At 40.8% G+C, this 61,599-nt stretch overlaps 4 protein-coding genes and 1 long non-coding RNA gene across 5 annotated transcripts; 2 read left to right on the plus strand and 3 right to left on the minus strand.

Annotated features, from left to right (window-relative positions):
* The first annotated feature begins 11,647 nt into the window (after positions 1-11,647).
* On the plus strand, positions 11,648-13,682 carry LOC121709800 (transcription factor Ovo-like 2). The gene is made up of 3 exons (XM_042093398.1): positions 11,648-11,707; positions 12,699-12,882; positions 13,281-13,682. The coding sequence occupies exons 1-3, from the start codon at positions 11,648-11,650 to the stop codon at positions 13,598-13,600; spliced, it is 564 nt and encodes a 187-aa protein (XP_041949332.1). The 3' UTR covers positions 13,601-13,682.
* Positions 13,683-15,063: 1,381 nt separating this feature from the next.
* On the minus strand, positions 15,064-29,172 carry acat1 (acetyl-CoA acetyltransferase 1). The gene is made up of 12 exons (XM_042091361.1): positions 29,014-29,172; positions 27,999-28,052; positions 23,714-23,831; positions 22,879-22,974; positions 22,693-22,793; positions 22,300-22,443; positions 22,036-22,186; positions 21,840-21,935; positions 21,255-21,368; positions 21,094-21,158; positions 16,014-16,171; positions 15,064-15,744 (listed from the first exon to the last, which is right to left on the minus strand). Exons 1-12 carry the CDS (start codon positions 29,062-29,064, stop codon positions 15,624-15,626), a joined length of 1,269 nt encoding a protein of 422 aa, XP_041947295.1. The 5' UTR covers positions 29,065-29,172; the 3' UTR covers positions 15,064-15,623.
* LOC121708654 lies at positions 26,300-27,235 on the plus strand. Its single transcript, XR_006031730.1, has 3 exons — positions 26,300-26,592; positions 26,888-26,892; positions 27,201-27,235. It is a non-coding gene; the product is annotated as an uncharacterized LOC121708654 (long non-coding RNA).
* Positions 29,173-29,587: 415 nt separating the features above from the next.
* Positions 29,588-30,541, minus strand: defbl1 (defensin, beta-like 1). Its single transcript, XM_042091442.1, has 3 exons — positions 30,288-30,541; positions 29,998-30,112; positions 29,588-29,920 (listed from the first exon to the last, which is right to left on the minus strand). The coding sequence occupies exons 1-3, from the start codon at positions 30,448-30,450 to the stop codon at positions 29,896-29,898; spliced, it is 303 nt and encodes a 100-aa protein (XP_041947376.1). The 5' UTR covers positions 30,451-30,541; the 3' UTR covers positions 29,588-29,895.
* A 6,783-nt stretch (positions 30,542-37,324) lies between these two features.
* On the minus strand, positions 37,325-59,126 carry zdhhc22 (zinc finger DHHC-type palmitoyltransferase 22). Its single transcript, XM_042091414.1, has 3 exons — positions 58,628-59,126; positions 39,019-39,558; positions 37,325-38,894 (listed from the first exon to the last, which is right to left on the minus strand). The coding sequence occupies exons 2-3, from the start codon at positions 39,542-39,544 to the stop codon at positions 38,611-38,613; spliced, it is 810 nt and encodes a 269-aa protein (XP_041947348.1). The 5' UTR covers positions 39,545-39,558; positions 58,628-59,126; the 3' UTR covers positions 37,325-38,610.
* Between the last annotated feature and the right edge of the window lie 2,473 nt (positions 59,127-61,599).

A 61,599-nucleotide genomic window follows, 5' to 3' on the forward strand; every position in this document is an offset into this window, starting at 1 on the left:
TTATTTGATATTGCATGCTTCTCTATAGTGGTTGTGTTTAAGACTTCATTTGATGTTTTGCAAAATAACGTGCTTGCTGCAGATGACCACAGCAGTGTCAGATAACAAAAAACATATAAAGGGCATTGTGAACAGTGGGGGTTGTGAAAACATGGGGCATTGTGTACAGTGGGGATTGTGAAGTGCTTGTGTAGGGCTACAATTTTAGAAGGGTGCTTGTGCAACAAAACATATGTGTTGGGGACTTTAAAGGTTTATCGAACCTGTAACGCTTTAGGGATTTGATACAAGCACCGGTGCCCCTGTGTCAAATGTCCCATTTAAACTTTTCAGTGACGTCCGAAGCTTCACGTGACCTTACAACTTTGATACGCGCTCCGATACATTGTGCCGAAGCAGATTGCTTTGCGGAAGTGATACGAGCTTCGGTGCCTCGGTGTCAGACTTCCCATCCCTACTTCATAGGTCTATTAATGTCTGGCCACACCCTAGAGACACTGGCACGCATCACTAAACAATGCACACCTGGAACTCATGTGATTCTAATTATCACTGAACTGAGAATGAGGGCTTATAAGCCTCCATAATGCCAGCTTGAAATCATCCTTTCCATTGTTGTTTAGTGATCTAACATGGCAGTACTGGCAAAAGTTGTTTCTGTGTGGGTTCTCATTGCTACTGTTAGTAATGGTGAGTGGTGTTAAGTATCTTTTGGCAGTTGTATTGTGTCTTTTAAATCCCACTTAAATCATGATTTCTTTTGCTCATCTGAGCAGTCTTCTGTCTTCCAAAGAGGGATGTTGTGGAGAAAGGTGCCCATGTGGTTGATGTTACAACACCAAATCCCAACAACCAGACCCAAACTGGAGATAATGGTGAGTATTTCTGTAGTGCTCCTATAGTCTTACAAGCTGGTTGTGTTGAACTCAAATGTCTAAACTTGAATTGAATCCCCAGGTGGTGCAAGTGAAGATGTTCAATCAGCCACTCCAGCACCTAATCCCCAGAATCAGACAGATGCTGCACAAACTGAAGTTACTGGTAAGGATAATGGGTTATTTTTGCCTTCATTTTATATTTGTTATACGTGACCATATACCAATCCCATCACCCAACTGAAATGTATTTATTTTGTGAAATACATAGATGGGGCAAGTGAAGATGATGTGGTAACTGCAACTCAAAATCCCCAAAACCAGACAACAGCTGCCCAAACTGGAAATGCTGGTAAGGACATTGGGTCATTTGTGGCTTCATTTGAATATGATTTATGTACATCACTATATACCATTCCATACACAGCCCCACTGACATTCATTTTGTGAAATACAAAGATGGAGCAAGTGAAGATGACATGGTAACTGAAGCCCCAAATTCCCAAAACCAGACAACGTCATATGCTGCAGGTGGAGTAACTGTTAAGGCAATCAAATCCTACGGGGGTAGCTGCTAACATAGACTGAACAAACTTCTATAAGGGAAACCATTGGGGTCACTTTAAATTATGCCACCACCTACATCATTCCCAAATTATACTATGGTCTAAAATGAGCCGGCTGTTTTTCTGTAGGGTCCCAGGATGGTCCAAGTGAAGATGCTGAGGTTACCATGCCGACACCAAATGTCCAAAACCAGACCACCTCAGACCACACTGTAGGAACTGGTAAGGCTCGCTGGCTGTTGAAGGGCAGTGTGTCCCTGTCCTGCTTACAACTGCAGTTGGGAATAATCTGTTTATGACTCGGTTTGGTTCTGAATCTAACTGGATCCTCCATGACTTTCTCCTTGTTTTCTCATGTGGTATCCCAAGATGGTGCAAGTGAGGATGCTTTTGTGTTAACTACTGTACTGAACCTACATAATGAGACTACCGCTGCCCAAGATGGGACCGCTGTTACTGGTATTTGCTGATTTGGCTTTTTGACATGTTTCTGAGATTTAAATTTTATTGATACATCTGGGATTTGAAACTTGACCAAGACATGATGCTCTACAGTACATTAGTATCTGATTTAGATTTGTGGAATTTCTCCCCATCCATCATGACCATCTTTAGCGCTGGTCTTCTGAGACTTGTGGATTGTAGATGTGTGATTTCAGTTCATTAGCCCCACTAGTGCTCTGTACCACACAAGGAAGGAGTCCCTTTGGTTGACTGATTTTAGAGCAATGGTGCAGGAACTGGGCACTGTGGGCTGGCTTGGTTGTATGGTTCATATCTTAGCCCAGCAGGTCTCTTATATAATCAGTGCCAGTAGTGTCACAAACCTCTGGTGGTTATCAACCCTGTGTTGGAGCGCAATAGCATTTGTAAACTTGCTCGCCAATTATTATTTTAATACTTTATTATCCCTGTCTCCTACTGTGCTGCATACTCTGCTCCCTAACAAACTGCTCAGACTTAACCTCTGGCTGATGGAGCTCCCCCAGTCATCTTGTATTTGTCTCCTGTGAATTGTACATGGCAGGCTATATAACAACTTGTGCAGTTTGTTAGCCCAACTACTGCTGTACAAGGAATGATTTTGGTTTGACCCTTTTTGGAGCTGAAATGGAACATTGGTGCTGAAATGGAACATTGTGGGCTGGCCTGGTTCATATTTCAGGCTGTAGCATTCTTAGATCAACCAATAGTCATAACAAATGTCTAGTTGACCAGTCCCAGATTGAAGCAATGGCATATGGTAAGGAGTTCTGAAATGTAAGTAAAATGTAACTTTTTTTTTTTTTTTTTACCAATCCCTGTAGACTCCCATGATTCTGCCTAACCCATTACTGATGTGACCATTCGGAATGCTATGCCTGATGGAACTACTCATCATTTTCATCTTGAAAGCAATAAAGACCAGACTTTTTATCCAATATTGTCTTTCCTGTTTTTTTGTTTTTTTTTTGAAAGTGAGTTGTGATTGTCTTGTCTGATTTGGCAGTAAAGCTGAATAGAAGACCTCATTAACTCTCCTGTTACATTACGTAACACTTAATTTTGTAATGTGTTAGCCTAACTAAAAGAAGTCCAGTTAATTATACAATTGGTGGATATTGGGTCCGTGTAACACTTCAGTTAGATTTTCTAAACACAAACGGACATTTGGAAAAACGGAAATGGATTCAAATATCCAATTTAATTTTTTCCGCCTTGACAAATTAAATTGGATCTTGGAACTGTTTTTCTGTCTTTATTCAGAGGATCAGAAAATTAGGAAATGACAATTGCATCTGGGCTCCAATTATTCAATACTGCAATGATATTCTCTCCCTCGTTCCACATAACTAGCCAACCAATCGTTGGTAACTCTTGGAAATGTGCCCTGGTTAGAGATGGTTTCTATGTAGCGGTAAAATAAATGAACGCAGGATGGGCTACCTGCCCACTAAGTTTCATGCAGCCTGGTCTTTCAGTGTGTTGGGAATTTGACACAATTACTGAAAGGGGGGAGGGGGCTGACTAGCTTAGAGTAGAGATCCTGGCCACAAAGTTATCAAAGTAAGGACTGGGTGGCTGCTCACTGTAGATTATTCATGACATGACATTTTGGCAAACGGCCTTCATCCAGGCTGTAAGGCTGTTTGCCTTTAAACAGTTTTATATTGAAGACTGACATTTCAGCAAACTGCATTTATCCAGGGTGTGTACGGCTGTTTGCGGAAATGGCGGTGTTGAATGAATAACCTAAAGATTAGTGTGTGGCCTCTTCAATTGGAAGGTGCTCAAGCTTTGGGCCAACCCATGCCACCAGACCCACCTTATCATGGTGAAGATAGTGCTACTGAGGAGAGCGCACCCCCTGTAGCACTTTAACAAGTTTGGTTTTGATACAAGAAAGCATTGCTGAGATAGGTGCTTGGTGTGTAAGTTGGCCCGCTCAAACAATGCCAGACCCATACATAAATCCTGGCACCTTCTCTGGCTGAAATTCAGACACCAACGCAGTAACATACACCATGCTAAAAAAAACCTCTGTAGCTGAAAATAGACCTCTGAAGTTTGCTTACAAAAAAGCTACTATCCTTGCCCATGTAAGAAGATCCTGTATCTTGAGATTTTTCCTATGACAAAATAACATGGAGATTTTGAATTATCGCCCCTGTTAATCTCTTGCGGGGATGAAGAAATCGGAAATGCAGATGTTTTTCTCTACACACTTTTGTCCTCTGCCTTCTAGTGGATAATGTGATCTTTGGTGCGTTTGGTAAGACGACACACTTTGATTTTTGCTACCCCAGAGCTAACTTGCAATAAAACTTGCCATAGGTAGTTAGCTTCAATTAACACCCGGATCTCATTATATGGGCAAAGATGGCAGCTTTGGTTCCTTTAGAGGGAGTTAAGTTATTTAGAGATGAGTGACCGTCGCAGGAAGTGCATCATAACAAAGAGACGCCAGACCCTCTTGTATCAGCTGTACTCGGTGATACTGCAGACTCGTAAAATTAGTTAGAACATAAGGCAGAAAAAAGACAAGTTTCCTCATGCTGCTTCCTTATGTTGGAATGTGCAAAAAATTACAATCAATCCTAGCCTACAGAAAACACTTAATTGATGTGATATAATGATAACTTGTTAAATGTATGCCTACAAAGGTTTATTAAACATCATAGTCATTTATTTCGTCAGTCATCATGTTCATGTTAATGAATAGGAAGGACACTTAAACCATAGTCATAAACCAAAATATCTGCCGTGAGTCCCTATGCCTGAGTCACGAGCTCCTCCCAGCTGACTCTGGCAGATCACATGGACAGTCAGTCGCGATCGGTTATTTAATAAATAAATGTGAATTATGAATAATAATAAAACGCTTCTACCTAATATGACTATTTTTTATATAAACTGTAAAAGAAAATATGTGTTTTCCTGCTGTATTCTCCATAAAGAGTAAAGTAAATGATGTACTTATTTCTGGAATTGACGTCACTTCCTGGACTCGTCTGAGGCTGGTCTGAGGTCTCTCAGCGTTTCTGAGAGTCTGAGCATTTCTTACTTCCAGTAACTATATGCATGTGACAATAAACTTCCTTGTATCCTCAATGACTTAACCCCTACTGTTTTTATAGGCGAAATTCAGAGGTCTATTGAACCATAGATATACATAATAAAGGCTAGATGTCTCGTCCGTGCTGCTGGCCAATAGATTCAAATGTTCAAGTATCCAGATTATAGCTACGTTAACTAGATGTACCGCAGAGCGGTACAAAATATGACCGCCGCCCAGTCCAGCACATGTTTTCCACAAAAAAAAAGTCACGCTGAAAGGCATATACTGTATGATTCTAACTGTCTCACTGAATTGCATTATGCACACTCAATTCTCACTGGTATCTGCTAGACAACAAGTACCAAAACATGATTAGTTCATAGATTTCACATATAAAATACATTTTATACAACCCCACCCCCATCTTGCCTGTTCATAATTCTGAGAAATTCTTGAATTGTGTGCATGTGTGCGTGTACATGTTTATGTTTATGTTTATGTGTGTGTGTGTGTGTGGGTGGGTGTGTGTGTGTGCGTGCATGTGCTTGTGTGTTTGCCTGTTTATGTGCCTGTGTGTGTGCATGTGCATGCATGTGTATATATGTCTACTGTGTGAGTATGTGTCATACGTAGGATTACTGTGAATGTATTTGTGTGCGTGTGTATCTGTTTATGCACATGTGTGCACATGGAATGGGTTTACATGAATCCTGGAGGCAAACATACACAAAAAAATGGTCATCCTAGGCCCTACGGTTCTCAAGATACAGTATTCACAGAAAACTGTGTCTGCCCTACCCTCCTTTCGGGAGGTCCAGTCCAGCGGGGGGGCTACAGATCAAAACGAAAAACTATGGTTCCATGCTATCCATGTGGGGTTACATGCCCACCAAGTTTCGTGTACCCTGGTCTTTCAGTGTCCCGGGAATCCTTGTTGGTGTACGGTCACTAAATGTACACATAAATTATTTTATTGTAAGGCCCCCCATGAACGAAAGTCCACGAAACTTGGCATGCATTCGGAGGGTGTCATAATGATCCTACACTTTCAATTTCGTGCAGTTTTGACCATGTCAGCCAGAGATATTGTGATGAAAACACCTAATGTTTTGCTTTTTAATTTTTAACTAGGTGGCGCTATACATGAAATAAGTGGTAATGGGATAGGTTGACATGCAACATACAAAAAAAAGGTGGACCTCCTAGGCCCTACGGTTCTTGAGATATTCACATGATCCTACACTTCCAATTTTGTGCAGTTTTGACTATGTTTGTTCACAGATACCTGCGATTACAACACCTCATTTTTACTTTTTTGTGTTTAACTAGGTGGCGGTATACATGAAATGAGTGGTTATGGAATGGGTTGACATGGCCCTTTGAGACCAACATACAAAAAAAAATGGTCCTCCTAAACCCTACGGTTCTCGAGATATTCACAGAAAACTGTGTCTGCCCTACCCTCCTTTCGGGGGGTCCAGTCCAGCGGGGGGGCTACAGATCAAAACGAAAAAAGGAGGTTCCATGCTATTCATGTGGGGTTACATGCTCACCAAGTTTCGTGTACCCCGGTCTTACAGTGTCTCGGGAATCCTTGACGAAAATTTGGACATGCGAAAAAAAAAAAAAAAAAAAAAATCTGATGCGCTTCGCTGCGCGGCGGTCATAATAAATGTTGCAGTGCTACGTTGATTCAATTATTTTAACGTTGACAAAGTCATTGTTAGCTGGCTGCAGAATGAGCAGTCATCAACACCAACTGAAAGCCCCGTATGCAGGTACAGTAGTCTTGCATTGCATACTCTGAATGACATTTTCCAAAGGCCAGCTTTCATGCTTGTGTCACAACTTAAGAACGGCTTGACGCACATGCTTCAAATTTGGTGTGAACCAGTGGCGGACCATCAAGGCCTAACTATTTTCAAACGAATGAAAAATAATAGTGTCTTTAATAACATTGTACTTTAGCATTTATTATTTGCTTCTGCTTCTCCTTCCCCGATCGTTCTTGACTACTGATACCCCACCGCTGTCCGATATGTGATTTGATTGGCAGATTGTGTCATGAGCTCTCTCTCTGCCTGGTAACACGTGCTGATTGAAGTCTGATGACCTCCACCTGTTCCTGCTCTGCTCTGCCTCACCCTCGTTACCTACCAGCTGCACTGCATTCACTACTCATCATGCCCTCTATATAAAGCCTTGCTTTTCAGTCCACACTTGTCAGATCGTCTGCAACCAGCACCAGTTACCTGCCTGTTTATTGAAAACGCCTCTGACTCTTTGCCTGTGATCCCGGACCCGCTCGACTACTTCTGTGTTCTCCAGCCCCGGTAATCTTGACCTGCCTTCCGTCCCTCTTCTACGAATACCGCCTAGTCCTTGACTGTACTGCTGCTTCGTTTCAATTGCTGTTGTGTGTGTGTTTCCCCCAGGACTTCCCGGATCATCCAGCTCCTGCCTTCGCTGTTCGGCTACTGGGGGAACACACACACGCAGACTCTTGGAACTCCTGTACCCCCCCCGGAACCCCTGAAACCCCCAACCCTTAAATAAACTTTTGAACGTGACGCAATTGTGGTCCTCGTCCTGTTTGGTGTCTGACAGATTGTGTGAACAAAACTTGAATTTCCCCTGGGGATCAATAAAGTATCTATATATATATCTATCTATCTATCTATCTATCTATCTATCTATCAAATAGTGAGGGGGTGCGATACATTTGTATCCAATCGCACGTCTTCTCTTGTTAAGTCCTGCATCAGGTCACTTTTCGGTACCTAAGCAACCATTAGAAATCATATGTTTGGATTCAGCTTGATTGATGGCTACATCTGACTGATTAGCCAATCAAATCGACCTGTTATGGCGAGATAGGCAGGTCTGACTTCAGTTGGGCCTGCAATGTTAGAAAAAAATACCCGGAACCGTTCATCACGAATTTTGACACTGTCTGTTTTACGTGATTAACTTCGTGAGCAACTTCTGTCAGTCAGACAGACAGACATTCACTGGAAAAGTACATATGATGTCACACTGACATGACTATGGTTATAGTTATGAACAGTAAATTGACCGTTTTTGTTTAAAACATATATATATATTGATAAGTCTTATAGCAAAATAATATAGGCTAATGTAACGTTACAGTGTCAGCTGGACTACATGTTAGCAAAATGTACATAACGTCAGCTAGCTCTGCACGTAGCTGGTAACCTATGCAGGAATTGGTAAGTTTTGTTTCATGTTTTTTGATAACATAGACTTGTAGTACAGTAGTACTATAGATGCTTGTTATCTGGCCCTTTTCTATATAAAAAAAACTGTTTTTGTGCTGCTTGCAGACTGCAGTGTCTGCTTGGTTACTCTACTGTATGCTAGCTTGAAGTTGTGTTTGAGTTGGTGGCTTTGGTGAAGATGTCTGGATCGGCATCTATGTGAAAACTGTCATTTGTCTTTGGTTCCCTGCCCTGCTAGTTTAGTCAGAGTTTTTATCTCTGAGTTTTGTGGAAATTATTGGTGAAATCAGACCATCAGACCAGGCTATCAGACATTCTAAAATAGCCAACAAGCAGTAGCAGCATTAGGGCAATACACATACTGTAGATAGGCTATAAGGCAAAACATCTGGTGACTTTTAAGTTTAATAGCATGGTGGTTTGCTGTGACATTTTCTCATAGTGTAGGCCTACCGCGAAATAGCCTATGTTTGGCAAACACTGTAGAATAGCCTATTGCAGTTCCACGTGAGTAATCAGAGCAGTGCGGCACCTAGAACAGTTGCACTGTAACGTTAACGTTAAAGCTACAGCTAAATAGGAGAGCCACAGTCTGAAGCAAGTTTGCTGATGTTAGATTAAACTACTAAATGGTTTGGACACATTTTTGTAGACCGGTGGCAGTGCTATACGAGCGTGCGAGTCATGAACATAAATTAGGCAACCGATAGCCTAAATATTTCAAAGTTGTCTGCACAAACCCATACTTGAGTACACTTGGTGTTCACTTTCAATATGACATGGACTAAATTGCATAGCTTTACTGGACAGCAGAAGGCAGCAGTTTACAATGTACTTGTGAATATGGGTGGTAAATAAATAGCCTAGCAGCCTACTTTGCTGCTGAGGATGATCTGTTAAAAAAAAAGCAATCGGAGCATTAATTGTTTCTGTAACGAAGATTCTAGTGCTTCTAGTGCTACACAGACTCGCGTAAGAGAGAGAAAACTCCCCCCCCCCCCACCATGAAATGCTGGGAAATTGCACACATTTTAACGCTGAAATGTAAAAAAAAAATCTCCCCTGTAACGCACCCTATTATTATTTTTGTCAAAAAATAGTCATCATTGAAGGCCTAACCACTGAACGCACGGTCCGCCACTGGACTCAATGATGAAGTCAAATGTCAAGGCCAAACCCACCTTGAGTGTGATATCTCAAGAATGCCTGACGCACAAGGTTTTTTGGTACAAGGGTTTGTATGAACTCAAAGATTAAGTGATTCAATGTTTATTTTTTCAGGAATCTCCCCACCAACATTAACCCAGCAGCTTTCCATCCACTATTGTAATTCCTCTGGCATTACATTTCTAGTTGTCTTTGCACCTTTCTTATTGTGTCAGAGGATTCATATAATTTAAAATGGCATATTTTACCACGTCTGCTCGCGGACCACTTGGGATAACTTGTGAACCACCAGTGGTCCCCTGACCACACTTTGAGAAACACTGCTTTATATGGACTTACACCACTTTATTTAACTGAGCCTTTATACATTGGCACAAACTCTTTGCTCTCTTAATGCCGGTCTGTTGGACATTCCATCTGTTAATAAAAAATCAGCCGGTCCATGTGCCATACCTTTGAAAAGGCCTTTCACTAAATGTAAGGCAAGCAGGTAGTGTTGAGATCATTCTTTTTCTAGTCATGGCGTTAAGACAAAATCAAACATGTTAGATATTATTATTGCAAGTCGTGGCTCATGCAAATAGTGATGTGAACAATATAAAAAGCATTTTGTTCGCATCACGAGGTCACTGTAACTTTGTGCCGATTGATGCCCACGCCATTCATTTGCTTTGGTTACGGCTGTGCTACACGACTAGAACGAAGGGAAAGTCACACACGAGCAGATCGTACAGTAGGCCCACATCTGGGATATTATGTGCTGTTGGCTGTCATAGAATTACTTATTTGTTGTGATCAAATAAATATTTTGGTCTCCTGATTTTCGCCGTATTTTTGGGTCCTTTACCACCAATCCTAACCCTGAATGCAGGGTACCAGAGTGCATAAAGCCTGAATGCAGTTAGACTTCAACAAAGTATTTAAGAGTAGGCTAACATTTCAAAGGTCATGGGTACATGGCTACTAAAAAGCCATGAGTTCTCTACAACAATTTCAAATAGCAACATCCCAAATCCTTTACCATTCAACTTTCTATCTATTTATTAAATGCTTTGAATGAATTAAATGGGCATTGATGTGTCTGATGTTCCTTGTGGGATACATACTAGAATCACTATTAATCCTGAAAGTTATTCGGGTACAGCTCACATTACACTATGCAATATTTAACAGTCAAACATTGTTCCTTTACCTGGTCATAGCTCAAGTTACTATGCAAATGAAATGAGAACAGTGCATGCCCAAAGACAGTCTTTCTCTCCGGAGGTCTTTCATAGTGTTGCCAAATATGACTCACACTTACCTTGTTTTCTGTTGAATGCATTAAGTATTATTTCAGCACTGATGACTTGAACTCTTTGTCATCTCCCCCAGGCCTTTCTTTAGGTCTGCATTTCATGTTATGACATTTGAACTCTGTAACAATCAGCACTACATTTGTATGTAATTACGGTGCAATTTTAGGAGAACAATTTATTTGTCAAAAGTCACCAAGTATCCTGTGATCAATCAGAATTACAAATAAAAAGGGTTTTCAGTAATGGTGTGACCTTGAGATCATTTGCATAGTGAGTGGTGTGTCCTGGCAAATTCATTTGCATCTCAGTCAGTATTCAAAGAAATTAACCTCACGCACTGTTTACAACCCAAGCTTCAGATTTGTGTTTCATAAATTAGTGAGGAAACGGCTAAAGTTTCATTCCAATTTTGCTTTATTAGTAAGCTCAATGTTGTATCCAGTCTACAAGAACAAGAGGAAGATTTACACCATTCTTCCCAACATTCTCCATTCTCTAGACTTTAAAAGATTGGTTAAAAAATCTTTGCTAGTTGTATAAAACATTAACAAATATTGTTCATGGTTAAGTTAAAGTTATTGTTGTGTTAACAGACACTCAGGAGGAGTATTTAAGAGCTCTTGAAAAACAATAATCTCCTACCCATGGTGAACAGTCAGTAAACAGTAAGAGACATTTGAATGGCTTTTGTCTGAGAACCATAGTAACTCAAATCCATCAGACAATTGACTAAAAGAAATAAAAACATGCTTCTACTCGCATGTGCTACGCATGCTTCTGTTACTCAGCCAAGGCCTCTGCTCGGCCAGGCAGATTACCATTTGCATCTGGTCTAGTTGAATGAGGAGACCAGATTGTCCTTACCTGGCATGCAAAACCAGTGGGGGACCAGTTAAAGCTGTGCAAATGCATATTCACACAGGTGTGTGCTCCTCAGTCAGTGCATCTAGAAAGAGTTATGAAAATGAGGACAGTGATTTTCTCTATGTCAATACTGGAGAGTACAAGAGGAGACACTGAAGAGGTACTGAATTATACTGGCAGAGAAGTCCAGTTCTTCAGCTCCGTATTTCTTTTAAAACGGTGTGAAATATAACAGGAGAATGCCTCGGTCATTTTTGGTGAAACGGAAACAGGGAATTACTTTTGGATGGAGACAACCAACACAACAAGGTACATTTCAAAGTGTTTCATTCAAAGATTTCAATGAATGTTTTTCATTGACCAATTATTAATATAGTTCTGGAAATTTATCTTGAAAATTCAGTTCTTGCAATTACATTAATTGATAAATTTGACAAATCACACTTTTTACTTTACACTAGTCTACTTTAGAGAAATTAATAATGCTTGACTGTTCTGATAAGTTATGTAGGAAGTTCTCTAAAACTGCAATAAATAATTATAAATAATAATAATAAACAAATGGTCAGAGACTATGATTCTGCCATAGAGGCAAGGACAGAGTTGTGATATTTTTTTTACCTTATTTGATTTATTACCGCTGCTGTGAGCGCAACACAACAGATCTAAGAGGACAGTAAATCCTAGTATTAAAGAAGTAAGGTTCAAGGTGACCCCTTTTTCTTACTACAAATCCCCTTGCTTTGTCTTAACTACATCAAGGGCAAGTCAGTCGTTATATCAATATTTCAGTTTTGTACAAATAACAGTTATTAAAGCATTTCACCAAGTCACATTTCATTTTTTTGTTATGCTTTATAAAAAAATTAATCAGATCACATACTTGAAGACAATCACAACATCGAAGCACAAACTCCTCATGTAATTCCTGATCCTGGACCACAACAGCAGCCACAACCAACCAATAAGACCACAATAGAGGATCTACAGAGGAGCTATTCTCTGCCAGTTCAGCATCATATTCAAAGTCCTCTTTATAACAGTGTTGCAGCAGCACCACCTATTAAGGTATCCAATTTATTGCTGTGGATTACTAGAAATTAATATGGATTCCAATCTTATGACAATAACTTTTCCAATGTTATTCATAGGTCCATGCTCCCTCCAGCACTAGTGATTTCTTATGCCCAGTTTGCAACAAGGTTTTCCCTCTTCAGAGGATGCTAACTCGTCACCTAAAATGCCACAGTCTCGTGAAGAGGCACCCCTGCAGATACTGTGGAAAGGGTTTCAATGACACTTTTGACCTGAAGAGGCATATGCGTACCCATACAGGTGAACACACAACACAAAAACACAGATGACAAATGCGGCAACATTCTGAACAGCACAAAAATAGAGGCATTATTTGAACTTATACACATATGACTAATAGCCATTTACCACATTGGAACACCAGAAGTCTTTTTTGAAGTTGTGCCCACTTTTAAATCTGATCTATTTTTGTTCAATGTGACATAATGCAGAAAGTAAACACGGCTAAATTTGTGTAGTTATCCATGTTTCAAAAGCTTTCTAACCAGCACAAATGTGATCCTGACATTTCCCAAGCTTCAAACTTCACCAGTGTTCCTCTCAAGTCAATTAAGCAAGTGCTTCCTCATGATGCCAATGTGTACTAACATGTTCTGAGAGCCACAGTTTGATGACTGTCTTGTGTGCCTTGTTGCAAGGCATTCGGCCATATAGGTGTGAACTCTGTGAAAAAGCTTTCACCCAACGCTGTTCTCTGGAATCCCACCTGAGGAAGATTCACGGCGTGCGACAGCAGTACGCCTATCGCCAGCGCCGCTCCAAGATATTTGTGTGTGAGGACTGTGGCTTCACTTCTGGAAGACCAGATGAATATTTCATACATGTTCGTGAGCATCATCCTGGCAGTTCGGCCTTGCGGAGATACTATCGCAAACACATACCTGAGAGAACAGCTACAGTGGCTGATCATAATATCAACCCATTTATACTGTACCAACCAGCTAGTTTCTACATCTAAATATAGAATTATTTCATCTGACCTTAGTTTTGCTTACTGATTATATTAATTGTTAAATCAATTGTTGTTTAACAAAACAAATTCAAAATAAAATGTCCTCTGCTGTTACATTTTTGTTGATGGAGACTAACTTCATGAATTTAATTTTATGAAAAAATGTATTCAATTCATGAGCTATTATATAACTAAAAATAAAAAAAAGTTCAGCTGATCTGCCATTACAAGTGACATGTTATTGAACAAAGGTTTGAGTCCAGAAGTTGAAAGTGCAGTGAAATCTGAGCCCTTGACCTAATCAAGAGCAGCTCTGTTAATAAGGCCTACTGTACTTGAAAGCATTTTTTCCAAACAACTATTTACACTTACAACCATTTTTAGACATGCAGCCCTGGGGTGCGTTTCCCAAAACCATAGTTGTTAACCTGTTAGCAGCTTACAAGTGAACACGTGAAGATGTGCATGTTTGTATTGACATGGAAGTAATTCAGTCCATAGTTTTGCACAAATTGCTGCAGAAATACACCAAATGGTGAATAAAACCTTCATGTGTGATGAAGTCTTGGATCTGCTATTCACCTATTCTGATTCTGAAGGAGAATATCTGACTTTTTGAGATGACGATCGATTTTGACAGTGATAGTCACGGTGCGTCTGTGAATGGAGGTGCATCTTTACATTTGCATTACAGTGTCCACTAATCATACAATGTTTATTTCGACCATTCGTCCAACATAGCTGGAGGTGGCAGTGGTAAACATGATTGTGTGTATCATCATTTCAGAAGGGGTGTCCAAAATTTCTGGTTCATTAAGGTAATTTAAGGGAAAATCCAAGATGGCCACCTAAAATGACTTAAGGATAATAAAACATTAGTTGGGCATCATGGTTTATTCTGAGTATAGTTCCATGTCAAATCAGCCTAGAAAATTGCTACATTTGATATTCCGTTGGTCTTATTACACTTTCTAACTTGGGAGGAGACAAGTTTTAAATAGGAAAATTACCGGAAATTTTAGTCACTTTTAAACGTGATGCTAGCAGGCGAGATGCTAATGGTCTAATTTGATTCAATGATCTATGCTAGGCTGGAGCTAAAAGTGGTATCGGCAGACTCAGAGAACGGCTGGATGAACTGGAGAAAGGTAAAAATCAGTTGTTTAACTCAAGGGGAGGTGGAAAATGAGTGCAATTCCCCAAAGGGTGGAATATCCCTTTAACGGTCTTGTCCTTGCTACAAAGCTTTTTTACCTTGTCTCTGTGTAGACATGAGAAGAATCTCTTATGTTATCTTATCTAACTTTACTCTGTTATTAGGGTCATTCTACTGTACCTTGTTAGGGGTCCCAAGACCCGAATTTAAATCTGCAAGTCAATCTCTACACAGTCATTGGTCAGCAATATTCTTATTCACCAGTTCAATTCTACAAAATGAACATTTTAAATTATATTCAGAGTCATACCACTTTAACAAACACCTCAGATTTATTTTGAAACTAAAGAAAATGAGTGTTTGAGCTTATATCCTGTACAGTGCAAACCTGTCAACAAAGGAAACAAAAAGGCCAAAACTACAGGGGATCAGCTTTGCTCTACATTCACAATATTCCCTCAGGAGTGTACAATTTGTATTACAAACACTTTCCTTTAGTACAGATGAACACAAGTGTAGCCTCCCATTCCTATGTCTTCACTGATTCCTTCACTGATTCCAATTTCCAGATATGTTGTGTTACAGTTCAAGGATTAGTACAGTAATCTTTCAATAATTTCACTATCAAAGGAAGTAAATGCAATACATAGTAACTGACTATAGATTCCTGACAGTATTCCTATGGCAGTTAATTTATACAACATGGAGTAAAAAGTCAGCAAATGGGAGTGATATTTCAAAAGTGACCGGTTTCAATGAAACAGTCATAAGGCTTTCACTGTTAAGGTATCTTTGTGATGCTGTTTAGTAACATGTACACAGCAAGCATCAAGGCTGCAATCTTACCAGAAGGACCATAAGACAGCACACATGCTAGCATTTCTGAATAAGGATAGCAGATGCACCACCACCTCCATTACAGATCCCTGCGAGTCCGTACTGCCCTGACTGGAGACTGTGCACCATGTGGCCCACAATTCTAGTTCCAGACATGCTAAAAAGAGGCAAACAATTCAAAGTTAAAGTGACAGTAGCAGAACTGATACAATTCCAAAGGTATACAGGGTCTGTTCAAACAGTATTGAGTTTTGATCTGGGCAATGCTCAGGCACCAAATTAAAATATTCTCAATCCATCAGAAGAGCTCATCATTTTACTATCGGAGACCAATACCATTAGTGTTTTCAAAATAAATATGTACAAAATTATCTGTAGAATAGGTAGAGTTTGTGTTGATTTGTTTTACTCTGAAAAGTTTCTTACCCAATTGGATGACCAAGTGACACTGCTCCTCCATTGACATTAACCTTATTTGGGTCAATATCAAGCATTTTGATGTTGGCCAAAACCACAACACTGAAGGCTTCATTTATCTCCCACATTGCAATATCATCTTTCTTCACACCACTCATCTCAAGAACCTGAAAATATAGCATATAGCATTCATGTGTGCATTCATCTGCATATGACTAATATTCATTAACATTAACTAACATTTAAACATTGACACATTTTACATGTCTTTCTACTTGGATGCTATTTACTATGTATGGAAAGGGCTGATTTACACAGTCATGCACTCAATACCATCATTAGCTTTTGAACATAATTAGCCTTGAATGTTTCTGTCACGGTGTGGAAAGAGCTACTATTTTCACACACTCATGCAGCCCATTTTCCCATACATTTCCACTCACTCCGAAAATGCAGAGACTTTGTGATTGATTTCTAGATTTGTTTTACTTTTAAGTTATGCTTGTGACATACAACTACGTTTTGGATTATCGGTCACCGTTACATGTGGGCTACATGTGATGCACGTGGCCATATGCATAACAGTTTGTTACGATTGATTAAACACTAAAATAAAAAATACTCCACAGTTAGTGAAACCTTACATTCAAATAGCAAAATGTCAGGCCAGATTTGTACAACTATAAGCACATTGTCAGCCTAACATTTTTAGCAAAACACTACACACATTTCTCTACTTTAAACACAGAAATCTCAAATAATGTTTCCTCTGCAATTTCATGGCACTACCTTTCAAAATACACACCCATGAACCAACTGATCAAACACAACTATTGGGTGTAATGACACTTACTGTAGGTGTATAACTGTTAACTCAACAATCAGTCCTAATAACTGGGCAACAGATCAGCCCTTGTCAACAACAGAAATTGAAAGCAATGTAGCACTGAAAGGAAGAAGAGAAGGAAGAGACACTACAAAAAGTGTTTTATAAAATTGAAAACGGAGTCAAAGGCTAAAAATGAGTATGGTTTCGCAGATTTGGTTTGGGGTTATGTTGTTTGAGGACATGTTTAGAAATTGTGTGATATGCAAAGATTTTGTGTGTAAGCCGTGGAAGAAAACTGTAGCGTACTTCACAATTTGGAGAGAAAAAAAGTACTCAATGTACAGGTCTGGTCTTATGTGCCGTGTTTGGTCAGTACTAGTGCAGTGCCTGTTCAAACATGCCATTCCTGTAGAAAGCCTGTAGCCCAATTCGCTTTATTCACCTGGTGGCCAGAATGAGGCTACAGGGTACACTTGCCATTACACCTCAGTCCAGCAGATGGTACCCTGTAGCCTCGTTCTGGCTGCTGGGTGAATAAGGTCAATTACATGCCCGCAGGGACACCTGCTTTATAGGATGATGGGGAAAAACATCATTCCAGCTAAGCATTCAATAATGAATATTGAATATAATAATATATTAGCCTATAATTAATGTGCAGTAAGCAGAATTTAGGAATGGCTAAATGTGGCATTTTTACAGATCAAAATGACATAAGCCTAACAGCTGTTTTGAGTTAAGGCTTTATGTTTATTGTTAAGCTTACTGAATAACTCCCTGATCGAGAAGACAAACCATTTTGTGGAATGATGCATCATTGTTTGAAATTTGCAACTATGTGACTCAACAATCTCTGGTAGCCAATAAGTGACATCACGCTCTGTCTGCCACTCGTCTCTCTGCCATTCTGTCCCAGCTCTCAACCATTTTTAAGTTGCAGTTGGCAAGATTTTTTTGATCATATTCACTGAAACCAACACTATGCACCGACAGAACAACATAAATCAGCAGGTTTTAGAAAAAAAGCCAGCACTTCTATCTCCACCTAGAGCCTGTTAATTGTTTTGCAAAAATCCACAGCTCCTGGTTCTGCTGGTCCAATCAGAGCAGGGCTGTGAGATCTGACTTAATCACTGCAATTGGCTGCAGAAGTCTGCAGCTATTCAGATGATCAGAGGCTCCACAAAGCAAACAACTGCAATGAAGTGTGGTCTGCTGGTGGAGCCTGAAGTGCTGCCAAACTATGCTGAACTGATGCGAATTAATGTGCTAGCAGCAGGATTCGTCATTCACCCTGACGCACCGCATCTCGGGGCCAGTCCAGATAGTCGGGTGTATGACCCTTCAGAGTTGCCTCCTTTTGACCTGGTTGAGGTGAAGAGCAGCACAAAAAAATGATCCATCTCAGGTTGCTCACCTCAAGGTGCAGGAAGGCCACACCAGTCTGAGGCGTTCACATAAGTACTACTGACAGGTTCAGGGCCAACAGGCAATCACAGTACTGGCATGGTGTGAATTTGGTGTGACCAGCATAGCAACCATTTTATTTGATATAGCAACCACCATATGTACCCTAGCAACCATCTTAATTACCCTAGCAAAAACCTAGCAACCACCATAATGTTTCCAAAATCATTTCAGTGGTTCATCAACTCGTAACAGGGTGAATGGCACTTCTGCATTCGCTTTGCGGCCCTCTATCTGCTATAACCACACTATGTAGCCTAAGTTTGCCAGATCAGGTAGCGGATCTGTAGTTCGATGGAATGAGACATAAGAAACTACAAATTTTACTTGCTTCTGATGTCATGCAACATACTCTGTCGTGTCCGTGGACATGTTATTTGTAAAGGCGGTGACAGATAAACAAATAGCATGCATGCAACAGAGGAAAAGTGCTTTAGTGTTGCTTTAAATTTTAAGTAGTAAACTAATTTATGTAAAATTACAAGTGAGCCAAAAACACTCATCACACACACTCATCTCGTCTTTATCTTCCTCTCTCTTATGTGCGCACGCACGCACACACACCCCCTGTGTTAAGTTAGACTATTTCACCTATCGCCCACCCCACACATAATTATTATAGCCCAAAATAACTTACATTACTTCAAGTGTCAAAACTGCAGTTTTCTGAGTATCAAAACAGTTTTGCAGTTTTTGAGGAAATATTTGCAGTTATTATGCAGGAAATACAGTATTTAGGACACTGGAAACTGTATTGTACTGCATAGTAGCTTACTGTAGGTTTAGTGCAGAAATTCAGTATTTTGGACATGAAATTACTAAGGTACTGCACTGTATTGTAGTAAAAACACTTTAAAAACTTTTAGTTTTTTGTAAGGGAGGTTATTTGGTAGTATTGGTAGATGCTGCAGATGCACAAATCTACATAAAACAGATATATTAATTTACTTTGAAGTGATTAGGGCTAGTTTACAGCATGACATTTGTTGTGCATATTAATTGCACTTAATAATGCAAAATTATTTTTTATCCGATTACTCAAGTAAAGAATTGCGATTTCAATACTTCTTCGATACTTTTTAAAAAATGTATTTGATTTGGGGGCCCCACCACCTTGACATCATCAGTAATATTGAATATACTGTAGTGTGATCATTCACACCAGTGGCCATCCCAGATTCTGCTTGATTCTCTCCACACAAACACACATGGAAAATGATGGCTTATGTCATATTTCATATATTCTGCATAATTACTAGTAAATATATTTAGCAATTTGAAAACTATTCTAAAACTATAACTATTTTTAAACTATTACACTTAGGCATATCTTTAATGTGGTGTTCTAGGTCTAATTGAGTGCACATTGGTGATGTGTAGGTGTAATTGAGTGCCTGTCACTTTAAGAGATACGTGAGAGTAATTGGCCTTGTCTCACGGTTTTAGTCTAGTGAATAAAAGTTGCACATAGCGCATAAGGATATGTGGATGCAATTAATTATGTTTTGTATGTCATTAGATAAAATAAATGTTCAAAAAATGTACAAGTCGAAAAAAATCTTTCTGGGAAGAGATAAGTGGCTTGCAATGTTCATTAATGATTTTAGCGAGCACTATTGTCAAACGTGACCTGAGCTAGCGGGATAGTTAGCAAGGATCTCTCTTCAGATGTAAAAGTTTGCGATGGTTGCTTAGCCTATTTCTAAATTATATTGAACCCAAGTAGTAGGCCTAAATGACCAAAATCCCACAGTCTAGGTAGGTTAGCAACACAAACTTGAGAGATGCAAGTGAGCAAATCAACTTGATATTAGCCTATTATTATGTGTTACCATAGCATCACTTGAACTAGCAGCCATGTCTCGCTGTTTATAGCACGACAGCTGCGCTTACGTGTGTGTGAGGAGAAAAGACGCACAGTGACAGGTTAGGGGAGGAGGCGCTGGAAGCATGCCTTGTGCACATGCATGTTACTTCAAAAGAACACGGTCATTCTCAAAAGTATTGATACTAATAAAATTAGGCATTGTGACATTTTTCATTTCAGGGTATTGCGATACTTTTGTAGTATCGGTGCACCGTGCAACACTACAATGAAATAATCAGTAGAATACTCGATTCCAAAAAGAATTGATAGCTGCTGCCCTACATAGATTTTGCATTTTCATGCACTGGTAATTCCTTGGAATTGCTTTTCTAGTTAGTAGGCTATTATTATTATTATTATTAACAGACATTGATAAACCCTTGCCAGAATGTAAGATGTTATGTGATTCAGATTATCTGATTGCTAGTTATAGGACCTAGGCTAACAACCCTCTGTCTGTTCCCCCAAAGAAAACCAGTCAGTTGCATCAAATGATGTTAATAAATTGAAGACGGTACAGGTTGAGGTTGATTTGCAGGAAAAAAAGGGTAATAAAATGAACCATTTCCCACTTCTCGGTTTTGCACTGCAGCAAGCATAAGCAGAACAGTTGGCCATATTTGAATAATTCATGATATTTCAATAGCCTATTATTTTTTCACTATGATCTGAATGAATGTTGGTCAGAAAAATGGCATTCACAAACAACGTGACCGCCTTGGAACCAATAGCATATCGGGATAGCTCAGCCCATTAGATTCCCTAGTTGTCCTAGTTGTTTCCCAAAAGTTCTCAGAGCCATTACAGACTACATAACAAAACAGAGTCAACTATACAACTAAACAATGGACAAAAGAATAATAAAAACTCAACATTGAAATGGGCTGAAACAATGATTAGTGAATGAAAAGAAAATAACTGCTTACTTTAGGGACCGCAAAAGCTGGAGCGATCGGGAAATCAATCGGATTAGTTGCAGCATCAGCAAAAGCTAAAAGATGAGGGAGAAATACTTACATGTCACAAAATCACGACTTAACAACATGAGACATTAAATATGGCTAAACAAGAAAGTAAAATTCCATACCAACAATCCTGGCGAGTGGATTGACATTTAGCTTTTTCGCAGCATCTGCAGTCATCAAAACCAAAGCAGCAGCACCATCATTCAAAGTGCTGGCATTTGCAGCTGTCACTGTACCTGTAAAGCAACACATTCTCCACTGTTTTCCATGGTCTTCTTCTAAGTACAATAATCTGACCCTTGTTGTCCTCAAGCAAAACATTTTTACTGACTGGCTTTTTCTAGTTTGAGAACACATTATTGATGTATTACAATGAAGTACAACTGGCTTGCAACTAGCAAAATCTGCTGTAGTATTGACTAAAACTCAAAATTTGGCAAATTTGAACCATGAATAAGATACTCTGCACAAACATGGGTGCATCAGTGACATGATTCCTCAAACCACACAGTTGCACTTCAGTGATATTAAGATCCAATTTTATTTAAACAAAGTCAGTTGAAATGAAAATCTAAGCATGCAGATTAGATGTGACAAATACAGAAAAGGATTCAAAATACAGTAGTGCATTCACAGGCTCATTAAATGTAAATTATGCTTATATTTAAAAATGTTTCAACATTCTCCAATACTAATGTGATAAATACCATTTTCTCGCTGAAATACCGCTTTCAGTTTGGGAACTTTGCTGAAGTCGACTCTTCGCCATTCTTCATCTTCCTTTACAATAATGTCAGGCTTGCCTGTGACAAAAATGTTATGCGAGTTTTATAATCCAAAGCACACACTAGTAAGGAAATGTAAGCAATTTTAGGTAGAGATAATTGATAAGTAAAAGGTAACCTCTTTGAGGAATGCTAACAGGAACAATCTCCTTAGCAAAAACCCCTGACTCCCATGCAGCTTTGCTTTGGCTGTATGACTTGATGGCATAGGCATCCTGCTCTTCCCTTGAAATGCTGCAGTTTTTGGCCGTGTTTTCTGCACAATTTCCCTTTATTTCAATGAAGATATAATCACAAAATGCATTCACATGTTGTCAATACATTGTTACTAAACATACACATATTTGGCTGAGAAAAGTAATAGTAATAATTCTGTGAATACCATGTGAAACTTATTATAGACGTCCGTGAGACCATCTTTCACAATGAGGTCCTCCACATGTAATCCACCATAGGCAGGTGTCTGTCGGTTCATTACATATGGTACACAGGACATGCTTTCCATACCTCCTGCCACCATAACATCCTGTACATGAACGCATCAGAGGGGAGTTTTAGGATAGGGAGTTCAAAGATGCCCAATTTTAATAATTATGTGTAAGTGGTATTGCAGGAGTCCCTTCTGTTTTAATGCTAGGCCTATGTATTCTAATGACACAAATTAGATTTCATACATAGATGAATTTAACATATTTCATATTGAAACTTCACAGCAGCTTTAGAATATATTTCCCCCCTTTTTAAAGATAAAATCAGCACCATGTGTGCAGATTACCTGGTGTCCACACATCAAACTTTGTGCTGCCATCATAATGGACTTCATGCCAGAGGCACAAACTTTATTAATTGTTGTAGCTGGTGTGGAAATGGGCAAACCTGCAAAAATATATAAAAATAAAGAATCAGTGGCTCTTACTGTTGTGTTCTATTAATTTAAGTATTACTGTGCAATTATGATTACCTGCACCAAGGAGAGCTTGTCTTGTCGGTGCTTGCCCTTCACCTGCCTGGAGTACATTTCCCATGTATACCTCTTTAACCGCATCCACAGGGATACCTGTTAGCAATGAAAACCATGGCATTTATGCTTTTAAGCAATGTACTGAAAGAATGTGGTAAAATATAAATAGTTTTATTCATATTTCTTGATGTTATATGTACAAAAAAAAGAGAGAGAAATGGTCCATGTGTGCTAAAAGGAACTGGGATGTCAGTCAGACGTTAAGCTTGTCTGTAGCTTGACAGTGACGTGTTGGAGACCCATGGTGTAGGACAACGACTTTTCATTTACAACAATATTAAACCAACCAGCAATATAAAATATAAAGAGCTCTTTTATGAGTTAAATCGAAACACTGTAGGCAATTATTACCAGCCTTTACTTGTTCAAATCTAATAATAAATAGAATCCCGGCCATAATTTGAGGATTTAGGTATGCACGTGTGTTTCAGGCATAGTGCAAGCACTAATCTCTGACTGAAAGTGTGCAGAACTTGTGCATTTGAGAGCGCTCTCTCGCGGCTGTTGGCGGTAATGTTTCATGTAGGGTTCATGTCAGTTAATATGAATTAAGTTAACATTTAAAAACATGTTCAATTTTCATATATATAATTACTATAGACTATAAGCAGGACCAGTCAAACCATGAAAAAAAGTGTGACTTATAGTCCGGAAAATACGGTGCACTAAATAAATGCTCAATGAGACTTTCAAGGCCTCTCAGTCTGATGCCCTGGGGCACTGTTCTGTTCCCAATATTGGCTAGAGACCAAAGCAAACAATCTCTCTTGCTTACCTGCTTGCTCAACGGCCGCTTTGATTGCAACTGAACCTAATTTAGTAGCTGGAACAGATGAGAGGCTTCCTCTGAAAGACCCCATAGGAGTTCGCGCAGCACTGACGATGACAACTTCCTATTGTCAAGAAAGGTGAACATTACATTAGTGACATATAAATTTGACCTCAACAGAAGTCATGTAAAAAACTGAACAATGAAACATGTGCAGGCAACATTAATAGCACGAATGCCATTTACTGATGTAAGATTGTATAAGCCTTTTGTGTTATAAAATTAAAATCTATATTTATATTTCGCTCGTCTTGACAGGTTAGGCTTCCCATTATCTTACAACTCCATTTCCAAAATAGCTGGGACACTGTGTAAAATGTATATAAACATAGAATGTGATCATCTGTAAATCAAGGAAAACCCACATTTAGTTGCAAAACGAACATAGACTACATATCAAATGTTGAAACTCACTAATTGTACAATTTTATGAAATTTTATGATACCAGCAACGTGTCAAAAAAGATGGGACAAGGTCAACAAAAGGCTGTAGGAGTTGTGTAATGCTAAATAAAACAACATTTCACGACTCATCACGTTAACTGCCACCATGATTGGACCAAGAGTATACCAGAGAAGCTAGTCTCTCAGAGGCAAAGATACAGATACATTCATCACTCTGAAAAACTGTGTGGGAAAATAAAGCAACAATATAATGTAAAATTGCAAAGGCGATTTCATCATCATGTGTATTTCACTGACAAAACTATATTTAAAGTGTCATTGTTTTCCATCCCTATCAGAAATTATAGATGGAAGTTAGTTCCTGAGGTAAATACAAAACTTTATATTTTCACCAGATTTTAGTAGACACTAGACTACACAGACATTTGATAGGAACATAAGCTAGATATTATTTTGATCACTGATTTCCAATATAGATGGAGGCTTCATTAGGGCCCGAGCATCGGATGGTGCGAAAGCCCTGTTGTTTCTGTAAGAATTGTTAAATGTGCTTGCTGAGAGTAGCACACTTATTGGTATCCATCAGCAAGCACACATTTGTATTTGGCCAGCTCCTGCCCCTAGGCCTTTTGAGATATCGACACTGTTCCAACTCTAAAACATCCGGTCAGTAAGTTGCTCGAGAAGATGGTGTCGCTGACCCTTGTCATTCTTGTCGCAGGCTATTGAGAATGTTATTTTTCATTGGAATGTTTATGGCGCGGCTGGAAAATTAACAAGCAACATCATTGCGTTATAATCGATTACGGTCAGCCACTGCATCGATGCAGCATCGTCTATATCCGTATCGTGATGCATCGTTGCACCTCTAGTGGATTGCCAAAATAAAGTGTGATCTTAGACCGTATTTTGACATTAGGTATAAGTATATATACTCTTTTGATCCTGTGAGGAAAATTTGGTCTCTGCATTTAACCCAATCCGTGAATTAGTGAAACACACACAGCACACAGTGTACACACAGTGAGGTGAAGCACACACTAATCCCGGCGAAGTGAGCTGCCTGCAACAACAGCGGCGCTCGGGGAGCAGTGAGGGGTTAGGTGCCTTGCTCAAGGGCACTTCAGCCGTGCCTACTGGTTGGGGTTCAAACCGGCAACCCTCCGGTTACAAGTCCGAAGCGCTAACCAGTAGGCCGGCCCCAAATTAAGCTGAGATAGCACACCAATCGTTGACACACAGTTCAAGAGGATCTTTGCAATAAAATATATATGAAACAATATCACCACACCAATTATGGGTTATGATCATTTCAACCTGATAATGACTGATGATGAAAATACACAACTAACCCAGAGCAACTATAGCCCATAGTCCAAAGCAGATCTGAGACCCGCAGAGAAGTATAGTGTGAACATGAAGAAAACTGAAACCTATCAGAGCTGAAGTGCACCAGAAAGAGATCTCAGTCATCTTTCAAATGAACTCACAATGTGAATACAAAATGAACTGAGTTCCTTTTGTTTTGGTCCACTTTCATTTTAGTAGACGGAGTTCGGTCCTTTTAAAACACCCTTAAAGTGACAGGAACTCAATTAGACCTACACACCTACAATGTATTGACATCAAAGATAAGTGTAATAGCTTAGCTGACAGGGGGAATGTGGCCCGCTATTAAGCTTTAATTGTAAATAATAATTTTCGGTGTTGTTCCATGGTCAATGGTTCCCATGGGTGTAAACTAATGAAATTTGGCACCCATATGGGTCATTCCATGTGAAAACAGCCAATATCGGGGTATCATGTACATGGTACCTCTCAGATTTAGCTGAAAAGCGGTGAAAATATGCCTTATGTTACCAAACGAGGGAATCTGAAGTTTCTGTTTGCCATCACTGAGCATAATGCTAAGTTATTTCCACTATTTTCATGGTTTATTATCACTAAATTCTCCCTGATCTACATTCCAGACTTCTGGAAACAATGTCCAAAATGGTGCATTATGAAGGATAAAATTCATATTATGGAGAATCATGGTCAAAGGTTTTATTTCATTAAAAGAAAGAACAAATATGTATCTTTATCTGGTATAAATCTCAGTAGGATCATCAAGTGTCCACATGGTCATTTGGGGGTCCAAATATGGGGTTCCAAAAGAGTCACCTCTGCCGGAGAGGGTTTTTGGACCCCCATGAAACCCCCACCAGTGGTACCATACCCTTCAAATTCATTTTGGCAAGAGCAAGGTTCCCACATATAACAAATAATCCTGTTTAGAATAAATATGATCATTAATTGTGGTGCTACGGCCACCCAAAAAGTGAAAAATCACACATGCCGTCAACATTTTTTTAGGACTTTGGTGACCCACCTCTCACCCAAACAGTAAGGAATGTTGATTCTGCCTCCAGAATTGTGTAGTACTGATGGGAATTATTTTGGAGTTTCAAGACTGGTTTTGGTGGCCATGTGGGCCCCAATGAAATGCTAATGTACTGGTTCCAAGGGCTATCAGATCCACAAGACAAAGGATGTTAGTTTGCTATAATGTATCCATGCGTCATGAAATGTAAATATATTCATGCTTGGTACCATTGTAATAGTCTCAGTACAAGGATTGTAATGATTTGATTGTGAGAATGTTTGGAACATTCTATAAGTGATATTTCTGATATATAAGATATCGCTCCTCATGTTCTTCAGATAGGTGTGAAGTAGGTGTAAGTACAGTAGGTGTGTCTGATGCCAAGTGGAGAACCAACCCCGTGGGATTGTTTTGCCGCCATTTCTTTCTTTGTTTAACCCATACAAAAGTGATTAACTTGCATTGTAAGAACTAGATTAGAACATGGAGAACTGAAGAAGAGAGAGAGAGGTTGATCCAGAGGCCATGGCCTCTGTGCCATGGCCTACCATAGACCATTTTTACCCTCTCTGCTTGTAACAGAATAAACCTGATTCCTGAGTGTTCCTGAAGTTTGCCAGTCTAAGTTAATATTAAGTAATTATTCACCACAATTACTTTCAGTACAGGCTACAATGAACTAACAAGCCAGTTTCCAGCCCTCTACCACTATTAGAACAGACGTTATGGGCCTCCAAAAATGGCAAAGGGTGAAATGTGAAATTCCAATGTGTCAATTAGGGCCGTGGCACCTGACATCATCATTCCGCATCATTTACGTCATGTAATGTGTGAGTCAGAGGTCGGAAACTGGGGCTAGATTTTGCTAACAGAGTTGCCCAGTTAGGGGCTCGTCATCACTTTTGTCGTCACGTTGTAGTTCGTTTGTAGTCCATGTGGCCTTTCATGTCAGTTTTAATGTGAACTTGGGAATTTGCCGTTTTTGTCACTTGAAAGCTGCATATGTTTCTTTCACAAGTGTCTTACACTATATTTTAAGCAAATACAGTTGTTTATTTAGGATTAGTGAGTGTATGTTTTAACCTTTGTTGTGGCATCCGTGTTTGTCACACATTCCGACGGCAAAGCACATGAACACTTGCTGTGGGAAAAACAAAGTAGCCACGGGGGCGGTCCTTGTCATTCCCAAGTGCCATGAATGCACCATTAGAACTGCCCCCGACATGTCACAACTGTGACACTTGCATTTAAATCACTTTCACAAAAAAAAGTAAGAAATACCTGCTTGAATTAATAAAAAAAATGAGAATGAATTTGGTATCCATTTTAAAACAAGAGTGAAACTTGTGCCAGTTTTGAGCACTAAGAAAAGTACAAAAAAGGAAGACATGTTACAACAGTCCCCAGTCTCCCATACTGATTAGCATCATTAAACCAGTAGAAAATACCCTCACCACTCACATTCAGAGCTGGATTTGATGAGTAGGTTCTTGATAGACATTGGCGCGAAGTTACCTGCAAAGGAAGCCACCATAACCCAACATTTTAATTTAATTTGTATTCAAGGACAGTAACATGCTAAACATTCACTTGCTAGACTTCGACTTGAACATTATAACAAGTGAATGTGACCAAATTCATAATTCTGAGCCTCTTAACTTGATTTCTAATGGTCTTATTTGGGTAGAGGTGACCTGATCAGTAGAAAAACACACTCAACTTCACTATGATATATTGTGTTGAAACAATAATGAATAATGCATTACGTTGGGCTTTTCAGCCTTTATCAACGAGGATAGCATTGAGAGTGGATTCTGCACTTAGTCGGAACTGAACATGACTGGTATGTAGATATCTAGCTTGTTCGTATGAGACGTCAATACTAGCCTTCCACTTCGCTATGTGTTCCCCAATGATGACCTAATCAGCGGTTTTGGTGTCTGTCTGTATGTTTAGGTAAAAACTAGCCTGATATCTCATTCAAATTGGTGAATGTGTATCATGGGCAAAGGGCAAATTTTGAAGCAGATGCACTAGTTAGTCTGGTATAGGCTATATGATCATGTTTTAATACAATATTGAACTTCCCCTTGGCATGAATGTCCCCTTTGGGATCAATAAAGTATCTATCTATCTAATATGCAGCACCAACATTTTAACCAAGTACAAAATAATAGAAATACACGACGTAAGGTAAAGTTTTAGCAGGAGAAATTCCACCGACCAGTGAAGATTTGTGCACGGACACGCAGTCATTTTTTTTTAGGCCTGTGTTAGTAAGTAGGCCTAGATGCTACTTTAAAATTGAGTTATTGAGTTGGGCTGGCATACACACACACGTACATACACTCGACAGTGCGTGTTGTTATTTGTGGAAGCTAGCAAGCTAATAGCAGGTTACGCTAAATAGCCACATCTGTCTGAGCTCTGCTACCAACAACATAAAAGCCGGTTAATGTTCAGTGTCACAACTTACCAGCCGTCTGCACAGCTGTGTATGCGCAGTAAAAAGTCCACAAGATGACATAATCGTGATGCAAGGTTCACTTTCGGCTTTTCGCACACTTGGATGGCTTTCACCTTCACCTGCCCAACAGCCAAACTATCAACACAGGACAGGGGTTACTTTGCGCATGACGTAATCGAGGACGTTCTTCTTCTTTACATTTCAGGCAGGTTAGAGGCGTCTGTGGCCCATGACTGCCTCTTACTGTCGGTTTATGGAATTGACCCTACAATTTGATTACACTGATTGGCTAAATTGTCTGTTGTGTGTGTTCTTGTGCCAGCAAATTGTAGACTGTCCTCAATTTACAGAGTTGCTGCACTGCTGGGGCTATGTTTTTAGAGCTCCAGGAGAGAGAGGAGATGAACAGGAAGCAAAAACACGCTCAACAAAACTTCTTAAGAATGGTCCCAGTGAATTATAGAACCGTGTAAAGAAATAAACATCTGTGTACACCATTGTTTGCAACATGCAAAGAGAAGCTATCTCAACACATCAATTGAACATTCTACATAAAATCATTACCTTAAACTGTAACAATTGATTATCATCCATAATCTTTTATTGTCTTTTCACACTACAGACTTGGGTCTTTTAATTAGGCAACACAAAAAGGCAACACAAAGAGGAACATTTTATAGCTTCACAAATGTTACAAAGTATCTCATATCCTGAACTTAAGATCAGTCAATCTTAAGTTCAATATCAAACTCTGAACTTATTTTCAAAGATTTTAAATTAAACATGCATGAAGGCAGACTGTTAAGAGCAAATAAACAAGCAGATGATCGAATTTATGAAAGGGTCCACTTCGAGAGCAAGCTCTCAGAATAATTATTGTGTGTTGAGGTTTCATAAGAAGTGTGAAACACAGCATCTGTGAAGAGAGTATTAGTTGTTAGCGTCATTGACTACCTGATTATAATAGAGTTGTCATTTTACGTTCAAACTCACAGGAATCCTTTGCCACATCCCAAAGGTCCAAAGTAGAGTTCGTGTGGAAGGCACACTCCTTGACGACAAACTCCATTAAGAGTTGCACAGTTCCATGGAAATGCTCTCCCTTCACCTACCACAAAGTAAAATATCACTGATGTTGACTCCATGTGTCGAGTTTCTTTCATTAACATGATAAATTATGCTTAAACATACAAAAGCCAAAGTGAAATTTAACAAATTCACTCAGTATGCAAAAATATACTCTGAAAGTAAATGTACCATGTTGTATAGAAAATGAAACTCACCTTGAACTGAGAACATTACCAGTATTAAGAAAATCACCACAAACACAGGCTTCATCATTGCCTCTGAAAACATAGACACTCCTAGGATGGCCCAACAATCTGACTGTGGTTGAGATGTATTTCCAAGTTGTACTAGAGGGAGGAGGAAATTCAATAAGTGCATACCAATTCAGATACTGCAGAAAATGTGATTATAGGCCACAAATAGGTAAGTTGTTCCCAACCACATGACAGAATTGGAATGTGTCCCACTGCAAGTGGTATTCATGGGAGAGGGTCATCACGCGATTTATGGTGCTGCAAATCATTAGCCAGTATCTTGGCCTGTTAACAGACACATCCCCAATTTTATTTCAGAGTTTTTGTTTATCAAAAAGGAAGAACTTAAAAATGTTAAGCTAATGGTCATACCATAATACAAAATATGTATATTATGTATAAGTTAATATAGTAATTTCCTCTGTTGTATTGGATATACTGATTTAACAATGCATTTGTACTGTACAGTGTATGTATTGTTGCCATGCAAAAGGACTAGAATTCCAGTTTGTCTTATACAGGAGAGGAACTTATTTTACCATGTCATCTTTATGGAACTTCAAGACAAATTTGAAATCCAAAACAGGAACTGCGGTATAGGTGACTGAATATTTCCAGATCCTTAGGAATCCTGTTACATGAATGGCTTGAACTTATCAAGGGATCTTGATGGCGGCGATATAGGTAGTGGAAAGCCACGTCAAGACTCTGAAATGGACGAGACTTCTCTGAGGTGAAATTGAATAAACCAATCACAACCAGTTCAATTCTGATCTATCTATCTTGTATTAATTCACTTCTGCCTGACCCTGCCCAATTCATGCGTCCGACAAACTCACACCCTGTAACTTTAAACTGGAAACAGTGTGTTTGTGTTTGTATTGTGTGTGCAGGGTGCCAGTGTTTTGGATGGGGCAACATCATTTTGGCAGGGGCTTTAAACATAAACAAAAACACACTCATACACATAAACACACACACACATTCTTGTGTCTTATGTCGCCCTACTGCCAGGTTTTCAGGATAATTTCCATATCTTATGATGCTGCCTGAAAAATAATAATGTCTATGTCTATACTGAGCCAGTTAGTCTGCCATCGATCAATTTGCAAAAATCCTTTAGCTATGACATGCTTATTGTGCTCATGATATATTTTGTAAAACACAACAGATAACATAGACACACAATTTGTGCATTTGCTGGACACAACATATAAGAGCGTGCTGTGATGTCATTGGTCACATCATATATAGTGTGCTGTCTGTGATATATCATGGGTCACATCATATATGAGTGTACTGTGATATGTCATGGGTCACATCATATATGAGTGTGTTGTGATATGTCATGGGTCACATCATATATGAGTGTACTGTGATATGTCATGGGTCACAGAGGCAGAGGTGTTTGGATCCATCATTGCTTGCAGTTATATTTTGAAATGTTTAGTTGGCCTAATATTAGGCTATTATATAATTGCAATATAAGCTGTGATTTTAGCATCATCAACAGAAACATTAGCTAAACTACAAAACCTAAGATGAAGGAAATGGCCTAGGCTCCTTCATCACGGCCATAGTATTCATATCAAATGTGTCAAACAATTGTGCTGCTGTAGCATGTTACTGTTTTGAGATTAATATGGTCAAGGTTTGATGGGAGTGGGCCAACAGATGCCCTTCAGTAGTTTGTACCCATTTCATGCATCTCATACAGTGCCAGCCCAAGCTCTTTTGGGGTCCTGTCCACTTGGCACCATTAGTATTACCTATTGTATGATCATTAACACCACCTGCCCTCTATTTCATAATACACTGTTAAAAAAACTTACAGTTCTTCATAATTGCTAAAACACATTTTTTTCTTCTTTCTCAAACTATATTCACAGAACGTCTTTTTCTTGCAAAATCAAACATTCACCTCATAACAGTTTCACCTCAACACCAAACAATGTCAGTTTCCAATGTGTGATTGAATTGTTCCCTTATTTTGGAGCAGTTTATTTGGAAATTGGAACATAGTAAGTATAGGCCTAGCATTTTTTGATTGCATAACTACTAATTGTTCAAAATTGAATATTTCATAGTGATTTTCAAACTCTTACACTTGTGTTTAATGCCTTAACATTGTATTGGTGGTGTGTAGGTGAGTGCCTGTCACTTTAAATAATTAGATTTCTGAGTGGACTGGAGGGCTTGCTTGAGTCTCACGTTACACATTACCGCTAATGTGATAAAGCTAAACAAAGGCAATGAGTGGCCTATGTCGGTGAAACTGAAACATTCATGGAATAGTCTCGCCATTCTAACCAGGATCCCAATTAAACAAATAGCCTATATCACTCCAAACCACTCAGACTGGGCCAGGTAGTGGAAAAGACAGATATCTTTAAGTACCAGGGCACAGAGATCGACAACAATCTGTTTTTCACACAACATGCTGATGGGATCTACGGGAGTCTGTAATAAATCTCAAAACATTAGAATACTGTGGAAATTTCCCCCCATCATTTATTAAGTGAAACTTTCCTGTTTTGGAGATTCAATTGCACACAAAGTTAAATATTTAAAAGCCTTTTTGTTTTGTCAGTTGCCTGAGCCTTTAATCTCAGAGTCTGGTTCAGTACACACAATCAGAGATGGGAACTGTGGTGTACTTCCATTAACGAGACGGCTACACACGTTCAAAAGGCTTTACTAATAAATGACGGTCACAGCACATACATGTATGTTCTTTTTTTTTGTACTCATTTTTTATTGTATTTGGTGGGTAACAACATATATGAAAGGCATTGTTACAATACAGATACACAAACCCAAACATACTCCCCACCCCTACCACATGGGATACAACACAACTATCAGTGTAGCACAGTCAGTATAGAACAGTCCACTTAGTTTCTCTCAAGTAAAATGTCTTGAACTCTGGCAATTCCATTTCTCCAAGTTTGTATTGTCCGAGGAGTAGCGCCATTAATCTTGGCACAAGAAAGTTCAAGAAAAAGAATCTCTAAGAATGTATTCATACATGTATGTTCCATACAATGTGTGATCTTGAGCTTGCGCAGTACACATTAACTCAAACTACGGTAAGCCTATCAGATCAAACTAATGTGTCAATACACCACAGGAAAGACTGCTGATTTGACTTGGTCTAGAAGACACTCATTGACACCCTCCACAAGGAGCCATAGGCCTACATTATTAGAGTCTCATGACGCTGGCTATTGCATGCAATTTTTCGTAAAATTGATTTTTATTTCTCTGGCTGTTGCAATTGATATCAATGATTGATATGAATGCCCTCAGTAAACACCAAACAGAAAGCAAACAGTTACAAACAGTCACACACTTTGCTTCATAAGAGATCGCGGACTCACGATTGCGCTGACCCCGCTGGACACCGGACAGCGTAGCGTAAAATTAACGGGTGACAGCTGCGGACACGGCATCATGCCGGATTCGAACCGGCGATGCTACTAGCACAATTCCTAATGTGCTTCACACAGCGACGTCTTGTCAATAGCGCTGACGTAGTGCTCGGTGTTATACATTATTGTCTCGAGTCTCGTGACGCTTGCTATTGCGTGTAGGTCAAAGGTCCTCCTTTTCGTAAAATTGATTTTTATTTCTATGGCTGTTGCAATTGATATCAATGATTAATATGAATGCCCTCAGTAAACAGCACACCAAACAGAAAGCAAACAGTTACAGTCACGCACTTGGCTTCATAAGAGATCGCGCTGACCGCCGGACACCGGAGCGTAAAATTAACGGATGACAGCTGTGGCCACGGCATCATGCCGGATTCGAACCGCGATGCTACTAGCACAATTCCTAATGTGCTTTGTACAGCGACGTCTTCTTAATAGTGCTACGGAAGCGCTGCTTAATGTAGTGCTCGGTGTTATATACATTATTAGAGTCTCGTGATGTTGGCTATTGCGTGTAGGTCAAAGGTCCTCCTTTTCGTAAAATTGATTTTTATTTCTCTGGCTATTGCAATTGACATCAATGATTAATATGAATGCCCTCAGTAAACAGCACACCAAACAGAAAGCAAACAGTTACAGTCACGCACTTGGCTTCATAAGATTTCGCTTGGCGTAAAACGGTAGACCGTGTGACACAAGCAGCAACGGCAGCCGATGCATCAAGGCGGATTCGAACCGCCGATGCTACTGGCACAATTCTTAATGTCAGCACAGCACCGTCTTCTCAATAGTGCCACGGAGGCTGGCTATTGCGTGTAGGTCAAAGTCCACCGCGCAGCAGCGTCCTCCTTTTTCGTAAAATTTATTTTTATTTCTCTGGCTGTTGCAATTGATATCAATGATTAATATGAATGCCCTCAGTAAAAAAGCACAACAAACAGTTACAAACAGTCACGCACTTGGCTTCATAAGATTTTGCGTGCCCGCACTCGCGAACGCGCTGACCACCGGACGGCGTGGCATTATATTACGGGAGACCGAATGACCACGGCCGCAACGGCAACCGAAGCATCAGGCCGGATTCGAACCGGCGATGCTACTGGCACAATTCTTAATGTGCTCAGCACAGCAGCGTCTTCTCAATAGTGCCACTTAGGCGCTGCTTAACATAGTGCTCTGTATCATATAGGCTATGAGACGTTAAACTGAGATCCTGACTCACGTCATCGAAGAACCCATATAGCACTTATCGCAAAGAGTAGGGTGTTCCCCATTGTCTTAGCTAAATCCCCAACTTGGTTCATTCAATCTGGCTCCCCAATCATCTCCCATTGTAACTGGCTTTTTCATTCACTTCCTCACTCTCCACATCAAGCTGGTGAGCATTCTGGCACATAATAGCTATACTGAGCATCACCCAGGTAGGTGCTACACTGGTGGTGGTTAGTGAGGTTCTCCCTCCACTGTGAAGCGCTTTGAATGAATAGCGCTATATAAATTCAATGTGTTGTTGAGGGTAAGCCACAGAAGGTCATTGATGCTGTATCAGATATTCAGGGAAAGTTGACTAGAAGTGAAAAGTGTGGTAGGAAAAGGTGCACAAGCAACAGGGATGACCACAGCATTGAGAGAATTGTTAAGCAAAGCCGATTCAAGAAATTAGGGACAAGGAGAGGACTGAGGCTGGAGTTGGTGCATCAAGAGCCATTATGCAGACTTGTCCAGGAAATCGGTCAAGTGTTACATTCCGAGAGCCACACCTGAGGCGTTAGTAGTGTCTTACCTGGGCTGAGGAGAAAAAAAACTGGACTGTTGCTCCGGGGTCGTCTTTTCAGATGAAAATAAATTTGGCATTTCATTTGGAAATCAAGGTCCAGTCAAGGTACCAAGAGTTTGGAGGAAGAATGGAGAGCCACAGAAAACAAGTTGCTTAAAGTCAGGTGTGATGTTTCCACAGTCAGTGATGATTTCGGGAGGCATGCTGGTGTTGGCCCACTATGCTTTATCAAGTCAAGAGTCAATGCAGTCGATTTTAGAGTACTTCAAGCTTTATCAGGTTACCCCCAGGATCCTCCAAACTTAAATTTAAGACTTTTAATGACCTTTTGAATACCACTTTGAATGAAATTTAATACCAACTTCGCACCCATTCTTTTTTCTACAGGCCAAAGTGAACAGGCTACAACCAGAATAGCCTACTTCAGTGGCACTGTATATGTATGTGTGTGTGTGTGTGTGTGTGTGTGTGTGGGGGGGGGGGGGGGGCATCTTAACATACAATATAATTTGGGTGCAACAGCATGTGTAGGCTAAACTCAAAAATACTGGAGGAATGTCAATAGTGACCTAGCCATTTAAGTGTTTCAAAATAAAAGTCTAGTGTTCATGTATCCACTAACACTGTATTATATCATGTATGAAGGTTATACTGTAGCAGATGTCTTTGTTAGAATTGTGGCCTTTTGGTTACCCAAAATGCATACTGACAATAAAAGCCTTACTGTGTGGCAACCTCTTGGTGTATCACATAATCCTGGTCTAAAATGAAAGGTAACACACTGAAGTTTCTTGAAGATTATATGGACTGTATGTCTGAGGTTCTGATATAGAATTACTTCACAAAATATGGAATGATTACACAAAAGTCTCTATTTTTGCATTTCTATGGATTCCTGTGAATATTTCAGTACCCAATATGCTGCATCTACTTAAGCTTATGCTGCAACGGCTCTCACACACATTTGCGTGCGGTGCAGTGCTGGAGACGCATCCCATCTACTTTACATGGGCTTACGTCATCCGTTGCCGAACTGAATTGTGGGATCCGTTGCGTCGCGTTGCTCCCGTCGCTTGTGTCGAAAGTTCAACTTTTGCTGCACCAACGAACAACAACAGAAGGCACCAGCCAATCAAGTATCAGTTATACTTCAAGTCATTTGCATACCGTCGGGAGCACCCACTGGCACGCGTTGACGGAACGCAACTGTGTGTGGCTCCCAAATGACTTGAAGTAAAACCGTAATGTGATTGGTTGGTGCCGTCCGTAGATTGGCTTGATTGGCCGGTGCCGTCTGTCGGTGCAGCAACAGCTGAACTCCTCAACGCGAGTGGCGGGAGAAACGCGACGCACTGGACCCACAATTCAGTTCGGCAACGGATCACGTGAGCCCATTTAAAGTGAATGGGATGCGTCTCCAGCAACGCGATGCACGCAGCTGTGTGTGGGAGCCGTTAGGATACACACTGCAGCTAGAAGGTAGGGAAGCACAAAAGCGGAGGAGGCATGAGACATAGTAAGATTAATCTGACAATGTAAAGCACTTTACAGATTGTACATGGAAATTGTCGTCATGTATGGATTCCCAAGAGTCCAAGCTTTCAAATGGTGTATAATATTACTATGCTACATAGCAATATGGTGCATACAATTAATTTATAATGTTGGGGGATGTGGGGGAGGGGGGTGTCCTGTGAAGGCATTGTTCCATATGAGGTTTAACCTTTTAATGGCCTAGGTATGTTTATGTCCTTGGGGTGAAGACAATCAGACACCCTACAACAGTCTTCTCACTCTCTGGAAATTCTGTATTAAAAAAACACCACAGCACATGTTTCTTCTAGGGTTGAATGTCAGATGTCAGATTTCATTTCAATGTTCAGTAGTACAGTCAGTCCACACGTTCAATATTACATCCTGGTACAACTTCAACTGACAAGAGAGAACCAAGAAAAAACTTGCAGGAATCATTCACCACACAAAACCACTGGCAGCTTTCAGATCTTAACAGTTACATAATAGAAATAAAGACAGATTCCGTAAGTAAGGATCCTTCACACTCTCCTCACCATTCCCCTTAGCTGCTCCTGTCAGTGCTCTACTGGCCAGGGGTGCGTTTCCCAAAACCATAGTTGCTAACCTTAGTTGGTTGGCAATGGGGAATTGCATTGCAACTTAGGACGTTTACAGGCCTACAGTACAGTTCAGTTATTTGGTCCGCAACAGGCAATAAATTGGTACAATGTTGCAAACAAACTTCGGTCCGGTCAGTTTCATACACGCATTGTTTCTAGGCGGACCAAACTACGTGGGAATTGAACAGACAGCTCCCTCAGGTGTTTCTTCTGTCTATTTCGAGTTATTTCGTTGTAGGCTACACACTGGAGACAGTTTTTCGGGGCAATCTTGGCTTAATGTTTGCATTTGTGACTTTTGACCAATTGTGGAGTTTGGAAACGAGTCGTGACTGCAGCTAGAAAATAATCTGATTTACTCAGCCGACCATACATGTATGAAACATTGTTGGATTGTTGCATTCCGACCAGCACAAATGAACCGAAACAAGGGCTCAAGCACACACGCTATCGGTGTGAAAACGCCCTTAGTTAGCAACTATGGCTTTGGGAAACGTGCCTCAGAAAGAGATCCTACAGAACCAACTGTGATATGCATGTTAAACCAGGACAAATAGTCATCAAATATTAAGTCATCTTGCTAACACTTGTTTCTTGTTAAAATAACATACTGTAGACTGCTCTACTACAGATTTTTTTGTTTTTTGTTCATGTTAATGTAATTTATGAAATGTTCAACAATCGCTTGAAACATAAAAGATTAGAACAGCCTGACTGTACCACTGTACAACTACAAACATAGTTTGCAAAAATATGTGTAGTACTACACATTTGCTCAAAGCTAGATATTCAGTGTTTGATCATTTATTGATCTATTATTTTCAGGGAACAACCTGAATTGTCTTCATGCCATAAATATAGAGTGGCACATATAGCATTGTTGTATTAGTATTGGGCCTGCAGACTAATCTAGGCATGGTGTCAGTATGTTAAAACACTCAATTAAACTTCTGACTTAAGTTTCCATCATTTTTTGAGACAACCTTGACTGTGAGCACAGGCAGAAAGAGACCCAGGGCCCACCGTGAACCAAATACGTCTTTCAGATTGGTACGCCACATCCCATGACTCTGAACAAGACGTCCCCTTTGCAGCTGGCACCATGTCTGCCCACGGGCTACCAGTAGAATTTGTTGGCAGCAGAATCCAGCACATACCAGCCCTATACCCAGCCATACATAAAGCATCAGGACTAGGAAGAACTGGAGGCCTGAGATCATACCTAAATGGAGAGACAGAGCCAAAAACATTTGTCACAATAGACATAATGAAGAAGCAAAAGACAGAAAAGGGAGGTTCATAAAAGGGAGGATAATGTTTTTACCTGGCCTACTTAAGCAACTCACCAATAAAGAAGTATCCTGTTGAAAGGGGCAGTAGTGTGAGGAATGTCAAGGGGTTTTCAAATGAAATTGAATATTCCATAGTGAGGTATGCCACACCTAGAACAAGGGAGTACAAGCAAGTACATGATGTGTAGATGCAAAACATGATGAAGTAACGCATGTTGTTGTTTCCTATACAATTTCCTGTGAAGAAGCAGTGGTGGTCCCTTTTCAATATCACTTTTCTACATAGTTTACAAAAGTGATGGTCATTACGGAGGTAATGGGCATCCACCCTGTCTGGACAGTCCAGAGGACATAATGGAATTGTGCTTTCACTGGTAGTCTCTGATGGGTACCATATAGTCATTGCGTAATTCCCCAGTGAATTCAACATTAGATAGAGAAAAATAAATGTGTGTATCATAATGGCAGGAGGTTGAAAAATTGTTGGAATAAAAAAGAAAAAATACAAGGCAAAAGTGATCACTGTTGCCGTGAAAAAGTAGGCTGGAGCCAACATGTTGAGTAGCCTGAGTTTCAGCATCCTTATCACCAACCCTGTGACATTAACACACAAAAGACAATTAAGAAAACATTATAGAAGCACATGTTGTAAAATCCTTTTCAATTAAATCAATTGAGCCTTCCAGAAGTCCCGCCCTCCTTAGTTACTGTTGCTATGCCTGTCAAACTTTCACACCCTATTGTCTATTCCATAGGGGGAGAACCAGGGCTTTTTAATGAAATGTCATTTACAAAGACATCGTACCACACTGAAAGCTAATATTTTGTCACTAGCCACCTACATCTGTCCTCTGTCAAATACAGTTGCATTTCCAGCTCTGAACAAAACCTATGATGAGTTATTTATGTGCGTGTTTTTTCATACGTTCCTCCTGGCCAGTACGAATGAAACAGACATGGGGAAACATACTGTACAGTTAAGCTACGTACTTCCCACAACTTCAATATTTGACAGCATACAGTATCATGAATGGTACTTCAAATAGGTGTTATTTTAGATAGATTGCTGATGGGCTATAGGTTTTTGTGAATGTCTGTTAGCAACTTTTTGTCGTCATCGTGAAGCGCGTATCGTGGTTATGGAAATATCATGCAATATGATATTTTTTAGTTATAGCAATACGTGTTTGCTGTATGTGAATGTTTTAGCTTAGAAACCGCGTAACATCGCTTAGTGCGCCTTTAAAGCATGTCAAAATTAGCCTATTCACATTCCTTCATCTCCCAAAATGTATATTGATTATTTTTTAGATTTTGGAGTTGGGAACGTTCTCTCAAATGGGTTTTACTGTAGAAATATCTGTCAGCAGAGGTACAGTATGTCATCATCTGTCAAGATTTTAATCCTCCACTTGTACATTACTTGTAAGTTTTCACCTATTCTGTTGTGTGCAGGTCAGGAATGTCTTGGCATCTAATTGGCGTTATGCTCCTTGATAAGGAAATGCCACAAAACAGTAAATATGGTCTCTTGACTCTTAATATTTGCGGATGAGTAATTCTGCCATGTTGTCTGTGGGAGCAGGTCTAACTGACTGTAAAGAATTTTTTTCATGTTATTTTTGTTTATGATCGGCTATATGGTAGATAGTGGTAGGCAGGGCTTAATTTGAGCCGGAACATGTTCCGGCACCTCCGACGTTGGATCCGGAACCTTTTTTATTGGATCCGTCCTCCGTCAACTCTTACGTCAATATAAAAAATAAATCGGCTAAACGAAAAATAAATAAATTACTGTTTGTGTAGTGTTCAATGTTGATATCTTTCTTATTAGTCTTTAGAACTAGGGAAGACCAAACAGGATACAACAAGCTAATCGAGTATTTGAAAGTGCTTTATCCACAATATTGGCCACAGGAGCGTGACGCGCTGTTCGGGGAGAGAGAAGTTGAGACGCTCTGCCAGCAGTTTTGCATCGATTGCCCGCGGAATGTCATCAGGGCTTTCAGGGAATACCACCTCTACAATCTCCTCCCCATTTGCCTTGTCGGCCCGCCGCTTGCCCGGTTCAACCCCTTTTGTGAGGTCATGGATTTCTAAAGGACATAGGTGTAGAGAAAGAAGCAGGGTAGTGGAGGCCGAGGGTCTGGATGCTGTATGGGGCATTTTGGACAAGTAGGCCTAGGCTACGGTAGGAAGAAATCGCGCTTCCACGCTGTATCTAGTTGATCATTGGTTACTGGGTGTGGGTGGTCATCATTGCAATATATAGCATACTATAGCAATACATATAGCGCCGAGGCTATTAGCCCCTTGTTGGACTGTTGGTTGGTTCCCCTGTATCTCCTGTTTTCCCGGTCTGTGTGCGCGCTTGTGTGTGTGCGTGTGAGTGTTTGTGTCTCCCGCTCCCTCTCTGTGTCATATTATGTGTCAGTTCCGATGTGTTTTGATTGGGGGGAGGTGTCCGGGGGGAATAGGGGTTCAGATAGGTATTCAGATGTGTCAATCAGAAATTACTAAATCATTCCACGCTGTATCTAGTTGATTATTGATTACTGGGTGGTAATAATTTTACATTTTACACCATGCAGTGCAGTGTGTTGCAAGTTCTGAAGTTAATAAACATTGCCCTGGTGTACACACCGCGTTGTTTCGTTTTTTTTTTAGTCAGAGCTATGTACGCAGGTTTTTTTGTTGTTGGTCCGTAACCTCAAATCCCCGTTTTGAGTAGCCGGATCCACCCCGCCTTTGCGCTCCGGCACCTCCCACTTTACAAATTAAGCACTGGTGGTAGGCCAGCCTATTGCACAGCAAGTTGTAACGAAAGCCAGCTAGTTTAGCTGTGCGTGTAGAGCGTTGGTAAAACCTCACTCCCCGACGCCTCAAGAGTGCTAGTCTTGGTCAATTTTTAAAAGAAATTAACCCTGATAGCAAATCATGTTAATTTTTGGCATACAACATTTTTAGGGGTTTTGAAGGGTGCTGAATTCAAATCTTCTGTATGCCAGCCTCAAAATGAAGAAATCCAATATGGCCACCGCCGCCAGGTCAAAATCTAATTAATCACTTATCTTTTGGACTGTACAAGGTAAAAACCTGAATGTAATATGCTTTTATAGGTTTTTTACATATAGGGAATTCAATGCCATGCTCAGATTTAAGATCAAGACTAGAGAAAATGCTTGAAATTAATGTACATGATTACAATTGTTGTCTCGGATAATGAATAATTCATGAAAAAAGAGGACCATGAAACAGGTTGACAAGGCAAAAACCTGGAGACCCCAAGCCCCCCTGTCTGTTGATGTAGGCCGCAGTCACCGTGCTGACGGTCCTCACCATCACATGTTTGCCTTTTAGACATGGTAGAAAGTGCCGGAGGGCGAGGAGAGCGGCCCTCAGCTCCAGGACATGTGCTGGGATAGCCAAGGGTCCGTCCAGAGACCATTGATGCCCTGACCATCGAGAACGGCGCCTCAGCCTACTGGGATGCGTCTGTAAACACGACACAGTGACGAATCTCCGGTTCCATGGCACTCCCCTTCTCGGTGTTGGAGGGATCTCTCCACCAGTATAGGGCCCTGTGAAGCCTGTGGGACACAGTCACCTTGGCCTGGGAGGGCCCTTGGGGGCACAGACCTAGGCTCAACAGGCCCCTCTGGACTGGGCGCATGTGAAGGGCCATAAGGCCCAAGAGGCGAAGGCAGAGTTTCCACTCCACCTGGGCGTGCAACGTGAAGCGACTGAGACATGCGGCGAACGGCTGCTGTCTAGCCGGTGAGAGAGTCACGGATGCCCTCCTGGAGTCCAGGACCATGCCCAGGAAGGTGGTGACCTGGGAAGGCTGGAGCCTGCTTTACTTGGGATTGGGGCACAAGCACAAGTCCTGAATGTGCTTCAACAGCAAGGCCACGTGTAGGTGGCATTGCACTTCTGAGGTTGCACAGATGAGCCAGTCGTCTAGATAGTTTAATATCCTGAGCCCCCTCTGCCTCATGGGTGCAAGAGCTGAATCCATGCACCTGGTGAAGGTTCTGGGGGGCAGAGAGATTCCAACTCGAAGACCTGACCCTCGAACGCAAACCTCAGGAACCGCCAATGCCCTGGCCATGGGTATCTGAAAATAAGCATCCTGTAGGTCGATGGATGGTAGCAAACCAGTCCCCTGCATTGATGGCCTGCCCTGAACCTGCACCTCAGAGACCTGAGGTGTACGTTGAAACCCCTGAGGTCTAAAATGGGACGAAGGTCCTCTGTGTGCTTGGGTACAGGAAAATAACGGGAGAAGAACCCCGCTTGGGGGTCTGAACTCCTGACTTCCCTTATCGCTAGAGATGAACCGATAGATCGGCTGGTGACCGGAATCGGCCGATTTTCACGTGATCGGCCATGACCGGCGACCGGCCGGTCAGTCTGAGACATGCCGATATTATGCCGGTCAAATACACTCGTGCGCCGCAATTGTAACAACACCCAGCTGAGTTTGCAAAGTTTGAAGAAGCTAGCAACCAGGCCAACACTCAGGGCTGGATGTAGGGCTACAAAGAAAGCGCTAATAGGCTACTGAGTTTTTCTATGCAGCAAACGCTGTGCTTTACCATTGGCCTACTGCGTGGAATTTACTAAGCTGTCACTTCATTAGGCTACGTAAACATCGCTCATCACCGCCCGTCACTGCCGCTAATTTACTAGGAGATAAACGATTGCGACATTAAAAATAATCAAAGTTTAGTGATCATAGGCTAGGCTACATAATAAGATGTCAACAAGCAGCGACATACAGTAGCCCTAGTAGTTCTACTCCACTTAAAAAAAAATACTCTAACTATTTACTGCACGTAGACTAGGGCTATGCCTTAAAATACCCTAGACTAGCAGATTGAGAAGTGGATGTCGTGAAAGTGAACAAATGATAGCCTATTAGAAAGGCAAACAAACGTTAAAGTTGCTTTTGACATAGTAGCCTACAATGAAGAAAACTGATGCTCTGAATACTGAATCAGCTGTCTGTGAAAGTTTCTATAGCCTAATTGATGCATTTAACCGGAATTTGGATTTCATTTTTTCACCGCAAAACAGACGTGCACTGTTTTCATATGATGGAGCACCTAATCGCTATTAGCACTTCTCCCCTGTGTTTGCGTGATAGCCTAGGCTGCTACCACTTTTCCCTCGCCCTCCCATAAATTCATCAATGCATATGAAAATATGTTACATGGTAGTATGTTCAAATGTATCATGAAAATAGTTCTTAAATCTTTAGTTGGATATTGGATGTGAGAAGCATAAAATGGGTGTTCCATAACTTAACTTAATCCATAATTTGATACTGCATCTGAAGTTAGACTTGAAAAAGAATCTGTCTGCGCACTGGTTCCATTTTTTTTAACAGCCATTTCATCATTGATAAGTTGATTACACGTCTATATTAAAATGTTCTATCAAAGAAAAGATAGAAAATAACTATTTGTGTGTGTGCTGTAAAATGGTTAGAAGGAATGAAATCGGAATCGGCTAAAATCGGTATCGGCAGGTCAAACTCTATGAAAAATCGGTAATCGGTATCGGCCCAGAAAATTGCAATCGGTGCATCTCTACTTATCACCCTTTTGTCCAGGAGGGTGGACAGCCCTGCACGTAAGGTCTGAGCGTGGGCTGGCTCGGAGATTGTCAGGAACGACGAGGGCGCCTGGAGAGGCCACAGGGACTAGCACGCTGGCCCCCCCGACCAGGTTGAGGGCGGCTACCCCACCCCTGGGATGTTTGAAGCCGCTGCCTGAGATCAGTTGGCCCCCAAGACGGATGCCCCAAGGTAGGTGTTGGCTGAGGCGTGAATGCTCTAGGGCGCCTAGCGCCCCTGGTACGCCTGCTAAGAGACCCTGACACCTCTTCTGCACAGCGGCGGCTGTCATGCGCCTGCTGCAATAGGGTGGTTGCCTGTGGGCCGAACATGGACCCAGGCTCCACCGGCACTCTCAAAAGACGCTCTCTGTCTGCCTGCTGGAGCTGAGATTGAGACAGCCAGAGATGGCGTCTAGCTACTCAGAGCTGATCCAAGGAGCGGCCCGATGCCACTGCCTGCTCCTTAGACACTGCAGTGAGGCACACTGAGGCTGACTGGAGCTCTCTCAAAAGAGTGGGATCACGGGCACTGCTTTGCAAGAGACCAGAGAGGTGTCGAACATACAGGGACAGAATGGCCGCTGTGTTAGCCAGGCGGGCTTGCATCGCTATGGCCCTATGCAGCTTACCCAGCAGAGCCTCCATAGTCCTGCCATTGGCACTGAGGCAGGAGGGACCACCAAAGAGGGAGTTGGGGGAGGAGAAGAGGGGCTCCAAAGCTTGATCCACTGAGGGGAGCGAGCCACAACCTATCAGTCCTTTGCCGCGCATGTTGGAAAGCACTTAGCCTGGCCAGACCACCTATGAAAAGTAGTTGGGGAGGAAAACTGGCGACAGACCAAGTCGCTAAAGTCTGGTAGGAGGGGAATGAGCGGCTTCTCTGGAAGGGGAATATCAAGAGCCCTGGATGCCCTGCCAACGACCTCCTCAAACAGGGGCTCAGGCGGGCCAGCTCGCCTCCCACGGGGCTGGCTGCACAGGGCAGTGCACAAGGTAGCTCCTCTCCCTCAGACGAGAGAACAGTCTTAACGTCCACAATGGCCTCCTCATCTTCCTCCTCTAGCTCATGCGGACTGGTAGAAGGAGCAGGTTGGGGAACTGCAGGCCTTGTGCTAAGAGAAAACAGTGAGGCTTGTGAGGCTGCTGAGGACTCCCCAAGCCCCCTGGCTACTCTTGCCATCTTCCTTGATGGCCCCTCGGAAACAGGAGAACCCGCACGTTTACCAGAGAAAAAACGACAACGGGCTTCCCTTGTGTGCATAGGCATAATAAAACAATTCATGCATGACTGGGGGGCGTCCCTTTCCAAGAAAGCATGGTGGTGGCCCAAACACAACACACACTTATCAGGCCATCCAAATGTGCATGATCAGTTAGTGCCACAGCTACTATCTCTTCCACCAATTCCAAAAGCTTGTAAGGAGATCACCTCCTGTGGTTGCTTCAAGGGATGTCTAAGCCAGCACTGCAGTTGCAGGAAAAGTGGCATGTTATGCATGGAGTCATGCAGCTGCAGCAGCACCTGTCAGAACACTGCTGGAGAGGAGGAGGATGAGGATGATTAGGATAGCCTAAGTGTGTAGCCTACCTCTTCATACCAAGAAGTTTAAAGAATTGAATAGAATAGAATAGAATAGAATGGATTAATTACTAAATAAATAGGTAAATATGCATTATTAAACAAATAGTTAAAATACAGATACCGTATTTTCTGGACTATAAGTCGCACTTTTTTTCATAGTTTGGCTGGTCCTGCGACTTATAGTCAGGTGCGACTTATATATGAAAAAAATATATAATTGAACATGTTTTTTAAATGTTAATTTATATTAACTGTCATGAACCCTACGTGAAACATTACGTCTACAGCCGCGAGAGAGCCTCTCAAATGCACAAGTCCTATGCACTTTCAATCAGAGATTAGAGCGAATTGAGTGTGCATAATGCAATTCAGTGAGACAGTTATGCCTTTCAGCGTGACTTATTTTTGTCTAAAACATGTGCTGGACTGGGTGGCGGTCATATTTTGTACCGCTCTGCGGTACATCTAGTTTTGTTTCAATTTAACTCATAAAAGAGCTCTTCTTAATATTTTATATTGTTGGTTGGTATTGTTGCCAATGAAAAGTCATTGTCCTACACCATGAGTCTCCAACACGTTGCTCTCATTGCTCTCAAGCTACCAGTTGCATGCCGCCCCCTTCTGAGCTAGAGGCTGAAGCAGTAACCTACATGTAAACACAATTGTTGCTGCCAGGCATCAGCCTATGAATTTTATAAAAAAGTAAATCCCTTTAAAAAGTAAAACCCTTGCAGCACAGCACACGAATGAATGAAAGGGCGGATACCTTATCTCGCAATAAGTGGATGGCAATCGAAATCCCGACACTACATGAAACTTAATAGTAAGTCATTAAATACCCCAGAGATTTCAGTGGTCATCAGTCCCGATATTTAGCAATATAATCAACAGTCCAAATGTAAATTAAATCTCAAATTGAACATCTGCTTTTGATAGCCTACCCATGCCGCTCCAAACGAAAATAGGCCTATGTCTCACAATAAAACGCAAGAAATAAAGGACTATAGCTGACTCGAATACAAGCCATGGCCAAATAAAGGTGCTGTGCTTTGCGCAGCCTAAATTTGAGGATTTACGAGTCTCCTAAACATTCCTCACCCGTTATCTAGACATGCATGAAAACATTTTAAAACAAAACGCACTGCCATGTAATATTTGATCGCTGTTTTGCTACTAATTATCTTTCACGTAATGAATACGCACAGAAAGTGAAAGTAGGCCTAATGTGCGCTCCGTGTCTGTAGCTGTCTGTTCTCGTCTGCAATCGAACGTCGAATAGAGAAGTCATCCATGTTCTCTCGCGTTATAGGCGGTCATGCTTCTGTGTTTGCAAAATTCCTGATTCCTAGAGAGAGGCACCCCCAAAGTGGTCGTGCACGCGCGTGTGTGTGTCTCTGCATGGGGTTCAATTGAAGTCAGAGTTGGTCCGTCAATAGTCCCGCATTCAGGCCGCTCCATTATTATATTAATGTCAGACAGGCTGTAAAATGTGTGGGAATCTCTTGCATTATGATGGCTAGATTTGCGGGACTTTTATTATTATGCTCAATACTAAGTAATAATTTATTCGCAATACCCGCAATTCCGCGCTGGAATTTAGACCCTGGTTTTAAATGTGCATCTTTTTTTCTCTCGCTCTCTCGGAGGTGGCCAGCCAAGCAATTGTTCTGCTGCCAGCCTGTGCCAATATATCGTACAAAATGATTGATTGCATTGCATTCTCCACATTTTTAGCTAAATTTTCATGTACCACATCAGCATTTTTGTTCTGTGAATCTTTTGTAAATTGCTTTACAAATACCGTCGGGCCTATTGCCATGGCTTGCCTAGGCTTCGGTCACGTCCTTTTAAAACAGTCTTTTTCTCTAACGTGAGCATTTAATCTCTCTGCCAGCTTGTGACCACATCGCCCAAAATGCTTGATTGCATTGCATTCTCCACATTTTTAGCTAAATTTTCATGTATCATATCAGCATTTTTGTTCAGTGAATCTTTTGTAAATTGCTTTACAATTACCGTCGGGCCTATAGGCATATCGTTTCGGTCACGTCTAAAACTGCATCTTTTTCTCTCTCATGAGCATTTAATCTGCTGCCAGTTTGTGACTCCACATCGCCCAAAATGCCTGATTGCATTGTATTCTCCACATTTTAGATACATTTTGGTGTACCTCATGGCATTTTCTTTCAGTGAATCTTTTGCTTTACAATTACCTTCCTGCCCTCCTCTTGGCTGCCTTCACTCCTTCATCTTCATTAATCTTTTTGGCCTCAATAATCCAGTTACATAGTCTCTGTTTTTGGTTTTAGATTTTGTGAAATACATTTTTAAATTAATTTTTAACTTATAGTCCGGTGCGACTTATATATGGTTTTTTTCCTGCTCGTGACGCATTTTTTGACTGATGCGACTTATACTCAGGAGCGACTTATAGTCCGGAAAATACGGTACATAGATAAATACAAATAAATAATATAAATAGATAGTTAAAATATGGTAATCAACCTTGCTTCTAAACATGTTTCAAGTAAATTCTTCAGAAAGCCATCAACCTGTTTCATGGTCCTCTTTTTTCATGGATTATTCATTATCCGAGACAACAATTTTAACCATGTACATTAATTGTACATTAATAACATGGCATTGAATTCCCTATATGTGAAAACCTATAAAAACACATTACATTAAGGTTTTTACCTTGTACAGTCCAAAAGATAAGTGATTCATTAGATTTTGACCTGGTGGCGGCCATATTAGATTTCTCCATTTTGAGGCATTATGGGACATTTTTGAGCCTGGCATACATAATATTTGAATTCAGCACCCTTCAAAACCCCTAAAAATGTTGTATGCCAAAAATTAACATGATTTGCCTTCGGGACTTTAAATAAGCACATTTTCGAAAATCCTGCCTAGTCTATGCTGCTGGCATATTACTGTTCATGTTAAATATACACAAAGACAGACTCATAAAAACATAGTTCTTTGTTCACTGGGTATGAACTGCTGACAGAAACAAAACAAACTTTTACAACGAACTAAAATGAGCATACCAAGCTGGTTAACATTAGCAGACCATATAGCTAGCATCAATTCTAATTAAAGGGGAACTTGGCAACTATTTCAACATAATAAACCCGTTTAGAAATAATTTGGATGGTTAAATGACCTGTTCCGGTGAAAATGGTGACTTTCCCCGCTGCGCCTAGCGTCCACAGGCGGAAAACCAACCTTGCAACATTGAGACCACCATCCCGGAATGAGAAGTGAGAAACAAGAAACTTGTTTTAAATCGTGTTTCTTACCTTGTAACATCCACATAGTTCTGCCAAACTTATGCTAACGGTTCGCTAGCTTGTAAACAAATCCATGTGCTTTATCGTTACTTTTTCCCACAGTTTGAAATAGCATAATGCACAATTTCAACAGCAGAGGGGGAAATCCTGCCAAGTTTGCCTTTAAATATGCTTTGTGGTGGTTGTAGCCTAGACTATGGTTGCAGCTAGCACTAACGTTTGTCAGCTAATATTAGCCAACACAGTTGAGGTAATGTTAGTCTCTTCACAAGCCACACGTACGGTAATAATAATGGCAAACAACATCTTATTAATTCATTCAGGGTAGCTTCATATTATAGCCATGTAACTTAACTTTACTGGGTGTTTTTGGTTGTAGCAGAGAAGACGGGCTCTGGTTGTAGCATCAGACAGTAATTTAGCTAACGTTACCCGGTAACGTTTGCATCTAGAACTAGAAGCTACAAGTTATTATAACAACTCCATAGGTGGTCAAAAAATAAACTACCAAATAAATAAATGTCGAACTGTTTTATTTCATTGCATGGCTATTGTTGCCCATTGGATGGATTTTAAAACATTAATGATTTGCAAACATTTATTTGAATTATTATCAATTAATATGATTGGATTAAGGAGAAAAATAAGATACTTAGAATGACCCATAAATTAGGTCAGCATAACCCAGAAATGACAGTGAAAATAATATAAATCCTGGGTTGTATAAGATAGCCTACCCAACAATTATGTAGGTTTAACCTAACAGTTTTGTTACGATAACCCAATGTTTGGGTTAGACTATCAACCCAACTCATTGGGTTGACCGAACAACCCAATTTTCGGGGCTAATATAACTCAGTGCTGGGCTCGACCACTATTTACCCAGTGGTTGGGTTGAAATTGAGTTGTTTTTAACCCAATGTTTTTTAGAGTGCAGGTGAAAAGTTCCCTCCCACATAGGCTATGTCAACTTTCAGTTTCAAACAAATTCATAGCAATTTACCCAAATAGCAAGAGGCTGGCGGACCACTGTCGGTCCATTGGGGATATATGGCGGTCCGCTGGCATTTTGCTCATCGGTTCTCTGGCGGGTTGCTGGCAAATTGCCCGATATTTTGCCTATTGCCTATGGTCTAAAATCTTTTTCATTTGTTCAGTTATACTCCATATATCATTTTATTAGCTTTTCTTAGTATTCATGACAAGTTAATTTTGGTGGTCCAACGGCGGACCACAAGTGGCGGTCCACTATCTGCCAATCTGATTTGGCTATCTGGGTTATTAGTGACAATAAATGGCTAGATAAAACAAGAAAAGATCTTTGTATGCTGGAATTATCATGAACTACCCTACAAACTTTAAAAAAGAAAAATACCTATTTTGTTTACACTTTGTATTGAACATTTATCAAAAATGACCTCATTATCAGGGACAGTAAGTGGGAATACTCCATGTTCATGATATTTTAGGCTTTAGTATATCTCTGCAATTAGTGTGTAACAACGGTCTGTTTATTAGAGGTGATGCTCGCTGCATCATCAGTAATTGATGCCTCTTAAAGTGATGCTTGAGTGAGCACGATATCTCATTTCAATTTTCAATTCAATTTAATTTCACTTAGTGGAAAAAAGACGGATTAAATGGAAAGATCTATGGGGCATGGAAGCTGCTAAGATCAGATTTATGTGCTACCAGGGTAGGAATTTCACGGCGGCCACGACGGCCATGGCCGTCGTAGCCCCTTGCGTTGGCCGTGAAGCCCCTTTGAAAATCATAGGTTTACAGGCCACGGTGGCCTTGGTGCCCCCTTCTTTCAATATTCTGCTTTGTGTCCTACTAATAGCGATTTTTATTTAGCCTGTGGCCTGTCAAAATAATCTTAGCATTCACAGCGCAAATTAATTTAGTCTTTTACGCAGTAGAGAAAGTGACAGCGCAAGAAATAGTGTCCAAATTCACCCATTCTTCTCAGTTGAACTACTCGCGAACTAGCCTATTCATCACACAGACATCACAAGTATCACATGAAAGAGCTTTTTCTCAGCTTTTAAACGATGTTAGCCGATAATTGCTGTGTTGAACGGTTCGCGAGAAAAGTAAATAATATAATTTAATTTAATAATACATTCTACTGAAGGTTTTGCGTCCATGATCTCCCTACCCATTCATCTCGGTAGAATACTTCACGAACCCTTCTTTTAACACATGACAAACCACATATCAGAATAAACAGCAGACCTTACCGAACACAAAAGTGTAAAGCAGTCCCCTGTACAGTTAGACGTTCCAGAGTAATCCAGTTTTGAATTTGCAGTAAATTTCGACATGCATGGATGTCTCCAAATTTGGGCTTTAAGTTTTACAATGTGTTTAAATTGTTCCACATGATTTCATAACGGGCCAAACACAAAATAAATGTTACAAATATCGCCTAGATATTGGTAAATCAGAGGACAACTGACTAAGAGTTTGTGAAAGTAGCCTTAATGATCACAAAATGCTAAGCATGCATCTAGGCTATTTGAGTTTCTTAAAGCTGAGCTGTGCTTAAATTTAAATTGTTCAATACATGATTTCATAGCAGGCCAAATATAAAATAAATTTTATATATAGCCTAGATATCTGTTTTTATTAGATGATCAGATGATTTACAGTTATATGTAATATGTCATGTTTCATGTTTTTGTGTTTCATACAATGATGCAGGTCTACTGCAGTGAATAGGCTAAATAAAACTTTGATAATTTGTATAGCCTACTACTGTATAGTTAACTTTGGCCTTGGTGCCCTGACATGTGGCCTTTGTGCCCCCCACCAAATATGCCCAACTGAAGGCCAAGTGGCCTTGCCCCCAGAATGGTGAAATTCCAAGCCTGTGTGCTACATATGATGTGCTCCCATCTCCCAAGAATTTAAGTCAATGGTTTGGTGAGGATGATAAATGCATACTTTGCTCGTGTGTGGGCAGTCTCCACCATATCCTATCAGGATGCAAGGTAAGTCTCACCCAGGGGCGGTATACGTGGCGTCATAACCAGGTATTGAAATGTGTGGCAGCGGCAATAGAGGATAAAAGGAGAGAAGTCAATTCATTAGCAGCTAGTAAAGGGGTAAGGCAAATTAACTTTGTACGTCAGGGGGATAAACCTTGTTCCGTGAAGGCCAGGTGTAAAACCGGCCAGTTGAAAAATGGGGCGGGCTGGGAAATGAAGGTTGATCTTGGCCAGCAGATGGCGGTACCTCCACATATAGTGAGTACTAAGCTACGACCCGACGTAATTCTATGGTCGGATTCAGAGAAGATAGTTTACTTCATTGAACTCACTGTTCCTTTGGAAGACAGAGTGGAAGTGGCCAACGAGCTGAAGAGAGCTAAATACACTGAAATAGCAGAGGAGGCAGCTAAGCGAGGTTGGAGTGCACGATTAAGGCCTATTGAAATCGGTGCACGTGGGTTTGTGGCCAGATCTGCTATTGGCTTGCTGTCTGAATTGGGCATTTGTGGTCGAAGTCTAAGGCAGGTGGTTAGTAACATGTCTTTAGCAGCAGAACGGGCAAGCGAATGGTTGTGGGTAAGGAGAAATTACCCTTCCTGGGGCGCAAGCTAAGGTAAGCTAACTGGCTCATTTGTTTTGTGTTTGTGATGGACTGTGCCTAGGTTGATGGTACTTGGCTAAGGTTTTTTATGGTTTATGGTTCAGTCCGCATCAACGGGACGGACCAACCTAGCCAACTTAGACCATGCCTAGGTTGGTTAAGGGTATTTGGATGTTTGTTGTGGTAATATGGTGGCAGCATGGGGCGTAAGCTAACTGGCTAATTTGTTTTGTGTTTGTGATGGGGCCTAAGCTAACTGGCTAATTTTGTTTTGTGTTTGTGATGGGGTGTGCCTAGGTTGATGGTTGGTTGGCCAGGGTTTTTTATGGCGATGGTTCAGTCCACATCAACGGGACGGACCAACCTAGCCAACCTTGACCATGCCTGGGCTGGTTAAGAGTATTCTGGGTACTGGATATTTCAATGTGGTAATATGGTGGCAGCATGGAGGGGAGTGTCTCCAGGACGCTGGTTTCACTGTTAAGCCTTCATGAGGTGTCGTGGGCCTAACTTAACGAAACATCGGTGAATGAGGGTGCCCACTTGATAACCCCAATGACATGCCGCATGCTATATACTGCTGTTGGATGGGCCATTTGTATTGTGCTTGTGACCATTTGTTGGCGGATTTGTGGGTAGTGTGCTTTTTAAAGTTAAACTTGAGCAGGGGCTTCTGAATGTGTTTTTACCTTGGATTTTGGCACAAGGGATTTTAACATCTAATCCTGTGTATTAATGTAATAATTTCACTTAGACTACGTTTACACGAAGCAGGGTATTTTCCTAAACGAATATCTGGCCATCTACGTTTGCAAATAAAACTGCATTTACACGAGACAGTGTACATACATGCTGTCATGAGCACACAGTGGCAGTCTAACGATAAGCTCAAGCTCACATTAACCAATCAGAACCCTGAAAAGTTGCACGTGAGAACATGTAAACAGAGCCCGTCTACGGAGAGCCTTGCCACTCCGTATTAAGTCCCATTGTACCGAATTTTGGATGCAGTTCCACCAGAGTTCCACTGGGGGCGATCGCCATGAGTGCAGAATGAATGGGAGTCAATGGAGCAAGACAGCTAAATTGGTCTCTTTCACCTGATTGTCGTTGACAAATCTCAGATTTGATTGTAGTTTGTATCAGAGCGGTAGAAAAACAGAGTGGCGACACTCCCATAGACTTCCATAGGAAACAATGGCGGCGCTTTTTCAGGGCTACTACGGCGTTATGCAGAGCTCAAAAGTTCCAAACTTTGACATTCACGGCTTTAGCCCCATTCACTTCCATTGGTTTCTGCCTGATATTGTCAGTGATAAGTAGACGAAGGTACGACGTTTTTTCAATTGGCATATGCATTTCCTATACCAACTGCACTAGTAGATACTGGTATTGTTCTTTGAGGTTTTTGTGCTGCTTGTTTAACTGATATTTATTGCTTAAATGTTGACCGAAATTTTAAAGCCAAAAGTTAGCCTGCAAACCTTGATGTGGAGAGAGGCTAGCTTAAAGATAATGTTCCTACATCAATAATGAATTTCAGACAAAACACATTTGGTTAGCCTATTGTAGTAGGGTAACTTTAGATGTCAACAGGTTTTTATTATGTTTATAATGCTATATTTTTCAAACCTGATTGCGTTAGCTTACTAGCTTACGTTAGCTAGCAGTCAGCTCATTCACATACATAGTGTTAACGTTAGACATGCTATGAGGGTGAACACGAACTTTATCTTGATAAAATACATTTCATACAGCATGGTAACTCTATATTCAGATGTGCTAGTTATCAATGGGTTTGTGATCAACGCTCTTCAGGTGAAAAATGGATGAAATGAATGTGATTATTGTCTTTAAACCTGAAATAGATTAGCTTACTAGATGGCGAGTTTTATGGCGTTATGAACTGAACCGTGGGCTGAACATGACATGAAGTAGGCTAGCGTCCACGACTTGTGAACGAGGGGATTTCAGTTATGAATTTCAGGGGAAGCAGTAGGAGCAAAACCTAGACTATTATAAGTTATTGTTGTTGTTACTGGTGCGTGGCTCTTGTGTCCTTTGCCAGCCCAGTCTTGTGCCACTATCACTGTTCCAAACGGGACAGTGGCACAAGCAGTAGGCGAGTGTGGCACGAGCGTGGTCGTGGGACAGTATAGCGTCTGTATAGTACCCCACAGTAGGAGTTTTTGCTCCAACTGATGATCGGTTTCAGTTCATTTAGTTTTCAGTAATTTTACATTTCGTGTTGGTGTTCTTGGTGTAATAATTTTGATTGCTTTATCTGCCAAGTAATTTGTCAAATACATAGCGAAGTTTGCATGGAAGAGACTGAGGTGACAAGAGGGCATTGCCTTTCATTAGGTCAGTGATCTTTGTAAGTAGGACAAATGTCTTTTTTTGGATAACTGAAAAGTGTAGTCAGGTTAATAGGGCATAGATCACTCTGAAAGTAATCCCCAACAAAATAACATTCTTCATGTTATTGTTATATTGTTTTGGACTTGTGGCACCCCTAACCAGCCTTGCAAATGGTTGGCTGTGTATGGGTATGTAAAACTCTTGCTGGCCTCTTGCTGGAGATGGCCTCTTGCTTAGATTTCTGCTACTTACTTAATGTGTTGTCCCAAGTATACACTGAGTGTTACCTACTCTGTTCTCTCCCTCCATTCTCCACTGTGCCTGTTCTGCTTATCCAGGACCAAGGATGCAGAGGACAAGAAGGGTGTGCAATATATGACTGGAATGGTCAGATAAGATCATTTTTTATGTTTGAGGTCCACACGATGGGGCCCTTACACAAACGGAGTTGTGTTGATCCAGCATCTTCCACACCTCCCATAACACTCCCGATTCCAGCCAAATGTTGCATCCTCCTTACCATGTCCCTCTTTTAAGTGTACAGAGTCGGAGGGCTACCCATCCCTACCACATTGTGTCTTTTGTGTAGTTCACACACGTGTTGTTCAAACTTGAGACTGAAATCTTTTTATTTTTTGGAAACCTAAATGAGTGTCAGACCTCCTTTTTATGTTGCAATGTCACCATACCTTCCTCCCAGTCTTTTTTGCATTTGTTCCTGTTCTTGTTTGAAACACACATTGAAAACTTCTATTGAAAACATGTATCAGTCATCCTTTTCATAGTCTCACCAGCCGGCTGAAATATAAGTGATAAGTATTTTATTGAAATAGGTGATTGCTTATTGAGTTACAAGTGTGTTATTGAAACAGTGGGTGTGGGTATCTTGCAATATTAATCAACATTTTCCAATTTAAGTTGTTATTGATTCTTATTTAGCCTATGTGTTTTTGACATGTTTATGTCTTAGTCTTAAAATATTAAAGGCTGTGTTGTGGCCACCTTTATGCTATTTCTCTAAAAGAACTGAACAGATTTAATGCATTGTTCAAACTTTTAGGCTATTAGGCTACTGAATGCCAATACCTTCATCTTCTCACCAAACGAACTGAAAAGGACACTGGATCTAATGTCCACACACAAAAAGGATACAAAATGCATAGCCTACGTTTTGACAATGTAAGTAAAGTATAGCGTGATACAGGCAAATGTAGGAATGTCCAGCAAGGAAACAAACGTTCAATGTTAGAACTACCAAAGAACATATTTTAGATCGATGTTGCAAACTAATTATACTCGCAATATATAATTGACACTATAATGCAAGCATGCTAACACGTAATAACACTCGTTTTTGGTTTGTTGTAATGTTTCCCGTTCAATAACGCACTTGCTGCTGTCTATCCCATTGAAATAACACGACACGCAAAGAGCTGTTTGGAACTGTTGAAGCGTACGTGAACCACGTGACCGCTTGACGGCGACTTCAAAGAGTGTCGCAACTCTCTTTTTCTATGGCTCTGGTTTGTATAACTTCAACATGGGTTATAGCTCAAAAGTTGAATGAACGAGTACTTATGTCCTTTTGATTTCTTACAGGTTGGGTCGTTGTTGCACATAACACCCTAGCATTGTGCTAATGAATGACGTCGTTGACACATTTGGAAGGCTTTTTAGAACAATTAAGTGACTTTAAAAAATATAATACTCAACCAAGTGTATTTTCTTTGCCTCCCCTTTCGAATGCAATACTCAAATTACCTGAAAAAAAAATTATATCCCAAGAAAAGTGGATTTTGAGGAGTACAGCTCCATAGACCTCCATGCATTCTGCACTCGTGGACGAGCGCCCTCATGTGGAACCACAGGAGGAACTGCAACCAGTTCAGAAACCGGAAGTTTTCCTCGAGTGGCAGTTCTCCCCTTATTACATTCTCTGGACATTCTCTGATGTAAATGTAAACATTGGTCGCACATTTGGTGTACTTCTGTCGCATACTGTCACGTTGGCTGCCCAAAACTCCGTTTACCACAGTTTACAACCAAAAAAATCACTTTGGCCGGAGTTTTTTTGGATAACCGTTTTACGGGGCGAATTCTCCGTTTGCGTCTAAATGCAAGGCTCAAACGTAGGGAAATGTCTAAGTTTATAAAAATACACATGCTTGTGTAAACAGGGCTAGAGCGCCAAAACATTACACGTCTCATGGCGCTTTACAGAGTCTAGGCTAGGCTATTAAACAATAAACAATCTCATATCTGTCTCCTGTTCCTCTTTTCCTTCACAAAATTAATTAGAAGGAGGGGTTAGGACAGCAGGGGACAGATAGATGGATGCACCCTTTAACATTAAAGATCCTGGTTTAGGCCTAGATCTACTAAGGGTCACTGATTACTGGGCTCCTCTTCACCCTATCTGCCCGAAGTGTGACAACATGTCTGAAGAAACCGCCGGAGAAAATCTGATTCCAGTTTTCAGACATTGCCAGTTTCCTTGCAATTCGCGTCTATGGGAAACATTTAGCCCAATGAAGGGTATATCATAACATCAGTAGCCTAGGTAATATATTGGTTTGGATTTTTTCTCAGTGGTAAATATTCATTGCAAGTTATGTTTGATTGAATATTTGTGGATAGCCTACCCTACCCTATTTGATTGCTGTTTTGGGGGCCGCCACGTTAAGCGTTTTCTCTGGACAGTGTCCCCACGGGTCATGGGATTTCTGAAATATCATGGAATTTTATAAAGTCTATTCCAGACATGGAAACTCAGGGATTTTTTTGGGGGGAAAGGCATGGAATAGGCTATCAAGGAATTGTGTGGTAGCAGTTTAAAATGTACTTGCCAAATACATTAATACAAATATTTCCACGCAGAATTGGTGTACTATTTTATACATTAGCTTTACGGCTTGGTTGAGCAGCAGTGTTTATTTAACTAAGAATTAATAACCAAAGCGCATCACAGTCTGCTAACAGTCATGTATCTCCACATTAATACACACCGTGTCTGCTTTTTGGATCTTTGCTGAATGTCAAATGTAGAAAGCCAGTTAGCTCATGAGGGGTGATCAGAATTAACGTTAACGTGCCTAACCTGACTATGCTGTTATGTTATTGTTTCCCCGTAGAGGAAAAAATAGAGACCCCTTCAGCTTCAGTTAAGGTTAGCCTATCACAGGGGGTTAAACAACAATCTTGTTACCTGCGAGCAGCGAGGAAATTGTGGCTCAACCTTTGTAGACGTGATGTCGTTGGACAGTCGTATCCTTTTAGGCAACTCACTCAGTCCAGGACAGAATTAATTTATCAGCCTCCGTAAAAATGGAAAACAGAGTCATTCATGGTGATCTCTGTCGACGTTCGTCGAAAACCGATGAAGTCGAGATTCTGCCTTGGCAAAGCTCAGACGTGTAGGCTACAGCTGCCTCCTCCATGTTTTACAGAAACGGTGTGATGATAAAAACCAAGCGGCAGCATCACGGTTGCAGCGCTAGTGTAACGGTAGATCCACATTCGCTGCACGGCTGAAGCGTTCAAACGTGACGCCTCCCCTCATTCAGAAGCGTGTAGGCAACCAACATGACTAGTAGTAGGCTAGCCACCATGGATACCCTAACAACAACCTAGCAATGGCTTAAACTACCTTAGCAACAGCCTAGCAACCACTTTCACAGTTAAAACCTAGCAACCAACATAGCATCCAACATGATTAACCCAGCAACCAGCATAGCAACCACCTCAAGTACCCTATAACAGCCTAGCAACCACTTCCACAGTTACAACCTAGCAACCAATGAGATTAACCTAACAACCAGCATAGCAACCACCTCAAGTACCCTAGCAACAACCCATCAACCACTTCCATGATGGCAAACTTTCAAGCAACATAGCAACCAACATGATTAACCTAGCAATCAGCATAGCAACCACCATAACTACCCTAGCAACAGCCTAGCAACCATGTCCAATACCATAGCAAAAGCCTAGCAACCACTTCCACAGTTACACCCTAGCAACCAGCCTAGCAACCACTTGAGTTACTCATTGCCACACCATCTGTACTGAAAAAGCTGGAACAATCACATTTATCCATCCCTGGTTACTTCACCACCACTACCTCTGAAGTCAAAAACCTTGGTGTCATAATTGACTCTACCCTTTCCTTTGACTCTCACATCAAATACATCACTAAAACAGCCTTCTTCCACCTCAAAAACATTTCTAAACTCCGCCCGTCCCTTAACCCCACCACTGCTGAGACTCTCATTCATGCTTTCATAACCTCCAGACTTGACTACTGTAATGCCCTGCTCTTTGGTGTCTCAGCAAAGAGATTAGACAGGCTACAATACATTCAAAATTCCGCTGCAAGAGTTCTCACCCGTACCAGGTCCTGGCAACATATCACTCCCATCCTCCATCAACTATATTGGCTCCCTGTACAATACCGTATTCAATTCAAAATCATCCTTCTTGTCTTCAAAGCACAACATAATCTTGCACCCTCTTATCTTTCAAGCCTCCTGACCCCTTGCCAACCAACCCGCACCTTACGCTCCACTGATGCCCACCTCCTATCCACCCCCACTGCACATCTCTGTTCCATGGGTGACAGGGCCTTTAGCGTGGCTGGCCCCAAACTCTGGAACTCCCTCCCACTTGCACTACGTCAAAGCACTTCCCTGTCCACCTTTAAATCCATGTTAAAAACTTACCTTTTCACTCTTGCTTTTCCTTCCTACTCATAACCTTGCCTCCTCCATCCCACTTGCTCCTCTATTACTGTTTTATTATTATTTTTTTATACTTTTGTTGGCAATGTCTGTCCCCTGCTGAATGTATAGTGTGTTTTACTAAGTGTACTGTCTATTTGTACTGTCCCTGTATATGTTGCTTTTATGTCTATGTTCTCTTGTATACTGTCTCTGTTTGATGTTTTTATGCTACTCTTATGTCTATATCCTTTTCTCTTATTGTACAGTGTCCTTGGGTGACTTGAAAGGCACTTTAAATAAAATGTATTATTATTATTATTATTATTACTATAGCAACCACTACAACTACCCTAGCAACTATCTTGATTACCCTAGCAACAATCTAACAACCACCACTACAATGTCAACCTAGCAACCACCATAGCAACCAACATGATTACCCTAGTAATCATTATAGCAACCGCTTTATTTTGCACAGCAAACACCATAAGTATCCTAGCAGCACTCTAGATAGATAGATAGATAGATAGATAGATAGATAGATACTTTATTGATCCCCAGGGGAAATTCAAGGTCTCAGCAGCATACATACAAGACAAACACATTCTTTAACAGCAGAAGAGTAATTAAAGTATATAATATAAAAACACAACTAAGCAGTAAGGACAGTAGAAGATAAAGAATATGCTAAATATACTAAAATACAAATTATACTAACACTTAATACAATATATAAAAAAATACTAAAATACAAATAACAAAATTACAAATTATACTAACACTTAATCTAAATCAATTCTAAAAACAGTATCCACATAGTGGTGATTAATAAATCAGAGGCGCTTGCAATGACTGAGGCAGGGACTGAGCCTGTGATTCTCTGTGCATAGTAAGGTATGGTAAGGTGCTCTAAGGTGCTCTGTGTGAATGAGTGTCATGGTGGTAGTGCAATGGTGATAGTGGTCATGGTGATAGTGCAAATGAGTAAGTCAACAGTGCAACAATGCAGAAATAAAGTAAAGGAAAGTCTACATATCTATATATTTAACTATTTAAGAAAATGTATAAGTGTGGCTACAGTTCGGCTGTGGCATGGGGAGGGGGTTATGCATATGTGCTAATGTGCTAATATAGCACGCAAACAGTGAGGCATAAAGACAGTGGTACAAGTGGCTAGTGGACAGAGTACCAAACATGGAGGGGATGAAGAGGCAGACAGACTATGCAGAGAAGTCTATCTCTCCTCTTCCCTTAAGTGAGGCATTGAACAGTTCAATGGCCCTGGGGACAAATGTCTTTCTCAGTCTGTCAGTTGTGCAAGGCAGTGAGCGAAGTCTCCAGCTGATCAGGCTCTTCTGTTTAACAATAGTGCTGTGGAGTGGGTGACACTCATTGTCCAAGATGTTGATCAGTTTGTTCAGGGTCCTTTTGTCAGATAGTGAAGTGATACACTCCAGTT

This window comes from Alosa sapidissima, chromosome 5, assembly GCF_018492685.1.
Source record: "Alosa sapidissima isolate fAloSap1 chromosome 5, fAloSap1.pri, whole genome shotgun sequence".
NCBI lineage: Eukaryota > Metazoa > Chordata > Actinopteri > Clupeiformes > Clupeidae > Alosa > Alosa sapidissima.

Excerpts from the sequence above, each read along its gene's own strand:
- LOC121709800 (XM_042093398.1), top strand. The coding sequence starts at position 11,648 with ATGAGGACAGTGATTTTCTCTATGTCAATACTGGAGAGTACAAGAGGA. Across the intron at positions 11,708-12,698 it reads CAAGAGGAGACACTGAAGAG|GTCCATGCTCCCTCCAGCAC; the intron begins GTACTGAATTAT and ends TGTTATTCATAG. Across the intron at positions 12,883-13,280 it reads GCATATGCGTACCCATACAG|GCATTCGGCCATATAGGTGT; the intron begins GTGAACACACAA and ends CCTTGTTGCAAG.
- acat1 (XM_042091361.1), bottom strand. The coding sequence starts at position 29,064 with ATGTCATCTTGTGGACTTTTTACTGCGCATACACAGCTGTGCAGACGG. Across the intron at positions 22,187-22,299 it reads TCTATAATAAGTTTCACATG|GGAAATTGTGCAGAAAACAC; the intron begins GTATTCACAGAA and ends ATTGAAATAAAG. Across the intron at positions 21,159-21,254 it reads TCCACTCGCCAGGATTGTTG|CTTTTGCTGATGCTGCAACT; the intron begins GTATGGAATTTT and ends CTCATCTTTTAG.
- defbl1 (XM_042091442.1), bottom strand. The coding sequence starts at position 30,450 with ATGCACTTATTGAATTTCCTCCTCCCTCTAGTACAACTTGGAAATACA. Across the intron at positions 30,113-30,287 it reads GGTAATGTTCTCAGTTCAAG|GTGAAGGGAGAGCATTTCCA; the intron begins GTGAGTTTCATT and ends ACTTTGTGGTAG. Across the intron at positions 29,921-29,997 it reads GGATGTGGCAAAGGATTCCT|ATGCTGTGTTTCACACTTCT; the intron begins GTGAGTTTGAAC and ends CTCTCTTCACAG.
- zdhhc22 (XM_042091414.1), bottom strand. The coding sequence starts at position 39,544 with ATGCTGAAACTCAGGCTACTCAACATGTTGGCTCCAGCCTACTTTTTC. Across the intron at positions 38,895-39,018 it reads AACAGGATACTTCTTTATTG|GTATGATCTCAGGCCTCCAG; the intron begins GTGAGTTGCTTA and ends CTCTCCATTTAG.